At 41.4% G+C, this 72089-nt stretch overlaps 1 long non-coding RNA gene across 1 annotated transcript; it reads right to left on the bottom strand.

Moving 5' to 3' along the window:
- Nucleotides 1-19046: 19046 nt before the first annotated feature.
- LOC306805142 lies at nt 19047-49749 on the bottom strand. The gene is made up of 3 exons (XR_013775122.1): nt 49598-49749; nt 31169-31335; nt 19047-20411 (listed from the first exon to the last, which is right to left on the bottom strand). It is a non-coding gene; the product is annotated as an uncharacterized lncRNA (long non-coding RNA).
- Nucleotides 49750-72089: the final 22340 nt, after the last annotated feature.

The following is a 72089-nucleotide window of genomic DNA, read 5'->3' as shown; positions in this document are numbered from 1 at the left end:
CAATCTGCTTTGGAATTAAAAGGCCTCAGTCAGTTTTGATGTTGAGGCAACTGGAATGAATCTTGTCTTTTGCAACTGGCCATTGAAGCCTATGATAGAGTGAAGAGGCCTGTACCTTTCAGAATGTGTCACATCCCAGGTATTAGGCAAGAAATTTTGGCAGTACTCCTTAGCCAGGGAAGACTAAAGCAGCAGCTTGGCAGCCTGAGATTCCCTGGCCAGGAGAATGTTGGAGCTGTGTGTCATACAGGTCACTATGGCTTCAGAGGGAGTACATCAAATTCAATACAATATTTCCTGTGGTAATTGAATCAACTGAAATAGGAGACATAAATTTGAGACCCTGGGAAACCAGGCACTGCCAAGATGTTAATTAGCTCATCCCAAAGTAAATCTTATTCCTAGCTCTGATTCTCAGTTGGTCTGAGACCTTTGCCATAAAAGGTCAAGTCCTTCGGGATTGGACCTTTGCCCTCAGGTATGCCCTATGTATTGTGAACTCAATTCCTTGACCTCCGTTCTTTGGTCACTGCCTGTCCTTGGAATAACATAGTTTTTGGATACTGCTTCTTGGACCAAGTGGATTAAAGGATATCTCTGGCACACCATCATACCTGTCTCACATTATAATACAGCCACCCTATCACCCGGTTAAACTGATAAGGCTGTCGCAAGGGGAGAACCCCCTGGAACGTGACAATTTCCCTCACAGAGAACATTTGTCACTGTCAGAACCAGAAAGGATAGCTCTTCTGCAGGGATATCACAGAATACATCAAAGACAAAGATTTCTGTTATTGCCAACAATACCCAAAAATGGGTTGGCAAATAAGCAGAACAGGAAATAAGGGGAACAGAACGCTTCAAACTGACCTGCCAAATATTGGAATTGCTGGCCTGAAAGTTATCCCTGGATATGCCAGGGCACCTTCCACTGCTGCTCCCCCATGACTCAATTACCAGACACACCTACTGACACATTATTTTCTACTGAGCAGAACAAAAAAGTGGCTTCTTTAGCATTTCTCCTTCTGCATGAATCAAGATATGGAGAAATCCCTTAAGAGAACCGAAAGAGTACCTCTGTGGCATTCCCCTATTCCAGCATTTATTGACATTCATGAAGATTTTGCAGTAACTCTTGTTTAAACTGGAATTCTTTAACCTGCATTCCCCTGCACAATGATCTGACAGTTCTGAAACAGAGCACATTAGTGGTGTTGTTCCCCATGGCCTCAAGGCCAGAGGATATTTTTCTTCTTTGTACACCAGTTTGCAAAAGAGCTGAAAACGCCCGTGTTCAGCCCAGATCTCTCCCAACCCCACTGCACAGCAGACACTGCTGTGGCACATTTTCAACCTTTTCTCTGTTGCAAGTACTTTAAACACATAAATTACACTATATTTTGAATAAATATTATTTTTTCTCTATATGTTTCTGGGTTTCAATAATCAAGATAAGTTTGTGTTGCAAAAGACCTTAAAGGTCATCTTGTTCCAATCCCCTGCCATGGGCAGGGACACCTTCCACTAGACCAGGCTGCTTCAAGCCCCGACCAACTTGGTCATCTCAACTCGAAAATAGCCAGTTTTACCAAGACCTACTTAAGCAACTGGGATAAATGTCTGGAAAATATGATTTATCTATGTAAAGATGCTTGAGTTAAGGGCTAACTGTTTTAGAGTTTGCAGCAACCACAGTGACAGTGATCACTGTCACAAAATCTAGAAATACTCAGATACAGAAACAATCAGTGTTCAAACATTCCTTTGCTCACATATCTACAGCAAAAACCTGTGAATCAAAATAGTAAATTACAGTCCTTAAGGCTGAGATGGTCCTGATGTTATTTGACTTGATGAAATCTTCCCCTAATGTGAGTTGAGTGCCTCGCAGCTTTTCTTCTTCCAGACAAAAGGATGGGGGGCTGGAGAGAGGGAGGGAGAGGCAAACAACAAAAAAAAAAAAACCACAAAAAAACCCGCCAAAACAAACAAATCAACCAACCAAAAACTCCACACAAAAAATCTCCCCAAAAAACAAACAAAAACATTAAAAAAAAACCTAGAAACAAACAGACCAAATCCACATAGCATTCAAATCAAGACAGATTAAATCAAGAATGAATTCTAACAAATTTGTGTCCAATGAGCCTGCTCTCTGTTCCTTCTAGACTCAATCCCTGTCTTCTGTCTGCACACAGAACTGCATTGGTGTAACTCCCTATTTTAGCAGCAACTGCTGAAGGAGGAACATGGCAACCTTTCTACCTGAGGTTGAAATAAGAGAGGTGGAGTTGTTTTGTTTAGTTGTTGGTTTTTTTTAAAAACAGAATAGCTTTCTGGCAGCACAGAAACTTCATTGACTTTTAGCTGTTATTTCTAAGGAGAAAAACAATCTACGTTTTTTAAATTAACAAGTGTTTGAACATCTTACATTTTATTAACAGGGAACAAAACCTCCACTGGGATATGAAATGCAAAACCCAGTCCCCTGGAAAAGTCAGAAGAGGTGAAAAGCCTCATGCATGTGACATTGCATGGCATTGTCACCTCCGCTGAGTAGGATGCACTGTGCCATCCCAGCAATCAACTGGGAAATACAGGACACAGCCAGTTTCTGTGTTCAATACACCTGGAAAATCCTTAACTGGGAAAAATTAAACAGCATTAGCTTTTATGGGAAGAGACAAGGAGGAAGCCGGACCACTTTAAAAATAATGAGAATTTAAACCATGAATTATTTTTAATATTTATAATAGATAAGCAGGCACCAAAAATGGTTTTTCAGAGAAATTTAAATTTGAAAAGCCTCAAAATTAGTTTAAATAGGCAAGCCTTTCTCATTAGGAGATATAACACTATTGCTTTTTATTGCTCTAAACAGAATTTTCAGCAGAAAGTCTTGTTTTCACCTTTCAGAAGGTGGCTCTGGAAATACAAGCTATTAATATTCTGTAGTTATAGAAACTGAGAAAAGCAAACACATCCTGAAAGGAAGAACACTGGCCAACATGGTGAGTTTCACAATATCCCAGGATCCTCATCCACTTCTATGCCTCATACACAGAAGAGGCACAGATTACTCTTCTAAATAGTGAGAGACTGGAAGAATGGTACAATGAAGAGCAAAAATATTTACTCGACCTGAAATATCCAAAATTTCCTGAGAGCAGCAAGCCCTGGAAATAGCCTAAAATTAATATTGTGTTCTATTTATTCCAGCTATTATTTAGAAGATTTTGCAACAATATTTTCTGAGGTGGAGCTACATGAAAGTGGTCTTAATGACATTATTTGAGCAGTTCTTTCCATATATTCACTGTTATATTCAAACAGTGCAGTTAAATACATAAATAAAAACTTTTCACCTCTTACTTCCCCCAGCAGATCAAGCACAAATATGGGAGATTTTAGTGAAAAATTACAATTACAAACTGAAACAAAGAACACAATTCTTGCAGTAAGAGAAAGCATGTGGACTACACTCAGGCCAGAATTTTGTCAGAAGTTCAACAGGATTGCTTGTTGGAGACTAGCCAGGTCCCATTACATAACAGTCAGAAAAAATTATTTTAATTAAGTTCTAGGGTCTCTGTAAGTGGCAAGGGACACAAAAACCTACCGAGAAAAGGCCAGTCACCCTCTTAACAGGCATCCATTCCTCTCAGATTTCAGCTCGCAGCAATAGCCAGTGGAAAGCACTTCGCTGATGTATTTCAAAATATCATTTTTTAAAAATATATTATATATATATTAAAACTGACAACATTTTTTAAACTTGATCTGTATTTTAGCAAAAGCAAGATTGAGAAATGCAGCTGTACATCAAGAGGAATAGTCATGTAACAGTGGTGAGCAAATGAACCACCTTTCATGTATTTCCTGATGTAGCCACACTGACTCCAACAGGAGCCTCCCTTCAAACCAGCAAACTGCAGCACAAGAGTTCTTTCTGAGCCCCATCCCAACCCACAAAATAAGCAGCTCTCTCAAAAAAGCACATTAAATGATGCTACATCTAGGCCTTGATGGATATTCATCATCATTCCAGGTTTGACACAAGAGTCCAGTGTGGGTGATAAGCGTGATACATTCACTTTACCCTCTGAAATACATCAAACTTCAGGTGAAGGCAGTTGAAGTACACTTTTCTTTACCTGCCAGAAAGTCTGTCCTTAGGGGTCAAATATCACTCAGCTCTGGCTTTAGTCGGTCTTACAATTTCACCTCAAAATTTTAACTTAAATATTTTTTATTTTTTTTAATCATCTTAATTAATTTTATTTCCAGTTCATTGTTTTAAGAGCAAGACTGAGACAAATTTGAATTGGTAAAAAATCCCCTTTCTTCAGCTGGTATGTATTAGCAGTCAATAGTAAACAGTGATCTAATTTTCCAGAAGAGAGTAATTCTGGCCATGCTAAAGGCAGAGCAGGGCAGACCATCCTTCAACAAACTCGATTTTGTGAGAAGAAATACTTACCTGAAACAACAACCTTTTGTGGAAACTATTGGCTTTTCTGATTTTTTTTCTCTGAGTTCCCAAAATGCAGTAGCAAGGATGAATCCTGACTTCTAATTTTCCACAAGAAACCTGACAGGTTTTCAAGTGGGTTGCTTAATAACATTAATAGAAAATGCCAATAACCAGAGAACTGAAAAAGCCCTGAAAAATGGTTTTATACCATCGGCTCCTCACTGTTTTGGAACCAAAAATAAGTAAACTGCAGTCTTGATCCACAGATAAAGCCCAAGACTCACCCATGTTCTCCTGCGTTTCTAGATACTCTTTCAGTGGAAATAGAGCCTAAAGCCCATTCCAAGTAAAAAACCAAGGATGCAGCTCCTGTACCAGCCCCATAGGAGCTTCAGATATCAACAACAATTCCCATTTTGTCCTCATTTGTTGGGCCCAAACCCTGCTGTATAGGGCACACTATAGCTCCTTGGGGATTTAACCCAGGGTAATGCCTGTGTAGATGGACTTTACCAAAGCATTATGTATTCTTTAAACAAATCTGTGGGTTTGGTGCAGTAGGGTCATAGATGAGGTTAAGTAGATGCCACCAAGACTGTAATTCTCTTATAAATTTGCTTGCATCATCCCAGATTACTTTTCAAATGTCACTGGGCTATGGACCTCCATGGCTCCTCCCATATAATTGCTGATATAGGAAATTGTATCCACAATTGATGCATTATGCAAATGATGCAATTGGATTGAGCTGAGCACAGGAAAGGTGTTGGTTTGAGGGCACTCTCTATTAGCTGGTGATCCTTTACATCAATTCTTTCCCAGAGAGGTGATACATCTGAAAAGAGCCATTGATTAGTTCCTAATGCTGATGGGGAAGATTGCAATGGATGTTTCAGCTGGTATAAATCAGTTGTTACTGAGTTTACTTTCTTTGTTAGGATTCCAGCTTTCATGCTATTTAACACTCCTAATTCTTGTCCCTGGAATACCAGTCACATGTCGTCATTTTTGGAATTCAGAATGAAAGGAACTCTCACCACATTGAGCCTGTAAATCAAAGCCTAGAAAAGAATACAGGATTTGAACTGAGGCCTTGGGAAAAGCTTCCAAGCTTAGGTGCTAGAAGTAAGAATGTAGATATAAAGGTTAAAGCAGAGACATGTTAAGTAGAGAAAAGTTTAGCTATAAAGTTTAAGGTATAGAAAGAATAAAGTAGGTATAAAGGTAACAGAATAGTCTTAAGAATAGATCTGTGTTAGAATAGGATTGGTTGAGAAAGGCCACACTGTAATTAGAAGAAATTTCTTAGTATTGGATTAGAAACATAAATATCCTTGTTGGCAGTGTTTTATTGGTTAATAAGTCCTTAAAATTTCTTGGAACCGTAAGTGTTGTGAATTCTGATCATGCTTTCAACACCTGTAACAAGAACTCATGTTTTCTGTAAAAGATAAGAAAAATAAGCCACACTTTCTAAGCAACCAGAAGTCTGATCTCTCTGCCTCACTCGGAATGCGAAAGAATCCCTGCTGAACATGATAACATGGGAGCAAATAACCTACACTCTATGATCACTTTAGAGAGGTGAGGGTGCACCCATACAACCATGCCCACCACCCTGCAAGGATGGGGCCAGGAATGGTGAGCACAGCTTGGATTGTAGAGATACTGACTTGCATTGAGCACCCCACTCATTTGAGGGACCAGGAAGAACTAAACAGCACTTGCTGCTAGTCTGTGTATGGCATAGGGTCCAATCCTGGGAGGTGTGGAAAGCACTGAGGGTTAAATTCTGTTGTGCCAAAATACCTTAGTCCAGTTATGGTTGTGGACACACTATACCTCTGCAAGTTGCCTCCTCCTTTTACTATATATTGTTTCTATGTAATGCTCTGCGCAGCTGCTGGTCTTGTAACATGTGCTCTGATTTTTGAAGGGCATATACTCGAAATTGAGTAAGCAAATTTCCCCTTAAGTGGTTGGAGGTTGTATTTCACATATTATAGTGAAATTTTCCTCTGCCAAATTCAAGCTCTTAGATTTGTCCCATAAGAACTTGTTTTATCAGCAATTGTTATTGAAATGCATTCAGGCTCAAGCATGGGTACAACTGTTGCCATAGTGACCATTTACAGATAGGAAAAGTGAGGGTCTCCCTCCTATGAGTCAGGCTTGGTGATATGTGTGCCCAGCCTGGCTCATTCTGGCACTGATTCCTTCTGGAAGAATAACTTGATCTTCAGAGGAGATATGCTGGTATCATTCCCAAGATTAATTTCTGAAAAAGTAAAATAAATCGAGTCTCAACATGGGTTGCTCAGACAGGTTACCCCACTACTTCCCATGGAAGGAAAAATCCACCATACACTAATTCCATGTCCTGTAGCACTGTTCTCAGTAGCTTCCTGAGCAGGTAGGCCACAAGGTTTAGTCAGTCATAGGCAAAGGTCCAGTCTGGGGTAATTTTACCATGGCAGGCTGTCCTGGTTGTAGTCTTGTCAGATGTTCCTCTCTGGTGGAAGGTGGAGCACCTGATTCAGGTTTTGCAAAGAATCCTCAACTCATAGGGCTCCCAGTAGGTCCATAACAATTATTCTGATGCTGAAGTATTTTGGAGAGTTGAGCATCCTGTCCAGGTGTGTGGTTTAAGGCTCTTTTTCAATAAGTCATTGGACCTTTCCATTATTCCATTGGACTGAGAGTAGTATGGGGTGTGGAATACCCATTGAAATCCTTTCTGTTTGGCCTGTTCTTGTATCTCCTCATAGGAGAAACATGAGCCATTATCACTTTGGATGGTATCAGAAGTAGGCAGATTTGAGAACCATGATGTCAGTCCCCCTGTGCTCTGCCTATCAGCCCTTCGGCATTTGATTGCCATGCATAGCCCAAGACTCCTCCTACACCTGTGAGGATGAATCATGTCCTGCAGAAGGTCTGAGTGGTCCCATGGAATCAATTTGCCATGTGAACCATAGAGTTTTTCCTTCACTGATATGTAGGGTGTTTTAGCAGGATGATCGAATTGTAATTTTAATCCACACTGAGGGTATTCTGTAAAAATGGTTTCACAGGTTTTCTTGTATAGGGGCCAACCTTTGCTCTGTGCAGCAAAGCAGTGTCCTTCCTTACCAGTGTGCCCTAATTTCTGATGGTCCCATTCTCCCAATCAATACTATTCCTAATTTGAGGAACCTCTTATCTCTATTTCCCTGATTTTAGTTAATTCATTCACCTTTCAATTCCAGTTTGTGTCTGCTTTGTGGTCCCTGGCATGGACTTTGAGCTATCCTATCCAGTATGGCATTTTTCCTGTTATATTTAATAATTTCCACTCTTGATATCTCCAAATGGAAGAATTTTTTGCTTCCCAATTTAGTAATTCCTATAGGCAGACCCACTGGATAGCACCAGCCCCAACAGCACAGGAGCCCATGTAGATTATTTTTGCTCCATTCTGAGCTGCCCAAACAGCTGCTCTTAACTTTCCTTCCTATTCACTACTCTCACCCTCTTCTATTACTTGTTTGTTGGTGTTGACGTTTAAGACAACAGCCTTGTACTGCTATTTACCATTTACCCTCTTTGCTGAGGCATCAGTGACCCAAATATCTTCTGTTGGTATCTCCCCAGTAAGGGGAGGTACATCTAAAATTGGTGAAGATTTAAAAGGTTGTGTAATGCTAATGGATCTGCATTGATTGTAATTTGTAATTTAGAAACTTCAGTTGGTCCTTCTGTTAATCTCTTCCTCTTGCAGCTGCCATTAAGGAGGCACTCCAATTCCTGACTGGATTTTTGCGCAACTTTTACTGGGAGAACATAGCACTGTAAAATAGACTCCACCAAATTAAATGGCTCTCTGGTTTGTACAGACAGTACAATTTGTTCCTGATGTATCTTCCTCAGGTTGTTGAACTGCTCAGAGTAAAGAGCAATGATAGAAACACCAAGCACATTTTCCCCAGTACCCTAAAGTTCCCATTAACTGTTGTAATTCTTTCTTAGATTGGGGCATCTATTTTTTCCATTTCCATTGCTTTTGAAGTGTCTGAAGGAACTGCTACACTGTCTCTATCCAAGTACCCAAATTTTACTTCTTTAGTTAGTCTTTGGCATTTTTCAGGTAGAATTTAAATTTCTGCTTCACATAATGCTTCCCATATGACTGGTGTTCCTTCTCCCAGTTCTTCACAGGTATATCCTCCATATGTCATCCATATGTTGGCACAGTTTCACATCTGGGAGGAGTGAGATGGTAACAACTCAGCAAGTACAGCATGAGCAGCAGTGGATGAAGGTTTATATTCCTGAGGGAGTCTATTAAAGGGATACTATAAACCTTCCTAGGGAAAAGCAAATTTCTCTTTGTCCTCCCCTTGTAAGAGAATCATAAAGAACATATCTTTTGTATCTAGTACTGCTATCCATGGCTATTAAATTTGCAATATTAGGTGCTGCAGCTGTTAATGGTTCTTTGTAGCCATTAAAACACCAGTACACAACTATAAAACAAGCAGGCTTCTTTACTGAACACACAAGTGAATTAAAATGCAGGTGAATGCTTTTAATGGTGCTTCTTTTCAAGGGATCTGCCAACTCTCCCATCAGTGCCTTAAAGTGCTGTTGCTGGCAGGAGATACTGTTTTACATTAGATATTTTAGAATAAGGCAGTGTTACTGATGTCTCAATAGATTGATAAACTTTCCAGAGCCTGAATAGTCTCACATTCATTTGGGTTCTATTTGTACCCTCAGCAAACCAGTCCACCTCACTGTGAAACTGCATAAGATTCCACACAGGAGTTTCCAGGTGCACCCATAAAATTAGGAATATCCTAAAAGTTTTGTTTAAGTGGCCCCCACAAGCACTTCAGCCTTAGTCAACTCTTTTACCCCAAAAAGCCAGATAGGAATATTTGCTGTGGAATGCTCAGGAGCTGTGGTGTTTTAAACACAAACCTCCCATATTTCATCCTGCACAAAAGCTAGAGATCTGAGAGTCCAGTAGTTCTAAAAAACAGTGGATCTCCCCTGTCCTCCCTGGTCCCTCCTGCCCAATATACCACCCATGCAGTTAAAGAATAATAATGATCTCTGGTTAAAAAATCACCAGGACCCCAATACACTTCCATTTCTTCCCCACTCCATAAAAATCAATCTTACTCAGTCAGACAGACTTGCCACAAGTATTTTGTCACACATATTCCATCTTGGATTCTTCCCAATGCTTGGAATATTCCTGCAGTTCAGCCAATGCAGCAGGACACAAGTAGTTGTATGCACTGCCATACTCACCCTCATTAGTAACTTCAGTCTTAATTAATAGACAAAAAGGGAGAGTCAGGGAAAAGGTCAGAGGTTGAAATAAAATTCTCACCACTATAATCCCAGACATCCTAATCCCAAGTCTCAGAATCCTCATAATGGATTCATTTGTGATTTTGACTAGCTGGTTTATAAAAAGATCCAATTTTTCTTGAAGATATTTTTCACATTTTTCTGCTTCAGACAATAGAGATTTTAAAATTCCATTTTCTTCTCTAAGGGAATCTATCTGTATTTCCAATTTCTCTTTATTTTTTAAAAGTCAACTGTATTTTTAGCACATTTTTTGGGGTCAAATCACTGTATGCACCAGCACAAGAAGCATACTTCTAGGACCCTCCCTCCCAGACCAACATATATGAAATAATAATATTAAGAGCAACAAAAGTTATATTATAGGTTTTATTGTAGTTATTATTGTTAATATTGCTGCTGTTATTATTATTGTTATTATTGATTCACTCACCTTTCCTTTGAAGGATATGTGTGAATTTCTATACAGCATTCCAAATCATCAGCATTGAAAGCTGTTATTTATATCCCTGTTTCATGAAACCCTTCTTAGCTAGGTTTCAAGTAAGTACATATATTTTTCTTTATTTTTAAGTTTATAAAATATAACTAAGGGGACATGTAAGAAACACAGTATATTGGAAGTAAAAGAGGTCATGAGAAAGCCAGTCATTGGGGACTTACCTTTGTGCAGTTCTGATAAATCAATGAGGGGGAGGGGTTTACAGCTTTAGAAATTTGAAAATTTTTTTCCTATCATAACAGCATAGAAAGATCTTTGCACAAGTAGACTCCATTCTAAAAATTCTCTATTAAAATAATACAACATGAATTCTAAACATTTCAGTGCCAGAATGCCTTACTGCATGGGAAAATAGTATTGTCTTCCTGATTTTGTTGTCATTAGAAATCCTATTATTATGCCCATGTCATTAATTACTTTTCAGCTCTGTCTCTGGTTAATTGTTTGCTCCACAGCAATCTTCTTCTCATTCATGCATTGTTTATGAGGCTTTTAACCAGCTTCTTGTTTTATTGAGATCTGATTTACTTGATGATTCTCTCATCCATTGTTGAAATGGAGCAATATTCCTCCTGACGGTTTCCAGGCTCTAGTCATTAATTATGGCTGCAGTATTGCCTCTTGTATCTTCTGTCAAGCTATTACTTTACAAATATTTGTTTTCTACAAATCATGCCTCACAGGTTTATAACATTTTCTCTGAAATATATAGATAGCTGAATTCTTGTGCACATGAAACTGAAGGTAAATGAAGACCAGAATTAAAAGCATTGCTGTTTATGACACATATGTTGGCCTCAATTTGGCTCATGACTTAAAGAAGTCATGCAGATGGACAGATGTGAATCAGTGCTGGATGGAATTGATGTTTTGAGGGCAATCCCATGAGCAATAAAAGCCAGTTTAAGTTCAACCATAGCAGTACATCAAAAAATGCAAATCTGGGGGAAAAAAACCCAAGCAGTAAAATTCTCCTCTTTCATCATTTGTCTTTCAGTAGCTTTATGACTCACATAAAGACAAAGGACTTAATTTTTTCTTCCCACGTTAGGTAAAAAAGAGCAGCTGATGCCATAACATTGCCTTTCATTGTAAAAAAATAGTCTGATTTTTTTCCACATCATTATACTGGCATCCAAGTTAATAATTTCCTACCTGCTAGGTATCAGCAATTTAAGCTGTTTCCAATGAATTTGCATTTTAAGGGAGATCTTGAAATCAAATCTTCAGTTAGATTCACAGTAGAATTAAAGCATCACATTGATTTAAGATACTCTTTTCTGCTGAGGTAAAACAAATGCATTTCCCAAAACAAAGAATTTGCAAGTAAATTTTGACTCATTCTGGAATGACAAAAATGTTTATAGGTGGTTGCTGGTTTCTGTAGCTGTGCATCTTGTCAAGCTCATTTTTTATCTCATTCAGGCTAACAGGATGTAATATATATACTTATCCAGATGTATTCATGTTCTGCCCTAGGGGCCATATCTTCTAAAAGACTGGCCAAATTTGGAACTCAAAACTTCTTACTTACCCTGGGGGCTGTGGACACCTATGTCCAAGGTGACCAGACAGGTCTGTGGGACTTACAAGTACTTCCCTCTAATATAAACAGATGGCAAATTATTGGTTTAGTGGATGTTCACTGTAAGCACACACACAGGTTGTGCTACAACAAACCTCTTCATTGTTCTAGGATCTGTAAAACACTTGTGCAACCAGAGAAGTGTCCGTCATGGTCCTAGGACCAGGGGAAAGTGTATCAGTGGATGAAAGAGCTGAAGGATTAAATATTTTGCTGTCCAATTAACTGTGTACATAGCAGGCAGCTTACAAGAGCTTCTCCTGTTTCATCAGGTTTAGTGGAGTGATGCTCCCCATTCTGAATATAAAAAAATCAGTGCCAAAATGTTAATCTTTCTTTACCAAAAACACTGAAAGAGTCCCTGTTTTATATGATGCACAAAAAAACTGGGAAGATCTCTTGTTGCAAACCTTGAGAGATACAAGATTTCCCAAGACTCAGAGGGAAGGGACTTGCCAAAGGTGAAAGAGCTTCTCTTTTTTAAACTGAACAGACATGGGAGTGGTTCCTGATGGAGATGCCTAGAGGCAAGGGAGCCCTTACCCTGTCTAGATAGTAATACCATCAGCAATCTCCAGCCACAGGGTCCCTGCAAAGCCTGATGACAGACACTCGCTTTCTCCAGGTTTTCCCAGGCCTGCCTGGAGCATTATTTCAGTTCCTTTAGCTGTAACATCATTTTTTAATGAGCAAGTGGCTTTTTATGCTTTGCTTGCATTGTATAATCATGTGATGCAAACATAAATTTGATATGGACAGTGATAGTGAGCAGTTATCCTGTGCAGAAGGACCATTAACAATGCCTGCCTAATGATGTGGTGCAAAGAAACAGGAGCATGGAATAGTGCTGAGACCAGGAATACAGAGGCAGGGATGCAGAGCAGACATAAATGAAGAAGATGATAAAAGTGGCCTTAAAAGTGGGTGTTGGGGGTTGAGTTTTTTTCTGTTACTGTGTCAATTGAAAGAATTTTTCCCATTATCATGCCAATGGAGCTGGCTGGGCTACACCCAGGATATCTGATGGGTTCAGACATAAGGGGTGGGTGGGAACGGCTCCCGGAGGGGCCTCTGAGGTTTCCGGGAGGGCACTCGGGTTTCCGGCGAGCTCGGAGGAGGACGCCCGGGATCTTCAGCCACGCGGCGGAGCACAGGAGAGCCAGACCCTCTGCGATCACCTGCTCTGCATCTCCCCGTTCCAGCCTCCTGCCTCTGCGGACACAGCTGATCCCCCGGACACACACGGTGAGCGAGGAGCTGCCGCTGCAGCCCATTCCCACCCGGGACCGGCGTGGCCGCTGCCGCCCCACCCCCCTCCCTCCAGCCTCCGTTCCTGTCTGCCCTTCGGCAGATCCGGGCTGTGGACTAAGCACAGAGACAGCGTGCTTGCATCTAAAGTGACTGACACCGAGTTATCTATTCCGTTCTGTTAGCAATTTTAACTGTTATTGTTTTCTGCTTGTACAGTTAGATATATTAGTAAAAGAGCTGTTGTTCCCACCCCCTTATCTCTGCCTCAGAGTCCTTGATTCAAACAATTATAATACTTGGTGGGGGGGAGTGGAACCAAAGTCTCTATTCCAAAGGGAAACTTCTGCCCTTACTGGCAGACACCTGTCCTTTCAAACCAGGACAGTGGGACACAGGAGAATACAGGAGATACAGGAGAACTGCATGCCAATGACCAGGTGCCAAGAGCTGAAGGAGATCAAAGAAGAAAAATTTGGATTAGGGGAAATGAGGAAGACTTGGTTAAAGACTGCGTAAGCAGTTCGGGGCAGCAAAGAGTTGAGCTCTGGGCAGGAGCCAGCTGCCTTCCCTGGGCTGAGGTGACCTGCACAGGCACAGGCTGCTGAGGCTTTGCTTTGGAGACTGATATACAAGGTCACTTCTTCCCCCAAACCTCTCCCCCAGCCTACCACTTTCCTGCTTTTCCTGTTTTTGAATGTGGAAAATTTCATGCTGTGATTAAATTACTGCCATAACACCAGGACACTGTGTATTACTAACACAGATACCACTGGAATATGCAGGTGCCTGCACACAAGGAAAGTGGCTCTTGTTTAAAGGCTGAGCTCTCAATGTCTTGGCCTGGGACACTGGGACGCACCCAACTCACTCTGCTCATGATTGCTAACACACTTGCCTATTATTACCCTCTGGACAGTTATTTTACATGGGACACCCAACATGAAATATTTCTTAGTTGGCCAAACACTGCTCCAGGAAGCCTCAAGGGTTCCTTTTCCCAGACATTCTCAGTCATCTCTATACATAACACCTAGCAACAACTATTGGCATCCTGGTATGCAAAGAATCTAAACATCCAATTTTCTTCCATTTCCAACATTTTTCCAAAGTGTACTGAAGCTGAAAAACATAATCAAGCTATCTTCTACAGGTAATAGCTTTTCTGGACCACTGAGTCTACCCAATCCTGCTGACTTCTTTGTGTAAGGATTCACCTCAGGTCAGAGAAGTTGATGATTTCAGGGACTTGGTAGCAAAAAATCTGCCTCCAAAAAGGAGAGTAAAAGTTATATTTTACAAGCCTTTTCTATTATTTAATCTTTATTCTGAGAAGCCAATGATGATATGAAGGAATTTTTTAATATTAAAAAAAAATCTGTCAAAAATAATTTTGAGATGAGATTTCTTAACTCTCCTTTACTTTCAAATACTAGTTTCCTCCAAATACTAAATGCCCTCATTAAAAAATAAAACTCTTATGAAATAGAAAACATTTTTAATCTTTTAACAAAAAACAAAAAGACATATTGATGTCCATGTCTGTCCATAACCTATGAGTAAATGAGACTTTTTCTAGTGGAAAAGACTTGCATATGAACTTCTCCCTTGCAAGCATGAAATTATTCAAACAATTTGAGAAGAACCTGTGCTGCCATAACCTTCTTAATTTTCTCCAGCCTTGATTATTGATGCACAGCCCCCAGCATCCTTGCTCTACATTTCAGAAACACTGTGGTACTCAGCTCCCTGGCCTACAGCAAAAAGAACTCCCCAAAACTCAAGCAGTTGTCTTTTGCTACTGAAGCCTCTTCCTCCTGCCCATCCCACACTTGTTGCAATTCATCTCCTTCTGCAGAAATGCCAGTAGTGTCCCCTCTAGAAAAGACTGTAGAGGCATCTGATCTTCTGTTCTTTCTTTTTTAGTAATTATTCTGCCCATGATCCCTTCTTGCCTGTATTTCCTAACTCTGTGTATCAGATACCCCAGCATCTTCTGAGCCAGCAACAACATGTGCTATCAGTCTCCTGCACACTAAAACCTAGAGCTAAAACCAAAGATCTCACCTTCCTAACTTTGGTGTTGTCATTAATCTGGACCATAACTCTCTAAAAAGGAAGTTATACAAAGCAGAAATCTATCATGAGAAGTGAAAGGACAAATGTCGACACTTAGATGAATATTAGAAAGTGATTAACTTCATTGTGTGCAAATAAAAAAAAGATCCTGTACCCCCATAAAACAGAATCCATACTCTGAGGAGCCCTTCCAGGTGTGAATGAGTACTTACCTTGAAGAATAACACTCAAGCTGATTTTATTTAAAATATAACCAATGCAACATCAGATTAGTAAAAGAAGTGTATTACTTCTACAAAATATATTAATGAAGTCATGTGTCCCTTTTTGGGTATGTGCTTTAGGAAAAATAATAATAATAATTTTTAAAAGTGCGTGAAATGGAAAACTTTGGAAATCATCACACTGAAACTTCTGGGAAGCTCAAGCCGTTTGCCTTATTCAAGAACAGTCACAGAGATGATTTGATGATGGTTTACAACAGCTTAAAATACATTAGGGCAGATTCCATGGGGAATAACAACAGATTAGGTTGCTTTCCAGTCAAAAATAGCAGGAAAAGTTGAAACTGCTGGAGGCTGAAACTACCTGCAATCAGAATGAACTTTTTCTTACTGAGGATTAAAAGTAAGCACTAGAAAAATCACCTTAAGTAAGTGTTTTGATTATTTGATTTTAAGATTATTTAAAACACAATCCAATGTCTATATGATGAGACAGAGTTTTAACACAGAAGTTACATGTTTACTTTGACAGTAGCCACATGAAAATACCTGACCTGCTGTTTTGGTTTAGGGCAAAATTTGTGAGGAAACCTCTGAATGGGATCACTCTAGAAAGGAGATTCAAGTGGCTCCTCCCTCAACTGATTTGGCAAAATATTTCATTGCAGAAAGGTGGAAAAAATCCTGTTTATTCAACAGGCAAAGCATTCTCAAGCACAAAAAAATGAATAATATTAAACAATAAAACCTTTCACTGTTCTGAAGAGACAGCAAATTCAGAAAAGTCCTTTCTGTGAGGTGTAGTTCTGCTTTCTCAGTCTCCTATCAGTCCCTCCAGCACTGGAATGCAGAATACAGCATCCCAGGCCCCAGTGGGTCATAGGCATGAGCTCCCAGTGTTCTTCTGGGTTTTCAGTCCAGAGCAGGTTTGAACAGTTCTAAGGAAAAGAAAAACCACAGTCCAGGTGAGAAGGGGAATTGAGGAATAAGGAATAGTTCATCAAAATTAGCTAACCAAGACAATGAGGAATGCCTGAAATTGACTGTGGTTGCAAAATCAAGAGGAGAGGCAGACTGGTTTGCAATAAATGGAGTCAGAACTTGCAAACAGGGTAAGGGGTGCAAGGCTGCCAGTGATAAATGATAAATCCAAAAACTTGAACCTGAAATAACTAATCTCAAGGCCTGGAATGTTCCCAAAAGGTTAAGATGCATGCTCCAGATACAAAGTTGAAAAGTTTAAGTGCGATGAAGAGTTTGGAAGCCTTCATCAGAGACCACCCCCGCATTGGGGAGATGCAAGTGCAAAAAGACTTTTGGTCCATTTTAATACAAAGCGAGGTTAGGTGGGACTAAGCATGGTTAGGTCATTAATGTGTATTAGGCATATTGTGTAATCCTGTGCTTTTAAGGAATAAATAGAGCAGTAATTTAAAGTTTTGTGGTGCAGACTTTGGGAGGAGCTATACCCCATGCACCTCAGCAATGAATAAATGCATATCTACTTTATGACTCCCATTTCTCACAAGTTATAAAGTCTTTCCACGTATCACAGGTAACTTTACTGCCTCTAAAAAAAAGCTAGCTAAAAAAAACTAATTAAAAAGCAAAGGTGAGCTCTCTCTCCCTGTCTGTCCAGGCTGCAGACAACACAGTCCAGGAGAAGGAGGCAGGGGAGCAAGTGCAGTTTCTGACAAAAACCTCATCACTTCTTTTGTCCCCCTTCACTCTCAGAATTAGTCTTAAAGGTGCAGAACTCAATATCCAACAGAAAGAGAACAGATGACTGGGGATACAAGCACCACAAAGTCATCCCAGGACACCTATTTGAAATCTTCATAGAAAGGACACATCTTTAGCACACCTGCTGGCAAAGCAGCAGTAGCACACAAACCTCAGCTTTCTAACCAGGCAGACATGCACAGACATACATGTACGCATTTGCCATCCAGCATTTTTTTGTCTACAGGCTCCTGAAGTCTAGGCTACATTCCCAAACTTTGTCTGTGGTAAAGGTGCCCAAAGAGAATCCTGTAACTCCCCTTAGACAGGTGTTTAGTTCTGACAGTTTTCCTGGAGGGGGCAGGCAAATCCAAATCAGATGGGCAGTATCACAGACAGTTTGGGATGGAAGGGATCTTAAACCCATCCAGTTCCTCCGCTCTGCCATGGGCAGGGACATCTTCTACTATCCCAGGCTGCTCCAAGCCTGACCTTGGACACTTCCAGGGATCCAGGGGCAGCCACAGCTTCTCTAGGCACCCTGTGCCAGGGCCTCCCCACCCTCACAGAGAACAATTCCTTCCCAATAACCCATCCATCCCTGCCCTCTGGCAGTGGGAAGCCATTCCCTATGTCCTGCCCCTCCATCCCTTGTCCCCAGCCCCTCTCCAGCTCTCCTGGAGCCCCTTGAGGCAATGGAAGGGGTTCTGAGGTCTCCCTGGAGCCTTCTCCAGCTCTCCCAGCCTGGCTCCAGAGTAGAGGGACTCCAGCTCTTGGAGCAGCTCCATGACCTCCTCTGGACTCACTCCAACAGCTCCATATCCTCCTGTGCTAGGGCCCCAGAGCTCAGTGCAGCTCTGAAGGTGGGATCTCACCTGAGTAGAGGGGCAAAATGCCCTCTCAACCTGCTGCCTACAATGTGGGATCAGCCCACATTGTAGTGGGCTGACGGCAGTCGTCTTTGTGGGCTGCAAGCATATCCATTCATCCTTCCCTATCCCGGAGCAGTGCTACATTTTCTTGTGCTTTCTATAAACTTTTTAAATTCTTGGTATTCTCAATGTCTTCTATTGTCCATTGACCCGTATCACTTTGGATTGTAATTTTTAAGGGCAGCTTGAGTAAATGGTTTGATTTTCATCTTGCTGCTGTAAGGGGATAAGAGAACATCAGTAAATATCTCTGGGCAGACTTTCCGAAGCTGAGGAAATGCTCTGACATGGCATTCATTCTTCAGACAATAAAGAGGATATTACATCTAGTCTGCTAAGCTACATGTGTATCTGTGTCCAGGGGAGTCCTATATTTCCAACAGTCTAACCCAGTCCATCACATTGATCCCAGGGCCCAGGGACTGCTCCCCAGTCTGTTCCAATGTTGGCAGGATGTGAAGCATCACTCACAGGCAGAATCTCTGCTTGTACAATTACCCTGAAGAAACATTTTCCAGGCACATTCCCAATTCAGATGAATGAATGACCCTGGAGAAATGCTATGCCTCCTGGCTACTTGCAAACTTTCTCACTAGGCTTGTTATCCAGAACTTTACTAAGCACAGCTCAGCATATTTGCATCCGCCCACAATTTTTTGACCAAAAGTGGTATTTCAAATAGTGGCTGTCTGTAATGTGCCATCTGCACAGTCTTCAGGGTCATACAGCAATTTATCTACTCCCTTATTACACAGATGTAATTCGCGTAAGGAATTTATGTGAAGTCTATATAAGCAGACTCGAACTCTTGTTCGAGTGCTCTTTGGAGCACTTTTGCTACTAACATTTCACCTAAGAGAAATTCAATTTTCTGCAAGGAAACCAAATCCAAGGTTACCCTAACAGTTAAACATATTTAAGCTAATTATTGGAGCTCAACATCCACATAGGGTAAATGCACCCATTGAAACAAAACTGTGCCAATTCACTGCAGCTGAACATCTGCCCATTTATCCAAATAAATTCTAGACATATATTAGTGAGAGGAGTAAATGAAGGATTAAATGTGACTGCAAAACCTGACAATGTGTTGCTATCCACAATTGCTCATTAAAACTATTGGAGAGCAAACCTCTGACTTTGAGTCTCAAGAACCCTTGAAGAGAAAATAAGCTTCCCAAGTTAATCAGATAAGGATAATTTTTGTTCTTAGGCTATAATAGGAGATATAATATCATTATTATTGTCATAGAAAGATAAAGGAATAAATGTATATTGAGAATTATAGGAGCAATGGAAATACTCAAGTGTGAAAGATCTCAAGGACAGGCTTTTGCTCAGGGGTTTTACTTGGACACAGATCAGTCCCAAACTACTTTGCTTGGCAATAGAATCAAAGACCTGGATGTTCTTCTAAGTTAAAGCATTTTTGTATGTGTGAAGGTGTGGGATTGTGTATAAAGCTGATGTTTCAGCTTTATTTCAGTTTCAAATATGATTCATCAACTTAGTATTTTTCCACTTTGCCTTTATCTAGTGATGACACCTTTAGAAGACCAGATTAGATTCCGGCTACACATTCAGTACCACAAAATCCATAACAACCTTTAGGATTTCCTACAATTAATTTACCAATGAACATACTGATTCTGAATGCAGTTCTCATCCAGTGTGAATTTACCATGGCAAAAAACTCCTTATCTCAGTTGAAAAAATGCATTGAATAAGATGGCTGAACACATAGAAACTTCTTCCAAACAATATCCCTGTAAATCTTTTTTTAAAGATGTAATTTTTTTCTTGTTTCTGCAAAAGAAAAAATAGGAGATATGTCACTGACACCTCCAAAACAAGAAACAGAGTGTCCAGAAAAGTGAAATAACCTTGTGAGGAACAAAATTTCAAGGAAAAATAATTCTTAACAGTAGGGCTGAACATATTTCCATAGGGTGACCATTAAAAGACCTCTGGAGCTCAAATACATAATCAGAAGTGCCTGAAGAAAGAAAAAAAAAGTTAGTATTCTAGACAAAACTGTAGAGAAATATGAATAACTATTGTTTTATGCTATAGAATCATCAGCAAGGATGCATTATGGTTTGAGCTCTGCTTCCACTGGGGAAACAGTCTGAGGAAGGATGCTTTGCCTAAGATTTTAATCCAGTTATATTATAGAGAGGGAAAGTGGGCTTCAGAGAATGCCTCCTCCTAGAAGCACTTGAATGAGGAGGAGGTAAATACAATGTCAGAACTTGCACTTATAATGGGCAGAGAGTTCCTGAAAATGACAGGAATGAGGAGAGTCTGATGTTAAGGAAATAAAAATCTTAGCTTCATTTGTTTGTGCATATCAGTGGGGTGTTCCAACCTGACACAGCTGAGGAGCTGGATGCCAGCTGCCAGTTTTAGTTTGAAATTATATCAGCTGCTTAAGTGTCTGGTTGCAAACATTTAAACAAAAGCCCCAAGTCAGGCAGAAGGGGCTGGGGTCACCATCCTGCCTGAGGATGCCCCCCCAATGGCTTGGCTGTGGTTAGCAGACAAACACGGGCTCTTGCCAAGCCAAGGGGGACACCTGAAAAGATGAAGCACAAGCCCTGCCCTGAGGCTTGCTTGGGGGCCAGTCTGCACACACGCAGAGTTAGCCATGATGCTCTGACACCCAGAGCAGCCCTGCACAGAAGGAAAGAAACTGATGTGACCTGGACACAATGAGGTCCAACATTTCATGTGATATTCAAAAGCAAAAAGCAGGACTTCATTCCCAGTACATCATTAAAGAGGCCGAGTCAGCCCTCCAGTGATGTGTCTGAACTCTTCCTGTTCATGGCAGGAGAATCCCCAAAGACCCTCAGCAGCCACAGACCCAAGCACAAGGCAGAAAAGGCAGAGAGATGATTTGAGGTGCTCTGTAAAGGGCAGCCTTGGCAAAGAGAGATAAAGGCTCCTCTAATATCTGGCACTACCAGGAGTACTCTGCTCCAGGGCACCCAGAAAAGCTTCAGTGGTTCTTGGGAAGGAGAAGTACATCAATGCTGCTCCTGGCCAGCAAAAGCAACATTCCTGCTACAGTTGTGTAGCCAGGAAACCCCAAGCCACGGAAATGCCGTAAAGGTTGTTTACATATATCTGCTAAGCATCACTGTGCCTGATAGATGAACTTACCTCTCTGCCCTTTTACCTGTCCTGAAGATAAGCTGCTAAATAATTTAGTCCTGTAGAAACAACACATAGCTCAGTAGGAAGAAAATCCTTAAGATCATTCTTAGTGACGTAAAACTTCTGTAAAGGATCCTTAGAAGCTACAAGCAAATTTGTTGTCTAAATCAAAATATTATACACATGTAGATGGAAGCAATTGCTGGATTTACTGGGTTTTGAAACATCAGTTTTATAAGACAGCACAGAGCTACTCTGTGCGCTTACCTTCTCCTGCTCCATGACCTCTCTTCTAATCTACTAGCAAGCAGCTAAAAGGAGTTTACTTTCCTAATGTCCTACTTGTTCTCCCTGCATTTCTAATCCAATAATTTTAGTAGCCCAACAAGTTGAAACTACTGAATCTACAATTATGAATTTGATCCACTTCTTAGGAAAATTTGTTGCTGTAACAGGACCAGAAAAGAGGAAATGTTATTCCTGGTTAAGATCACAGCAACACTGTTATTGTTTGGAGTTGTCAAACCCTATTTTCATGCATTACACAAGGTTTCTACACCATAAGCTCAAAAGTTTTGTATATGATCAGATATTTCCCTTTTTTCCCCCAGCACAAAATTATCAGAAATTTTCAGATCTTTATAGCAAGTGTAAGGTTGTCTAGGAACTGAGAATTCAGTGCAACGTAATGTGGGTTATAATTGGCTTAATGGAGGTGGGAAAACAAGCTTATTGTTAAGGGATTTTAATGTTGGCAAATACTTAGCACGCAAATACAAATCCATGCACATTGTCAATTTGTTTGCCTCACCAATTGCTCCATGTTATTAAATCTTTCCCATTAAACAGACCCTGGCAGGCCTCTGAAAGTACTTCCATCCAAGGAAACTGTTGTTAGATGGGTATTCTTGAGAAGGTTCCAGCAACACCTCAGCAACATTGGCAGATCCAGAATATTTATGGACACGTAACAACCCAGTGTTGGATGCAGCTCTAGGTGCAATTAACATCTTTGGAATAGAAATTAAAATTATAAAAGGTACCACTGCATTCCTCAAGTGAAACCAGAACACACATATGTACTTCTGAAAAATCCCTTTTTCCTTCAGACACTCCTTTCCATGGGAGAACTTCAGTGATCAGGAGGCAGAGTGACTTTTTAGTAAAGCAGCATCATATTTCAGAGTCATGGTCCTGCATATCACAGAGACAATATCAAATGATGCTTCTGGAATGTCATGCCAGGACTGCAAGGACACTGTCCTGACTCCAATGGCAAGGAATGGCTTTTCCTGCAGCAGCAGGTGCATTCAGCACTGTGCACAGGGCCGTGTGCATGGGCTGGAAGGAAAAGGGTATGTTTGTGTTTGGGGAAACATTGCAAAGGCAACTTGTCCTTTAGCTCTGTGTCAAAAACAAATGCTGAAGGCATGAATCTCTATGATTGCTAGCTATGAAAGACACTGGATATAACTCTATAGACCATGCATATGCCATATGCAGACACAGCTCCAGGATTATTCCTGGTGGGAAGGAAATGTCCTGTGCCATACATGCACAGAGGGGCAGGAAGGTCAGAGAGATGGCAGAATTGGACCTGCTTTGCCTGAGGAGCAGCAGGAGGACAGGACACTGCAACAGTTCCATCAGGTAACAGGCTGCAGGAATAAGCAGTTCTTTGTACCTAGGATGGATGACACATGAGCAGGGAAGTGCCACAGGTACAGCTGCAAAAGAATGAAGATAGATGCGAGGCAAAGAAATAAAATACCTACAAAATTTCTAACATTAAGAGCATCAAAAGAATTCCTTTTGCCCAAAGGCAGTGGGTGAGAAAGAATAACTGTTTTGATCACTGGTTTTTATGACCAGTGTGATCTTTTTTGATCATCACACTGTGCAGCAAGCTTCAGCAAGAGTCCCGCTGCATGACTGATAAAATTACATCATTGCATTGTGAGATTCTCCATCCAGGAGGAGGAGACAAGTATTTTCTACTTGGATAAAATCTGAGATTTGGGACATCAGAGCAATCTTTTTCCACTGGATTCCCACAGAAAAACCAGATCTTTCCATATCATCACTGAACCCGCAGAGAAAAACTCCTTCTACAGGAGCACTGCTTCAGTGAACCACATCTGTCATTCCAGGAGGATGCAGCCACCATCTAATTGGACTGCTACCAACACCCTGACTGATATGGTATCAGGTTGTATTCTGAGTCTGTCAGTGTTTTGGGTTTGTTTTGTTCTGGGGTTTTGTTTATTTGTTTGTTTGGGTTTTTTGTATTACTATATTTTTATTTTATTTTCTTCCTAGTAAATAATTGTTATGCCTATTTCCATATATTTGCCTGAGAGCTCCTTAATTTCAAATTTATAATAATTTGGAGGGAGGGAGTTTACATTTTCCATTTTAAGAGAGGTTCCTGTCTTCCTTAGCAAACACCTGTCTTTCAAACCAAGACAAGGAGGAAATAATGCATGAACCACTTACAAAGTCACGTGCCTACAATGACTGATGCTGGACTGCCACAGGGAATTCATTTAGCTAAGTCTGAAAAAGAGTAAAAATTTACCATGTAAGTTCTATCCATGTGATTTTCACCTATATAAAATATTTTACCTATATAAAAAATAAAATTTGTCAAATTATCCTGTATTTCCAGCAGTAAATCCATCCTTCACAGTTAATGGTTCAAAGTAAAAAAGTGCATGTGTTCAATCATGCTTCTGAGAGACTGACTTCCTACTGGATTACTGCTGCAGAACTGTTCTTCATCTGTGCTTCCATTCCACTGGCAGCATTCTCCTAGTGCATAATGCTATTAAAAATAATAGTTTAGAGTATCAATAATACATTAAAGATGGCCTCCTCGACTTGGCTGTGGTGACAGCATAATAAAATCCATTATTCTTTTAACATTTGCAGACACACTTCTTACAATTAATGACATGGCACAACTCCATCACCAAGAAATGAGGAAAATGAGGAAAAACAGAAGTTGAGAGCAAAGAGTAAAACAAAGAGAAAGCAAAAAGAAAAGCTTTAAACTGAGCCCAGGAAAAGTACAAAGGATTCTAAAGTGTTAGGTTGCTTAACTCCATACCCAAGCAGGAAGCAGGCTGCTTAACAGGAGATCCAGGTTTGTCATGGTAGGTACTCTAACACAAGTTTGGCCTCAATCTTCCCTTTAAAATTTATTTGGCAGCTTAACACTATCTAAGGATCTGCATCATGGAGAGCATAGGACTTCCTTCCCTAAACTGCCTAAGTTTCACCATCCAAAAATGAACCATTAAGACTGAGTTATATACTTTGGCTTCCAAAATTGTCAATGGACAAGGACAGGAGCCTCCAGAAAGCCACCTATTTCTGAGCCCTATGAGTGGAATTACTGACTGGAATATTACACACTCTGCTACAAAGAGATTACTCAGTATCACCAGATAATCATTAATGTGTCATTTTATGACTAATAAACATCCATTTCCCATCGACGCACACTGATTTAAAACTTCCACATTTCAAAGCTTACAGTTCCTTCGCTTTACGAATGAAACTACAGTTCCACACATAAAATGCACATTTTGCTAGATATGTTCATTAAGTAGTGATCGTGCAGATTTGCAGTGGTTTGTATTAATTTCCTGAAATAGTTCCCTGTGGGTAGCTTCCTCTATGTCTGACAAAAAAACCAATCAGTGATTGGGTTTGAGAACTGACAACCAGTTAAATAGCTGAAAGAGATGGACACACCTCTGTGAAATTCACATTTTAAAATTAATAAATACTGGGAATCTCTTTTCTGTTTCCGCCTCTCAGAAGGTAACTAGTCCTAGTCTGAGCCAGGCCCCCTGGAATGGAATTCAGCCAGAGCAGTACACACCATTTCTGGCTGGGCCCCTTCTAAGATGCTAGCTGTTCCCTAGCATGGCTACTGAAGAATGATCCATGGTAAACAGCTCCAGCCAGCATCCAGCAGGGATCAATGACCATCTACAGGCCCAGACAGATATTAACTCTTTCATTGCCCAGATGAGACTGGCAGACACTATGTTATCTCTCCTGAGTGAAAGAAAATGACTGTGATAGACACACTCAGAATAAACATGAAGACACCAAGGTCAGTGAAGTAGAAGTCAGGTTCCAGATGGAAGGGATTGATGGAGATGTCTCACTCTTGAGCTGAAATCTTCCTTGTAAGGCTATGGAGAAAATATTATTGATATATCAGACTCCCCTTTTCCATGTAACTCATGTAATGCATTATGGGGTGGATGAAATGTTCTAGCTGTAGATACAAGCAGAGGCACTTGTGCTAAAGTAAGCAGATGCTGAAGTAGATATGATCCCATGAGAAATTTGAACAGAGAGAAGACCCCTGCTGCCCCCCAGGGAAGAGAAGAATAAAGACCTCTGTTCAAAGACGAAGAGAACTTTTGTTTGAATTGTTATAACTCTTTAAGTGTGCCCCACAAGTTAAACATGGTCCTCCCTAACAGTTGTGGGAAGACTGTTAGGCGAGGAGGAAAATTTTACAGTGATCAGATTTCTATTCTCCTGGGCAGCTGATCCACTGTGACATCAAGGTCATGAGAAAAATTGTTTCCTGTGGAGAAAAAAATCTCCATAGACTGAAGAGAAGTCTCCTCTCCCGACATAAATTGAAGATGACTATTTTACAGATGGTAAACTGACTGATTTATTTCTGTATGTCATCAGTGAAAAAGGAGTTGTGGGGGGAGGAGAAGGTTCTGAAATTTTTTTTCTGATTCTTATTTTTTCTTATAGTTTCTAGTAATAAAGCTTTTCTTTGTACCCTTTAAAGTCTGAGTCTATTTTTCCTTCCTCCTAATCCTATCTCACAGCAGGAAATGAGTAAATAATTCTGGCAATTTAGCCAGTGCTAGATCCACCACATAAATTGGTACATGAGCCTAGAAATCTCAAATCGGTGTACCAAAACCACTACAAGAATAAATGCTTATTCCCACTAAACTACATGACACCTTTTTACTTTCTCCTCTGGTAATATTTAATGTAATTTCTATTAAGTCAATTGACAATACTGGCTTCTCTTCACCCTGCTTTCTTTATGCTCCTCTGTACTCCAGCTTCCCTTTCCATGGGCAGGTCTAAGGAGGAGACTGAAACAGTCATTGGGTGCCTCTAATTTTTGACATTACAACAGCAAGGAATTCCATCTTAGAAAGCAACTGAATTGCCTCTCTTCAGAAATTTCCTCTATTTTCAAATTAAGAAAAGCCTACCTTAAGGTCGCCTAAAATTGCAAATTCTTTTTTGAATTTTTCATCCAAGAAGCTTCATGCAAACCTGTATTAGGTGGAGCTAGTAGCAATCAATGATACAGCTGGATTAAGATACTTAAAAGACCTTTTTAAAATTACTAAGCATGTTAATGATTCTTGTCAGCATATCTGAAATGTTTTGTGTCTGGTGCAGATTTCACTGAGACGAGATTCATACATATGCAAGAATGAGGAAATCTCAAATACTCTTACAGTGAAAACATTAATGGAATAAAGAACTATGGCAAAACAGTCCTTTGCTGATATTAAAAGGAAATATAAACCCAGTCCATTTATAATCGTCAGGTAAAACAGAGATTTCACTGTTCCAAAGAGGCAATCTCCTAGATTTTTTTCAAGCTGGAGCAGTGTTACAAATTCCTTACATGATTATTTTAATTATTAGGGTTTCATGTCAGTATACCATTCATAGATCTCAATGTTCTAAAAGCAACAGAGAATGCATTGCATACATGCATATTGCACCATAGTAAGGATCTGTTAGTACTCTAGTGCTTCTCTTTAGTAACTTCACATTTACTCCAACTAATTTAACTTGGATTTCCGGGGTTGTGTTTAAGCACCAGGAATCATCTTAGACAGACTGTGTGATGAGGATTAGCACTGCAGCACCTCAGAGCATTTCCTTGGGAAGAAGACATAAGCAAGTGAGAAATCCTGTTTTAAACATTAAAAAATAATCATGGTACCAGTTTTCAATTTGCTCTCTTTCTTAGGTTTAAAGAATGGGATATGAAATTGGTCGTTAGTTCTTCCATTTGTAAGAGCAGATATGTGAACTGTGTGGTCTTATGCAAGCACCTGATGTTCAGCTGTATGTGACTTACAATGATTAAAAAGAGCCATTAGCTTCAAAAACAGTTTGTTCTTCCCAAGAGTGCAGCTGAAAACTCCTACAGTATAAGAGATAACTGCATGATGATGACTCGGTAGCTCCAATATATCTTTACTATAGTAAAGTATCAAACAATACGTTAAAATTCAAAAGTGTATCCCGACACATCTTAATTTCAAGACAGATCTCAAAAAATTTTGTCAGCATAAGGGCACAGAGAAAATACAGCTCAGCCACTTTCTCCAGACAAATAACACAATTGCCTTTTTTTCTTCTTGCTGTCTGTAACAGAAGGGAGTTGTGCTATAAAGCAGAAAAAAACCTGTCTGCCTCTGGGCTCCTGCAAACACTGAAACTGCTGAGCCAATCCATGCACAGCCATCGTGATGGAGCCCCCGAGGGACACTCCATACCTGTGTGCTCAGGAAATCCCAGTGCACAGGCTGCTGTCACCTCCAGAAAACATAAATCAAGGCCATATCCTCATGCTCTAAGTTCACATGCTAATTTTAATAGATAAGCACTTAAGGAACAATAAGAAACTTGTCAAGGGAGAAATTCTGGAAGAACAGTCAATAAAACCAATAGCAAAACTAGTTTGCAAACATGACTGGTTTGAATTACTAGGGAAGGGAAGGGAAGGGAAGGGAAGGGAAGGGAAGGGAAGGGAAGGGAAGGGAAGGGAAGGGAAGGGAAGGGAAGGGAAGGGAAGGGAAGGGAATGGGGAAGGAAGGGAAGGGAAGGGAAGGGAAGGGAAGGGAGGGAAGGAAGGGAGGGAAGGGAAGGGGAAGGGAAGGGAGAGAAGGGAAGGGAAGGGAAGGAGGGGAAGGGAAGGGAAGGGAAGGAAGGGAAGGGAAGGGAAGGGAAGGGAAGGGAAGGGAAGGGAAGGGAAGGGAAGGGAAGGGAAGGGAAGGGAAGGGAAGGGAAGGGAAGGGAAGGGAAGGGAAGGGGGAAAATCATTATAGAACGTACTCATACAAAACAATTAATTAGGCTGCAGTTGGATCAGTTTAAAAATATGGACATTGCTTTTGGCTGTGGGAATTGTTTGTGGAAATGTTAGTAAAACATGCTAGAACTTACAGAATGCTGTGCAGCCACAAGGTCCTTTCCCTTCAATAATATCCTTATCTGTGACATTCACTGGGATCTTCTAAAGAGCCAGAATAAATTCAAACAGATACATTTCCTGAAACAAATCTTATTACATCTGTACTGCTGAACAGAAGTCACAAAAGAGCTGCCAAGCAGAAGGCTACATGGCTGTCCGGATTCTAACTTAATTATTTTATTAAATACCACACTTTTTGGAGGTCTGAAAATTGTATTCGAATTCTCATAGGAAGAAGATTTCTTTGAAAGATTCCTGCTGCTCTGGAGAAGTAGAATTAGGGAAGAACTCCTCTCTTTCGGATTTATTTTTTCTGTTCTCAGCATAGTATGAGATGGTGAATAATAACAGGATGGAGTGAGAAATAAATGTGCTATTTCAAACTTTCAAAGTCAGGTTTGATTTTAATTTCCCCTATGGATTCACACAGCAATTTTATTAAGTCAAATTTCATTTAACTTACTAACAGGGTTAGTATATCAGGATGAAATCCCTTGCAATATCAAGTTACAAAGGAGTCTTTCCATTACTTCCATGTTCTATTTATGAGTGGGTATTCAAAGCATCTGTGATGTCCTACAACAAAACAGAGCCAAAATTGAATCTGACACAACCCAGCAGTTTGTGAAAGGCAGAATCTAATACCCAAGATTCTAAGGTGATGGGCAGAATCAGTGTTGTAGCTTTAATGCCACATTTAAAAGTATTTGGTCCTCTAAATTTTACTACTTTGCAAAGAAACCAATTAAATTTATCTTCTGTTTTAAAATAATTATTTAATCGCTAATTAACAACTTACAAACATCTACTGACTTGCTTGAGAAATTGACTGACTGACTTGAGAAATTTGTCATATTCTCCATAATAATCTACTCACAATATTTTGTCTTTGCTCGAGATCCACATCTACTCCCATCTTATTGCTATTTCCTTGGGCTGTCAATTTATTCAGTAACATGTCCCTCCATAATATTTTTCCTTTTGTCGTTTTCCTATCCAGCAATGTGCTGCAAGGAAGAAGTAAGAAGCTGTAGGAAAAGTCATGCCTCTGTTAAAACAATGCAGCTTTAGACAGCTGAAGAACAAGCACAATAAAATAAACAGCTATGATATGAATTTGCTGGGAGCCCTTACATTTTCTGAGCACTGCATATATGCAGCCATCACAAATGAAGATTAATCCTATGATTTTTAGGATCATCTGAGCCTCCAGTCTCTTCCTGCAGTTTTTCCCTCCAGTTGACTGGAAGACTGCCTTGGGTGAAAACCTCTGTTTATCTCCACAGAAAACAGAAAGTTTGAGAACAGAAAGGTAAGGACAAAGTCAGAAGAATGAAAGAAGGTGATGATTGCATGCTTCTCAGGCCACATCACCACAGATCCTGTGCCAAGTGGGCTCCATCTCAAGTGTCCCCATCTCAAGGCATTTGCACACACATAGAGTTTTCTGCAAGGAGAGAAACCCTGCTTGCATTTAGGGCCTCAAGAAATCACCACACATTTTTCAGTGAGCAGAAAGAAAAATATCTGCAACTCATCACTGGCAGTGACTTTCAGTTTGGCGTGGTCTGATCCTATATCCTTGGAGAGGAGCTGCAGCAGCTTGGCACTGTCTGCTTGCACTACCCTGTGCATTGATAGGGATTTGTTTTAAGCAGGTGGAATTCTAAGTGAATGTTGAGACGAGAAGGAAGAAAATCCTCAAGTTTGGGGGTTTTTTTGAAGCTTGGGAAGCTCCAAGAATCTTGATAATTGTGGGAGGAATAAAACCTTGTCCTTCAGGACTATTTTTATGAAATCTAAGGGGAAGATACAGTAAAAGAATCTGGTGATAAAAAAAATGTTGGTTTGGTTCTGGAGGATACACAGAACTCATCCCATCTTACCTTGGGCAAAGAAATTTGAAGGAGAAGGTTGAGGAAATGATTCCCAGCTCATCATAGTATGACCATGCTTAAGGATGCCTGTTTGTTTCAGGAATGTCATAGTCTTAGCATGTCATGATTCTTCTAAAACTGTAGCTCTTTGTCCACATTTGTTGCCAACTGAATGTTTCCCCAGTCCCTGGTTTGTTAGGCCATTTCTTTAATGCAGGTTTCTCATTTACAAGACCTGGGGACATTAAATGTACCAATCAAACAGAAAAATTGCGTGGAAAGTATCAGTGAGTTTTAAATGGGAATCTTTCTCTTTGCTTGAATAGTATTTTCTGATAAACCTTTTCTACAAAAACACACAGAACTGTACATCATCACAATAATTATGCCAGAAAAAGTGCACATGGTAAACACAGGAACATACTGGATGCTCTCTGAAACGATACAGCAAAGGAGATGTTTTCCCACACACACAAAAAAAATATTTCAGTCAAAATGATATCAAAAGAAAATTGTGGTGCTTTCACGTCAGAGACGACTACAGTGCTGAAAGACAGCAACTTCTGATGAGGAAAACCATGAAGGAAATCTGACATAAAATATGAAATATGAAATCAGGATGTTTATTTGTCACGATTTTTCTTCCCAAACAATCACAAGTTTTCAAAAAGCTGTTTTTGAAGCTCTGTACAGATAGCTGCTTAGTAATTAAAAACATACCTGTTCCTTACTTCCTGATGGACAGAGCATCTCTGGCACCCCACTGGGCCCTTCCACCTTGGGCTCTTTCCAAACCCAGTTTGATTTCTCTTGGTGGCAGGCACTTTCAACCCACATTCAAGTGGTTCTGTTATTCTGGACTTTCCACTCAAAACTTGTCTTTACATCTGAAAGATACAATGAACCCAAACTCATTCTTCCATTGGCAATCTGCTTCTGACAGGAGCTTGCTGTGAATAAATCCCTTTCCTCTGAATATTGAGTATATTATATAAGTATATATGTATATAAGTATTGGTCTAATACTGATACTCAACTGTGCCAGACAAAAGACTCTCTAACAATTTAAAGTTAGAAAGTGTATGTTTATTCAGCACTGGGCAGCAGCGTGAAGTAATCCTCTAATACACACTGCCAAATCACAGGTGATCACAAAGTCTATTTATTAGCAAAGGATTCAAACAAATACATATTCATAATAACAGCCCCTCCCATTCCTCGCTTCCTATGATAATTAGCTTGAATAGCTATTAAGCATGCGTGATTGACTTCTTAAATTAAGTCTGGGGTCATTTTCATGGGGAGGGGTCTTAAAAGGATGAAGTAAGGCGAGTCTTCCTCACCCTAAACTCTTGACCTTTTCTATTAATGACAATACAAATGATTTCTGGGGATAGTCCAATTTTTCAAAGAATGGGTTTCTGGTTGCATTGTCTATTTTCCTTTGGATCTGCTCACTAGTTTCATCTTTTCCCATTGTAAGTACAGCTGAGCAAACATGAAATGACAAACAATCAATTATTTAAGTTTCAGATAACTACTCCCTTCCAACTTCTAACTTTTAACTATTTTCAGCAAGGTAACCAAAATCCTAATTTTCTAAGATTAGTGTTTCAATATGTCTCCATTTCCTCAGAGTGAAATTAACTGATAAGTAATTTCAGAATTAGGTCACCATGAAATCTAAATTATCATAAATGTAGGTCTAAATTCCACTTGGGTTTTCTCTTTAGCTGCCCAAACTGGCAATTTCAGACATACAAGGGTCAGAGTTACTTCTGATCCACAGGGAGAAGGTTAGCGGGGGTTCCCTGTCTCCACATTTAATGATTGCTTAAATCCAAAGTGAATTTGTTTTCAGCGGGAAAAAAAAAAAGATTTAGTTTTTCAAAAGGCAAGAACTTGCCTGGAGAGAATTTGTAGCCATCTGTATCTTCCTCCCTCCGTTTACATTACCACATGATCCTCACATTTTCCTTCCTGGGCAGTCTTAAGGTTCTGCATGTGCATGTGCAGAATGCAGAACCTTAAGCATTATAAAATTCTGAAAATTATTTCAGAATTTGTACATTTCTAAATATTTCAGCAAAATCCATAGCAAAAGCCCCCTTTCCTCACTTGGATCCTACACTTGTCCAGATGAACTGCAATCATGTAGCTGCTCTTCAAGGTTTGAAATGTTTGAATTTTCACCCCTTTACCACAGAGGTATACCCACGCTTATAGTTCAAAAGTAATTGTTTCACAATTGGCCTATATTTGTCTATTTTGATCCTTCCCTCCAAATTTTCATTTCTCCACTACTTGCAAAGATTCTGTGCCCTTGTAAACTGGCATCTACATTAAAGTAATAAAGTTTAAGTTCCATAAAATATTTTAGAGAGGATTAGGAATTAGGTAATAATTTTTTCCCTAAAAAAATTAAAAATCATCACTTCCTCAAAATGCAATTTCACTTAAAAAAAAAAAAAAATCTCTATAAGTGAAGCCAAGAACATGACTGTGCTGCAGAGCCTTTTGTTATTACTTTATAACAGGATGTTTGGATTTCCAAGCACCTTTTTAGTTTGCTAACAGCTGTTTGGGCATAGGGCTTTATTGATTTATAAAGTCACAGCCATTTTTCCTGTCTCTGATGTTTACAACAGCAAGGTGGAAAACACTGCTGGCTTTAAAAAACACCACAAGTTTAGAGCAGCTGAGGTAAGACATTCTCTGGGAAGGGACAAGGGAAAAGAAGGAAACCTGTTTCAGGGGAAAAACAACTGCACAGGTTAGGGAATACATGAGGATGCTTCTGTCAATATTTATCTCTCAGATCAATAAAACTTGATGGTCATTTCAGTTAAATCAATATCTGCCTAATTTAAATGTTGTTTTCCTTGGCTCCATCTACTTCTCTCTGTTTCCAAGATCTCTTCTAAGTGCTTAAGATTTCAAACGTGATCATTCAACCTGGTCTTTGCATTTCCAGAATTTTCATCATAGGCTCAAAACCCACCCCCCACCACCACCAACAACAACAACAAAACAAACCTAAATGTCATTCCTTTCACAGAGCACTGTAGAAAAATTGATTTTTTCCATAAATCTCAATCTTTATCCAAGCCAGGGGAAAAGTAAGGGGTCTTGAGGAAGAGGCTGTACAGCCAAAAGTAGGGGCAGGAGAATTAGCAAAGCTGTTGGCTTCCTTGCTAGCATCTCACAGGTGCTGAACAAAGGTGTTTTATCTCTTAATTTTCTTCCTAATATTGGGCCTCTTGTGTGGAGACTGTCCTTATCAGATAAGGCAGAGTATTTTCAGAGGTATCTGCCCTCAGACTGAATCCTAAAGATCCTGATCTCCATCACAGCTATTAACGGTTCAGCATCAAGCACAAGGAAATTTCAGCTGAATCCTTAAAGGACTCTGTAGCAGCACTTGGCAAGCACATGGAGATTATTCTTTCTGCTGGAGCAAGTGCTTCCCTTGTTCTCAGGAAGCTGGGCAGGTGTTCCCCTTTTTCTCACTAGCTATTCAGGTGCAGGGTGGAGCTTCCTCCAGCTATCAGAGGTGAGATTAAAAGAAGGCTGTAGGGAGCATGGTGACCTGGAGGGACCAAACAGGAGCGTGGTATAGTAGTTTGCACTGTGGGGTTGCAGGCATGCTCCTGCTAGTGTTATTTTTATTTAGCTTGATTTTGGTGGTGATTTCCCCCCCACCCACACACTTCCTGCAATGGTCTCTAAGCAATCAAAAGCTATAGCTAGTAAAAGTGTACCAAGCCAAATAGAATCCTCCAAGAAGGATGCATCTGTGCAGGCCACTTCCTGCAAGGAGTGTTTGAGCCTCCCAGTAGTAAACTTGTGTGTGGTGAGAACAGGTGAATGATCTCCTCTGTCTGGTGGCTGAGCTTAAGGAAGAAGTAGTAAGACTAAGGAGTATTAGAGAAAGAGAAAGGGAATTAGACTGGTGGATTTTCATCCTTCCACTCCTGAGAGAAGCCCACCAGATGTCAGAGGACTCCCATGCCTCCTACCATCAGGCAGAAGGAGGAGACCAAGTTGATGAAGGGCGATGGAAATGGGTCCCTCCTCAGACTCGGAGAGGTAATAAAAATCCCTCCCAACCTCCATCACCTACTCAGGTGCCACTTCAGAACAGGTATGAAGCCATGGACCGAGAGGGTCAGCCTGATGACGTTGAAAAAAATACTCTGCCTGGAGAGCCTCCCAATTACACTTCATATGTCAGGCAGATCACTGCCTCTAGCATTAAAAAGAAAAGAAGGGTAGTTGTAGTACCCTCCTTCTGAGGAGAACAGAGGGCCCTATATGTCAACCAGACCCATCGGACAGGGAGGTTTGCTGCCTCCCTGAGGCCTGGGAACAGGACTGTTACCAGGAGACTCCCTGGGCTGATTCAGCCCTCTGATTATTACCCACTGCTGATACTCCAGGCTGGCAGTGATGAGATTGAAAAGAAGAGGACCAGGGCAATTAAAAGGGACTTCAGGGCTCTGGGTCAAGGAGTACAGGTGGTGTTCTGCCCAGTCCTTTCAGTGACACAGACAAATAACAAAAGGAACAAGACAGCCCACATTATCAACAAGTGGCTTGAAGGCTGATGTCATCAGCAGAATTTTGGGTTCTTTGATGATAGGGCAACTTTCACAGCACCTGGCCTACTGGACCTAGATGGGCTCCATTTCTTGGTTAAGGGCCAAAAAATTCTAGCCCATGAATTGCCGGGACTCATTGAGATGATTTTAAACTGGGTTTGAAGGGGGAAGAGGATGCAACTAAGCTCTACAAAAACAAGCCAAGGGTACTAAGCCAGAGTCAGGGTGAAACCAGCAGTTCATATGAAGTGCATATACATGAATGCAGGCAGCATGGGTAACAAGCAAGAGGAGCTGGAAGTCATGGTACAGCAAGAGAGCTATGACATGGTCACCATCACATGGTGGGATGACTCACAAAACTGGAGCACTGCACTGGATTACTACAAGCTCTTCAGAAGAGACCGGAGAGGGAGAAGATGTGGAGGGATAGCTCTTTATATGAGGGAGGCTCTTGATGCCATAGAAATTGAAACTAATGACAATAAAATTGAGTGCCTATGGGTAAGATCAGGAGGAAGGCATCCTGGTGGGAATCTGTTATCAACCACCTAACCAGGAAGAGGAGATGGATAACTTATTCTACAAGCAGCTGGAGGATGTTTCAAGATCACCAGCCCTTGTTCTTGTAGGTGACTTTAACCTATCAGGCATCTGCTGGGAACTCAACACAGCAGACATAGGCAGTCTAGGAGGTTCTTAGAGTGTGTGGAGGACAACATCTTGTGACTGCTGGTAAGTGAGCCTACCAAGGAAGGGACTACACTTGTCCTGCTGTTTCCAAATAGAGATGGGCTGGTGAGAGATGGGGTGTTTGGAGGCCATTTGGGACATAATGATAATGAAATTATAAAGGTCTCAATATTTGGAGAAATAAGGAGGAGCATCAATAAAACTTTCACACTGGAGGGCAGACTTTGGCCTATTCAAGAGACTTACTCAGAGAGTTCCTTGGGAAGCAGCCCTTAAGAACGGAGGAGTCCTGGAAGGATGGGCATGCTTCAAAACAGAGATCTTGAGGGAACAAGAACAGACTGTCCCCATGTGCCAAAGGACGAGTCAACAAGAAAAACAACCAGTCTGGATGGGCAAAAAGCTCTTGAAGGAACTAAGGAAAAAAAAGAGAGTGCGTCACCTTTGGAAGGAGGGTAAGATATGTCAGGAAATATTTAAGGGGGTTGGTAGGGAATGTAGAAAAAAAATAGAGAGGCAAAAGCCCAGTTAGAACTCAAACCGGCAACTTCTGTGAAGGAAAATAAATACATAATGGCAAAATTAAGGGTACGACAACCTCCGTCCTCTATTAGAAGTGGGAGAGAATTCAATAACTAAAGATGGGGGGAAAAGCAGAGGTATTGAACACCTTCTTTGCCTCAGCTTTCAACAGAAACACAAGTTGTCTTCAAGATAAGAGTCCTCTTGGGCTGGTAGATGGTGTCAGGGAGCACAATAGTCCCCCTGTTATCCAGGAGAAAGCAGTCAGAGACCTGCTGAGCCACTTAGATGCTCATGAATCTAGGTTCCATCCTAGGGCTATGAGGAAGCTGCAAAGCCACTCTCCATTGTTTACCAACAGTCCTGGCTCACTGGTGAGGTTCCAGATGACTGGAAACTGGTCAGTGTGACACCCACCCATAAGAAGGGCTGGAAGGAGGATTGTGGTAATTATAGGCCAGTCAGCCTGACCTCAGTACCTGGCAAGGTAATGGAACAGTTTATACTGAGTGCCATTACACAGCATTCACAGGATGGCCAGGGTATCACACCCAGCCAGCATGGGTTTAGGAGGGGCAGGTCATGCTTGACCAACCTGATCTCCTTCTATGACCAAGTGACCCACCTGGCTGATGCAGAAAAGGCTGTGGACATTGTCCATCTGGACTCCAGCAAGGCCTTTGCCACTGTCTCCCACAGCATTCTCCTGGAGAAACTGGCAGCCCACAGCTTGGACAGGAGCATTCTTTGCTGGGTTAAGAACTGGCTGGATGGCCAGGGAGTGGTGGTGAATGGTGCTGCATCCAGCTGGTGTCCAGTCACTAGTGGTGTCCCCCAGGGGTCAGTGCTGGGGCCAGTCCTCTTTAATATCTTCACTGATGACCTGGATGAGGGGATTGAGTCCTCCATCACTAAATTTGCAGATGACACTGAGCTGGGAGCATGTGTTGATCTGTTGGAAGGTAGGAGGGCTCTGCAAAGAGACCTGGACAGGCTGGATAGATGAAATTAGTCTAACAACATGAAGTTTAACAAGTCCAAGTGCCGGGTCTTGCACTTTGTCCACAAAAATTTCCTGCAATGCTACAGGCTGGGGACAGATGGCTGAACAGTGTACCTATTGACATCTGACTGAGCCAACAGTGTGCCCAGGTGGCCAAGAAGGCCAATGGCACCTGGCCTGTATCAAGAATAGTGTAACCAGGAGGATCAGGGAGGTCATTCTTCTCCTGTACTTGGCACTGGTGAGGCCATACTTTGAGTACTCTGTCCAGTTCTGGGTCCCTCAATTTAGGAAAGATGTTGAGATTCTCAAACGCATCCAGAGTGTGGAAGGGGCTGACAGCTGGTCTGTGAGCCAGTGGAGTGAGCTCACAGAAGAAGAAATTGATAAGATTCTTATTTAACCATGAAGGAAAGAAGAAGACAAAGTTGTTCACATTGGAACTGAGAGAACAGAGATAAACACCAGACACCTGCAGTTAGGAAAACAGAACTATTATCTGTTTGCAAAATTCTTGTAAAAAGCGTGCCCAAGAACAGTGACGCTGACTGCTTTGTACCAATGAACATGATGAGCTGTGTTATTGTAACCAATAAACAAAGTAGGCACTGTGTTGAAGAACGCATAAAAAGAGAATGTGCAGCCATAACAAACAAAGCCAGTTTACCTGTTGCAAGTGTTACTTTGTATGTCTTGTCTGTCCCAACAGTGACACCAGAGGAGGGCAACGAGGCTGGTGAGGGGCTTGAAACACAAGCTGTATGAGGAATGAGTGAGGGAGATAGGCTTGTTTAGCCTGGAGAAAAGGAGACTCAGGGGTGACCTTATCCCTCTCTACAGCTACCTGAAAGGTGATTGTAGCCAGGTGGGGGTTGGCCTCTTCTCCCAAGCAACCACTGATAGAATGAGATGACAAAGTCTTAAGCTGAACCAGGGGAAGTTTAGGTTAGACATAAGAAATTCTTCGCCGAAAGAGTGATTGGGCACTGGAATCATCTGCCCAGGGAGGCGGTGGAGTCACCGAACCTGGACATGTTTGAAAAAAGACTGGATGTAGCACTCAGTGCCACAGTTCAGTTGATGAGGAGGTGTTAGGTCATAGGTTGGACTAGATGACTTAAAGGTCTTTTCCAACCTTGTTCATTCTGAAATTCTGTAAATTTGTGCATCAACTGCCAACACTTGATAAATCAATTCCTCATTTCTCTTCCCCTCCACAGCTGGACCTGGGGGTTTTGCTAACCCCTCACACCAGAAATCTCATTTCATCCTTTAACCTTCATCTCTTCTTTTCCTTTGCACAAAATTGCAGGAAACTATTTTCAGGTTTACTGAACTCAAGAATATTTTGGCTGCCAAGCTGCATCAGGAGGAAAGAAAGAAAGTGCATTCATTTGGTCTTATCATAGAACCGATAATAACATTATTGTACGTGTAAAGAACTCCGGGCTTGCTTATCTGCAACAACAGAATGACACATGCAAATATATATATGAAAGGCCTAAATATCTCAAGCTCTGATAGTTCAGTCAAGAATATTATATACCCAAAATGCAAACAGAATTATTTACTCACATCAATTGTACTAATGCCTCTTGGTAATTTTCTGGTTTTCTGTAACAAGCCTTACCAGGTTCACTCCTTGGTTTTTAGGGAAATAACCTAAGAAGGAAAGACTTGCTTTCTAAATAATTTTCAGCCTTGATAATGAAAAGCCCTATACCACCTAGACTTATTTACTATTTGTTGCGTTCTGGATCTTCTACACAATTAAATTTTAAATCTAATTCAAACCCTAAAATACTTTATCATCATATCCACTGCCAAAATAAAAGTTAGAACTAACTTGTCTGGTATCCAAAACATGGCCCAAAAGAATGGTTCCCTGTGGGGTATCTCAGAAATGCACAAAGGTTTGGTTTGGTTAGCTTTCAAGTTCCCGATTTCATTCACATTTCCTTCCCTGCCCCCTGCTCATTTTTATTTCCCATTTTCATTTGGCAATACTTCTCCCTCATAGTAAGTTATGTGCGTGCTACCAGCCCTAACCTTTTAGAGCATCCTGGTAACAGGTTATAGTTTAGAGCTTTACCCCATAGCAGATCAGGTCACATGCCAGAATAAATAACAACCTGCATACTGTTGAGAACTCAACTGCATCTGTATTTCCCATGTGGACATCTCACATCTCCATTTGCATTCTCATTACCTTTTCTTGTTGTGAACCCTTGCACCAGTCATCCTGGGGATGGATTTGGATAAAATATACTCAGATAATTAGGAGATCCCAGCAGCAGTGGGGCTATCTTAAAATAATCATTACGGGAAAGTACATTTGCAATTTTAAGTGGCATGGAAATAAAGCATATAACCCAAAATTTAATATATTGCTGATCAGCATTACCCATTCAGCCCTGCCCAAAACTCCACCACTTGTGCTTTTCAAGGACACCACCAGACCCTAACGGGGAGCAATGTTCTGCACTGGGGCCATGGCCCCACACACTCCTTACTCTTTCCAGCAGGTCATCCCCAGTCCCACAGCATCCTCCCTTTTGGGGACACATCAGGAAAGGAGGGGGGTGGGAGTATCCCAGAACAGACAAGACAAACACCGTGGGAAAAAAGCGCAGAGTATGGCCCCAGTATGGAGAACACACTCCCTGCCCCATGCTGAAAACGCACAAATAGATGACTCATTCCATCAAACTGAAGCTACCTCAGAAGGGCGCCCTTGTCTCAGCATATGTGTGGTCTGTGCCCTCTGGATTTCTGAGACATCCACACAAGGCTGAAATTCGTGACACAGCTGCCCCAGGACACCCACACTCCCTGGAATAACACCAGACTTTACTCATCATCACTCCGTCAAGATGTGATTCATCCATGTGGGAGGACTCCTTACTCCTGCCAGAAGAGATGACAAGTTCCTGAACAAGTTTCTGAACAACTCAGTTGTTCAAGGAGCCTTGGTCCTCCCTGGGAGCAGAGAAGGCACTGCAGCCTTCACCAGGGCCTGGGGATGATAAGCAGCATGCTTGGCAATTCTCTCCAAGCAAGAGAGCCCAGCTGATGGTGATCACAGTTGGACACAAGAGTGCATTAAATGAGAGGAGCCCCCCTCTGGGCAAAGCAAATGGCCTGGCTCCTCTAGCACCTCCAGACAGGGACAAACACTCTCTCCAGCCAGGCAGCATGAATCGCTGCCTAGGCGTGCCTGACCCTTTTTTCCATCTCTAAAGGAAGCCAATAGAACAACCTTTGCACTAGAGTCTTCACTTTTAGTTAGCTACTGTGAGGTGAGCCAAATCTGAGACAGACTGTCCAAATGGCAAGAAATTCATTTTTCATGCACCAAGAAGGTGATGCCAGGGTTGCAAAGCATGAAGTTTCAAGCTCTGAAGCACAGAGCTTGACTGCTTCCAGCAGAGTATTTTATCTTATTTTGCTCTGGTTCCCAGTGTTGTTCTTCTGTCTTTCATCCACATCCTTACTAGTAGAACCATTTAATTGGATGATTGGCAGAGTATGGCTCCGTAGGACATGATGAGATGCTACCAAAAAAAGGATGCTCCCTCCTTCCCAGTCTCTCCTCCTGCCTGCTTGCTGCTGCTGCTGCCTTCTGATTGCTCTAGGTCACAGTAAAGCCCTGCCTGGATGCACTAACATGATGGAAAACAACAATCAGGCAAAAGAGAAAAAAAAAACAAACCCACAACTAACTTTCTGGTATGTCATTGAACTGGCTCATGGTAGGGTGAAGGCGGCCATGGGCCAGTGCAATAGAGGGGACAATAGCTAGGGGCAAGAGGGAGGCACAGGGCAGGACACCGCTCTCCTTTCTCCCTAGGAACAAACCTTCAGGTGAGCTCTGCTGCCTTTGTTATCACCAGCCCGAACTGCCCAACCAGCCAGCCCCTAATTAGTAGCCCGGCTAATCACCTTGTAGTTAATAGGTCTGGCAGGGAAGAAGGCCAAGAGCAGCAATGTGCCAGGCCAGGAGTCTGTCACTGAGGAAGTTGAGGCTCACAACCCTACTCCTGCCATGCAAACAAGCTCTTAAAAAATTTCCAGTAACCTCTCACCATCAATCTGCTCATAGATCCTCCTGCACAGGAATGTGTCATTAAATCCTTAGACAGAAGTGATTCAAGCCTTGGCTCAAGGTGATGTATGAAATTTTAAGAGGTCAGAAAGTCACTTCAGTTCCTTTGGGTAATAGAGCAGCAGCTTAGTGAAAAACATATCCTTTCTCTTCAGAGGTCTGTTGTGAACAACTCTGTATTCATGTTTCTTTCAGTGTGGGATTGGGCTTTCTTCAGGAAACATGAATAGATATAGGACTGATCTAACACAACCCAATTTTTTTCTGTAGATTTCTCATGTAATTATTTTCCTTTCCTTAACTTTCTATTCTTTCCTCCCCTGCAATGTTTGTGAACACTTTTGTTGTTCTTCACTCAATTATCCCTTTTACTTTTTGTATTTTTTTTTATTATTATTTCTCCCTGCTGAACATGAGGAGGTTTTTCTGGCATTTTACTACCTTGTCATTATTTTATCTCCAACAATCTACTGCAGTTTTTGGCTGGAAAGAGAAAGAACAGAACTATAGCTATGCCCTGGAACACCAACTACAGAAATGCAGATCTATTCCCAACCAACACACTGCCATTTCCTCCCACAGCATTTTACCTTCAGTCACCACTCGATGACTAAAGAGCATCACTGGAAGAGCATTAACATGCAAGTTTCAGCCCTGGAGACTGAGATATGCTATTTTAGTTTGCATTATTTTGAGTAACACTTGCCAAGGGCACTGAAGAGCATGTCAACTTAATTATGAAAGATGTGTCATTGATATAACTTGGAACAAATAGTTTAGTGAAGAGAGCATAGCATTTAGAAGAGCACTATTTTTCATTGCACAAAAACATGTCATTATTTAGTACAATGACAACATGAATTTTGGAAAGCCTCTGAGAACATCCTGTCCTGGTGTTTCTATCAATTACAGTTTCAGTCATTCCTCCTTCCCTCTTGTGCAAGGGTACCCAGTTTTGCACCACATAACATCCTGAGCACCAGCACACATTCTACAGAACAGTCTTTCAGGATGGACTGACCTGTGTGTTTATCATTGCCACTTCTGAAGGTTCAAATATAGGAAGAAACTTTACCACAGCATATTTTTTTTATTATATTCCTGAAGTTCTCTCTGTTGTCCTGTGTCTTATTTTTAGGACAGCAGCCCATTTGCTGGGTGGCCTGAGGCTAAACTCACTTCCAAAGCCTGCTCCTGGCTCCAATAAACCACCTAATCCTTCAGTTATATTCTCCTCTCTCTCCTTACACCTACTTCCTCCCCTAGCACTTCCATCCCTTTGCAGATGCCTTCATCAAACCCCCACTTAGAGGCCTATCGACAATAACAAGAAGCACAAAGATGTGACCTTCAAAAGAAATCTCCTAGAAAGATGTTAAATACTGTGAATGTCCCTCAGTGAAAATAACAGATGAAAACAATGACGATTCTCTGGTTTCAGCACTCTAATTGTACAGAGCAGCCAGTCTACAGTGTGCTTCATTGCTGAAAATCCCCTACCCTGCTTACTGAACTGCTGGGCGCTGCTAGCTCCATCTAGAAATATTGCCTTAATCCCATTCCACTGAAGTACCCTGCCCCAAACACAGCATAGCTGCTGCTTCAAATTCTTCAAGCAATTAGGCTGTAAACACTTCAGTCAAGGGAGGAATCCCCTTTGAATTTATACAGTCAATGATAATTCCTATTTTCAAAAGAGGAAAACATTGGAAGTGTAAGGGTTCTTTTTTCACACATACAGGGAAGGGACTGAAAAGAAGCCCCAGTTGTCTCTTGCAAACACTACAAATCCGAGATTACTGGTCTGTCTTTCACATATTAAATACACTACCCATTTCCATGTGTACTAATTTGAAAGCAAGCCAGTGAGACATTCCAAGTCAGGACTACAATTTAATAGGAAAATTAAAATAGAGGCAGAAAACACTGGCTTAAACTGATGGAATCAGGAAACAACCTGGCACCCTGTTAACCAGGGTGGTGGTAGCAGTCCCATTAAATGGTGACTGCAATCCTGTTGAAGTGATAGATGTGGTTCTGTTGAAGTGGTGATCCTGTAGAAGGACTTAGTCTTCCTGTGAAGGTCCAGTGGTGGTTATTGAGCTTGTCCTCTTGGAATCCAGTAGATAAGGCCACCCGTGGTGTTCCAAACCTCAGATTACATCCAGATACAAATGTCTGGTTCCTCCCCCGGCTGCAGCATTTCACAATGGGATGATTGAATTTTATGAGTAATGCAGCGAGACTAGATTGCCCATTAGCAGAAGATATCCATTCCTACCCCCCCCCCCCAAAGGGAGTTATCAGAGATGTGTCATGAAAGACATAAAGAAAACTGCCCTACCTGTTTTTAACACCTTATGAAGATTGTGATAGAATACATACTTTTGGTTACATTTTACATTGTAACCTAAGACACCAAGCTTTTTTCCTATGGAGCCACATTGCAGTAAGTGCAGCTCCATCCAACAGAGTGCTCGCAAAGGCACTCTGCCAAGCAGAGGAGAAATGAGCACCATCCTCTCATCAAAACTCAAATGCTGCAGCACAGGCTTTGAGAGAAAGCCCAGAATAACTGAGTGAAACTGCTTTTTTTTTGGCCCTAGCATATATTCTATCCATTGATTCTTTATAATCTCTTAACATCTCCAAATGACATCAGTCACAGTTAATTTACTGTTAATCCTTAGATTTTTTTTATTTAGGGTTGTAAAACTAATCAAGGTTCACACTAACTCAATACATAAACATCAACTGAACAGCCAAGCAGTCTTAATCCCACCTTTCATTGATTTACACCCATAATTTCTGGGGAAAAACTGTTGTTTACTGTGCAACACTAAAACCACATTGCATGTTATTGAGGGATTTCTTGGGCAAGGGTGACAATGAGGGAGGAAAGAACAGGTTTCAGTGTGGCTGTTTTGGTGCCTATGAAGCAAATGCATGGTTACTTCCCTCTAGCTTGGTTAGGGATTTTGTGTAACAGAATACATTCGGAATTTATTTACTGTAGTTTGTCTCAGATTCAGGGCAATCACAATCAATACACAAGCCTTCACCATCAGACTGGGCAGGCAAATGCAGTAGCCATTCTGTGTGCAGTAAGAGTTAACACAGCCTGTACCAAATCCATCTTATCCAAACAGGCATTGTTGGATCAGAGAGGACATGGGCAGTACCTGGAAGGCTTAATGAAACAGAAGAGGAATGTAAGTCATGGTGTGGGAGGAAGATGGACACTTCTCTTAGGAGTGGACATGCAAGTCTGAGAGCCAAGTGGGAAAGCAGATCTGAGTGGAGTGGAACTGGCACAGAGAGATGGTATTCCCAAACCTATGGTGCTGTTTAAGCCATTCTCATGCATAAGTTTTTTCCATTTCAGGCTCCTCCAATGTTGCTGCTGAGGCTTGGGTTTTGCCCCAGACTATCACAACAAGCCAGGATAAAACGTTCCAAATGGAACAGCTTTTCCTGGCTGCTTCAGGCAGACTTCAGCCACAAGGTGCTTAGATGCAAGCAATGCCTAAAGCTTAGGCTATCAGATCTTTTCGGAGATCATTTTTGCTTGCAGTACCTTCTTAGCCAGTGAAGAGAAGAAGAGATCTGAGAAAGCTGTAAGAGGTTCTGCAGGCAACTTTATTTCTATGAAGGGGTCCAGCATCCAGCATCAGTCTGAGTACATAGAGTACCGAAGGGATTTTTATAGGGCTGGGGTGCCTTAGAAAACAGACAAATAATATTAGAGATTGAAAACTATCCAATTACTTAGAGGTTTTAGGTGAAGAAGGGACCAATTAGAGGAAAAAGGGACCAATTAGAGCAGTAAAAGATAACGCAGGGGTATACAGGGGGGTGAGATGCTTCTAGCATGAGTCTTTCTAAGGAAGCAATTTCTCATCTAAGGGATGATTTTCCAGGAAGGCCCTGAAAGGGATTCTGCTTCATCCACACTCCAAGTCCATGCTGTCCACCTTTCCAGCTGTCCACCAGGGCCTGGCCCAGCTGGAAAAGTCTGACTGTTTGCAGCACAACAGTGCCCAGCCAGGTGGGCAGAAGCAATGCCCCAGGGCTCCATACTGACAGTAGTGCTGGGGGTCACCAGCAGCTCAACTGCCATGCCTGAGCCTCTGAGAGCACAACTGCAAGATTAGCTACAAACAGAAGCTGCTCCACTGCTTACTTTATTATTCCTTCCCCACCCCCTTTTTGCGGGTGTTTCTCATTATTTTCATTCCATTAACACACTGGCAGCACCAGATCCAACTCCAGCCCACCTCAGCTCACATGCCCATTTCCCCTGGCCATCACAGCCCCTGCTCCTGTGGGAAGAGCAGCAGTTGGGGTTCTGCTCCCACAGTTCAGAGCCTTTCAAATAGCACTAAAGAAGAGAGTGAGCCTGAAAGCTCTGACACTTATTCAGGACTCTGGCTATGTCCTGAATCTTATAAAATGTTTATGAGGATTCTGGAAGGTGATTACTTTCAGAGTTGGGTTTTTGCCATGCTGGGTCACTGAAACTCCCCAGAGACTTATTCCAACCCTTTACCCTTTCCCACATAGGGAAGCTGGAGCTCCCACACTTCTGCCCCACACAGTCTTGGATTTGACAAAGCAAGCACTGCAAAGTGACCTGCCAGATGTAACTAAGGCACCCTTGTGCTCATAGCACACTCCTGGCCAGTTGGTGCTGTAGTGACAGTTGCATCAGCTCCCACACACCAGTAGAGCACACGGCCACCTCTGGATCCTGCAAATCCCTTCCTGTTCTCCCATTGTGTGTTCCTTGGCATCTCTAGGTTACCTTTAGGGAAGACTGATGTGACACTCCTGTCATATATAGATGAAGATACAACGTCCCTTCACTCACCCCAATACCAACTTGGGATAGTCATCCAGAAAAGGCTGTAGTGTGGAGAAAGAACTGGCTGTCCTGGAGGTATTTCCATACCTCACAATCACCTTCTGATTTAACTCAGGAGCAGTAAATCCCTTTACCTACTTGACAGTGCAAGAAGGAAATAGAATCATAGAATAACAAAATATCCTGAGCTGGAAAGGACTCATCAGGATCACTGCGCCCAGCTCCTGGACCTTCACAGACACACCAATAATCCCACCCTGTGCCTAAGATTGCTGTCCAAACACTTCTGGAGCCTGTTTAATGCTCAACCAAATACAATATAATCAATACAGATACTGGACCTTTTAATAAACTTATTGCAGTGCTTTCAACATTAGGAAAGGAAATGGTTTATTTGTTCACCTCATTGGACAGTAGTCGTTACTAAAACACACAACAACCCCATGGGATAATAACCATAACACGTATGTTACCTACACAGAAGCCCAATACTACATTTCTTCCAAATCACTGAGTTCCCAGCAAAGACAGGAGAGTTTATTTCACATTACATTCAACAAATCAAATGGGAGTTTTCTCTGTGCTTCCTTAATTTTGTCTCTCTGTGAATGTCTGCCATCACTTTGTTCAACAGCAGGAAAAAAAACAACAAAAGCAGATGGGACACAGAACAGGACTTCTAAAGAATAAGTGGGCTTTGAGTAGCCTGATGACAATATACATGTCTGATGACATTCTGAGGGGCATTTCTCAAAAAGAAGAAACCTCAGAGTTGCAATATGTTGGTTTTGGATTCTTACTTTTTTTGATAGATTTATGGAAGCTGTTCTAAGGGTGTCACAGTCCGCCCAATTCAAGAGCGAGTTGCGACTGGTTCTTTTATGGATCTTAGAGCGCAAAAGACACAGCAGGGGACAAAACCAATTTACTTCTACAGAAATGCACTTTATTTAGTGCCAACCAAAATGCGATAGTGGGACAGAGAGAGAGAGAGAGAGAGAGAGAGAGAGAGAGAGAAAGGGGGGTTGGGATTATAGCTACCAAGACGGGCAGACGAATCCTCGTGGAGCCAGCCAATAGATGTCTGTTGCCGTCTGGGGAGATCTCGGGGGTCTCCTTTGCGAAAGTCACTTTTATAGTCCTTTCCCATAGCGAGTGGCTTCTGGCCAAAAGGTGGGAAGATTTACGGACTATTGTATGTGGAGCTCGTTACGCGGGGGAACAGGTGAAAACAGGACGCTTCAAGGCACATCAGACCATCTTTGTCGTCATGAACACACGTGGGTCAGCCCTTACTGACCAGTCCATTGTTCTTTCATCTGTGGGAGCTTGTTGAGTAAACTCCCCATGACTAGTTGTCATGAGAAACCAGTCCTGGTAGGCATCACCTGCGGAATAGTCACTTGGCGTTCCTCCCATCCCTGGCCAGCGCAGGCCTCAGGCGAGGGTCGTTGGGCAGAAACAGACGAGAGGCTCGGACGCACTCTCACAAAGGGCTTGCTTGCTACAAAACAACCACATTCCAAATTACATTAAAGCTATAATCTGCACATTTTCACACAAGGCCCAGATCTGCTAAAGAGACATGCTCATAAAAGTTTTGTCCATGCTAAAATTCTGATTATGTGCTGAAATCTTTATCTTACAAGAAATTCTATGTAGCTCACTCAGCATCAGACAGATTCTGCTAATCATTCTTCCCAACGAACCTGTTGGTGAAGCACAATCTAGATTGTACAGGTTTCATGGATCATTTGCAGTAATGATTTTGCTTCTCTTGTTATTTTTAATTTTTGTAAATTGCATTTTCTTTACTCGGGTGTTTTTTATGTTATGACAGTTGTGGGAAGTCACTTCCCTGGAATATGTCATGGAAAAGAAGAATCTTATTATCCAGTGCCATCATACAGCTAAGAACATGCTGAATTTGTAAGTCACAGAAGGAAACTGAGCAGTGTAAACACATCTGCACTTCATATTCCTTGGAACAGGGCAGGCCAGTGATACTAAAGAAACATATGAAACAGGAGCCAAAAATCCTGGCTAGTCAGAGCTCTTCACCCAGCAACAATCACAGCTCCAGTTCCCTTGGAATCCTGTGCTACAACCTACATATGCTTTCATGATATCTCTGAAATTCCATCCTACCACTTCTAAGCAGTTGTGTCACCAGAAAAGGAACAAGGGAAAAAAAGAAAATATGAAAACCTCTTTTCAGCTCTGTATTGCGAATACACTGCATCAACCTTCCCATCAGTCCTAGCAGATGCAGAACATTAAAGGAAGAAATTGTATCCTGTCACAGTCACCAGATATTCTGAGCTGGAAGGGATCACCAAGCCCAACTCTTAAATGAATGGCTTGTACAGGGATCAAACTCACGGCCTTGGTGTTATCAGCACCATGCTCTGACCAACTGAGCTCATCCCAGACTTACTCCCATGGCCAAGAGAATTCCAACTACTTCTCGAAGTACAGAAATAGCAGTAAAGCTACCTATATGTATCATGAAAGCTTTTTTCTACTTTTCTTCAGTTTTCCTAAGAAACAAGACTCCTGCTCATGTTCAGTGTCACGCTTCCCATTCATTCCTGGGCAGTGTTCACTCCAACACTTTTGTTTGTAGCTTACTAAAGGTTTACTGTTTACTGGGAATTTAAGGAAGGAATAATTATTCTTGTAAAGAACAGCTAGATTTCAGTGAAAAGCAAATTTCTGTTTAAACAGTGCAGATGCAAGGATCACCCTGCATTCAGAAAAAAAACCCAGCTGCATTTCACTCTGGTAAAGAAAACAAAAGGAGGAGAGCCATATGGTGGCAAGTGCACAAACTGGGGTGTTTTATTGCAGAGAGGCAGTCAGGAAACACCAGACACCAAAAGGTGGTTGAAAGGCAGAACTAATCTCAATGATTGCTATGAAAGTTTAGCAAATTTGGCAATCTGCATCATTGTTGGGGGTCAGGTTCTTTCCTTTTGTTCCTTTACACTTACAGATTTTTTCCCCATAAGTTGCTAGAAAACATAAAAGACAGAGTGGGGGCAGCTGCTATCTCTCCCTCTCAGCTTCAGAGGAGCTGCTGCTTGGGGAGAGGAATTCACTGCAGCCGCCGCAGTCCAGCCCAAAGCTGCTTCTTCTGTCGTGGGGTGAGCCTCTGCTTGTGAGAGCAGACATTGAACTGGGACATTATGATCACCTGTCTCCCTAAAAGAGAGACCTATCACCATATACTCAGGTGCCCGGGATCCCGAGCTCGCCTCTCCCCGCCCTGTGCTGGGAGCCAGGTCACTGCTGCCCCACCCCCGCTGCTTCATCGGCACTGCACTGTGTTTTCAGTGCACTGTAGTCCTGCACCCACTACCTGCTGATACATCTTGCCGGCCCAGCTTGGTGCTTCCAAGAGTCCTGCTGGGGCACCAGGATTGACTGCCCCAGGGGGATTTGTGAAGCAAAACCTCTCTTCCACCCCTTGCCGTCTGGGCCGAGCCGCCATTACTGCATGCCCCCCGAGCCACCTGCGCGGCCCACTGGGAGCCGCCAGCGCCCCCTGCTGGCTGTGACTGGAGCTGGACCAGAGGGAAAGTGCCCGCGGCCCGGAGAAGGCCCTCACTCGGTGCCTGGTTCTGATTTGTTGCTGCCACTGTAGTAGTTGTTATTTGCTTTATTATACATACTAGTAAAGAACTGTTATTCCTATTCTCATATCTTTTGCCTGAGAGCCCCTTAATTTCAAAATTATAATTATTCGGAAGGAAGGAGTTTGCATTTTCCATTCCAAGGGAGGCTCCTGACTTCCTTAGCAGACTTGTCTTTCAAACCAAGACAATCTTGTAAAAAAGCAGAAATATTTTTGTGAAGCACACCGGGGTACTGCCAGCCAGTGTGTTGAAGGATCTATATGGCCAAACAAACAACTGCTTGGATCTTTATGGTGCAGGAAATGAAAATTAAATTCCAATTTAGATAAAATCTGTAGAAAATAGTGAAATCAGATTTGTACAGACACACAGATGACATTTTATATGCATTTAGCCCTGCTTAGACACACATCTCTCTTTGTACACACATACTTCACTCTGTATTTTAACTTTTCTTGCATTTCTCATAGTGTAGATCTTGTCATTCATTGTGAAAACAGACATCTGGGAAAATGATGGATCAGGAGTTTGTTCCCTGGAAATGAAGCCACAAAATACCACACTTTCATATGAGACAGAAGCCTTTATTTTTCGCAAGTTTTGAACTACAATACCCAAGTTTGCAAACACAATACCACAGAGACATTCAGCTGTTGGTATGTCCCCAATATCAGGGACAGTAACACCTTCTGCAGAGCTATATGCTTTCCCAAAAAATCCTTTCAAGATTAACTTTTTCCATTCATCATTCCTTGCTTCATTGTTGTCTTTTCCAGCTCCCATCCTGCCAGTTCCTGCCGCTTTCTCATGGACTATGGCTTCCTCCAGCCTCAGAGGTCCCATGATAACTCATCTTTCTTAACTCTGCCCAACTCTTAGTGTAATTCCCATTGAGAACTGAACATAATCTATTCAGTTATGATTTAATTCTGTTTTTACTTACATTTCTTGCCATTACAGAAGTACCACAGGTTCATCTGTGAGAGCAGAACAAAGCTAACCACTATGCACATGGAAGTATTTGTTTTGCAGGATTCTCCAGGATTTCTGAATCCCAGCTATGCTTGGCAGTCTTAAACAAAATACCATGCTGAATTATTGTCTCACAAGAGTAGCTGGTGAGCCACAAGCACATCCCAGGCACAAAGCAGAAGGGTCCTCTTTGGGGTTCCCACACCAGCCACTAGCATGGATCTGCTGAAAAACTCCAAATCCCTGTTCCAGCCACAGCATGCACAATTCTCCCAATAATGTACAAATTCTTCCATCCTTGCTATCTTCCAGAGATATCTGGGTGTGCCCCACATCAGGGAGGTGGTTACAGAAACAATTTGAAGTTTTGAGAGATTTTCATTTGACCTTAAACTGAGATGAAAGATTGAAGGTCTTCCTAATCATTTCAGTGCTGCTAAGGAGCACTGGAGGATTTGAGGTTTGAAGGTTGCTTTTGTATGGGTCTCATAATCTGTGAATTCATAGAGCTTTCTGAGAAAGGAAGTACAACTCAAATCATCTACACAGGAAGATTCCTTTGCATTCCACTCCCTGTGTTACAGCCTTTAGACATTACAGGATTTAGCAATGTGGATGTCTTGCCTTCTGAAGCAACGGAAACCAGTTACAATAATGCATATACGAATTCCCAACATAGCGTTGTTAATCCTGCTCAATTTTACTGCACCATGGCAGAATTGCAGTAAATTAGTGTAAGAACACACTAACAGTGCCATAAAATAAAATTTAAAAAAAAAAAAATTACTGGGTTAAAAGTAACTAATCCATTTTATGAACCATTTCATTACTGATTAATGGAGACCATGTCTAATGTGAAACCATTTGATTAAGCATTAACCCTCTTTCTGGGGATACCTCAATGCCATCTTGCAGGTAGAAGTATTTTTAATAATCTGACAAATTGTCTATGCAGCAATACTGATGAGATGTCAAAGATTGATTTATTTTTCATTCACTGTGCAAGTGCTGAATTGAATGACAATTACTTAATGTAATAATAGCTATTAGTTTCTGTTAGTATTTTGACTTTCTCACTGTATTGCAGGTATCCATTTTCATTTTACAGTTCCCTGTAATAGTGATCAGTAAATTAAATGTTCCCACTTTCCTCCTCTTTTAATTGTCCTCTAAAGGATGTCAAGGGAGCTATAGAACATGCTATTCAAATCCCACTACTTATGGAAAACTAAAATTTAAAAAAAAATAAGTGAAGATTTAGAAAAATTAAAAATCTAGAATCACAGAATCACAGAAGAAACTACATTGGAAAAGATCTTTGAGATCCTCAAGCCCAACCTACAACCTAATGTATCTTTATCAGCTAAACCATAGCACTGAGGGCTTCATAAGTGTTTTTTAAACACATTCAGGAACAGCAGTCCAAAGATTAGGCTATGACCACTGTAAGAAGCATATATTTGAAAGTTTGATTTAGTTGAAGGAATTAGAGCATAAGAATACTGCAGCAGTCCATCACAGGAGAGATGAGGGATTAGTCCCTGTGCTGTGCCACTTCCTGCATCCTCACCAGGAAGAGGAAGAGAAGTCAACACCTTGAGTTGCTCTCATGCCCCATGTGGGTTCATTCCCCCTGCCAAAAAGCACCCATGTAGCGGTGCTGGGAAATCCAGTGTAGGCAGAAGCTAATACCAAAGAAAGGCATTTATTTCCTGCCAGCTCTAATATACAAGAGGCTTATATGAATACTGTTCCTGTCTGGATTATCTGCAGCCCAGAGTAGACTTGGCTGTCTTCCATCTAATACAAAGTTTATGAATAATTTGTTGTAAGACAAACTAATTTCACAGCCTGCAGTTCTCCATCAATGCTTTGCAAATCTGAAATAGCATTTGAGGGAAACTGTTATCAGAACATAGGCAGTACATACCTACTTATCAGCAAATGTTTCATGTAAGGACATTTTCTCTTATATCACATATCTCAAATACCTGATTTTTAAAATATATTTATATGAGCAGGAGTTAATGTATTTTTTATGAAAACAATTTTTGATGCTGACAAAAGTCAGATTAATTCAAAAGTGGTTTCATAATCACCATCACCAATTTGAATAACTTAATTGAATAAAGCCCTCATCCTTCATAAATTCCTAGTATTTAATTAAGATGTGAGAGGTGGGAAAAGTCCAATGTCCATTGGAAGTGGTGCTATGCAAACAATGCAAGTGAATAGTTTGGTCTTTCAAAGAAAAATTAAGACAGAATATATTTCAAAACAACAAAAAACCTCTGGAATTTGGAGATGAGTCATTTAAGGAGCAAAGCCACAGCCCTGCCAGATCCAAACTGCAGTGTATGTGCTAATGTAAATTATTATGGAAGAATTAAAAATTAATCACTTCTACCTGGTAAGAGGAAGGAGAGTAGACTCCCACTGGGAAATTTCTCACCCAGGAAAAGGAATTCGGTCATGCAAACTATTAGCAAACCAGGAAGGAAAGCACAGCAGCTATCCCGGTCAGTTTGTTGACACAGAAGTTTGCCAAGGAAACTAAAAAAAAAAAAAAAAAAAATTTCCATTGCAGAGAATATCCAAAGAATATCTTTGCAATGTGTCACTTGTGGCAATTGAAGATATAAAAAGACCAAATTTCCATGTGCAGTACAATTAGAAAAAAGAACAGTAAAGGCAAAAGTAAGGGGTCACTTATTAATATATTTGTCTAAAAAGGGATTTCCAGATATAAAATGTTAGGTTGAGCATTTTGAAATGTTCACTTACTAAAGTAATTTTCATTCTTAACACAACATCTGGTGATACAAGAAAAAGACGGGAATGTAGATATTGATCTGGAGACTTTTATCAAAAGCCTCCAAGGAAAAGGCATTTCTATTCACTTCTATTGCAGAACTTCACCACCAAGTTTTATATCTGCACAAATTAGGGAATTTGCATTAAAAAGGTACCTGAAAATGTCTTTGAAACAGAAAAAACCAAATTGTTGGCTTTGAACTCACCTTAATTTCATAACTGAATATGCAATAACTATCTGCCCATAAATAATGAAAGGTAACAGCAGTGTTAATACTACTGGAAATAAACTGTTGGGAACATTCACACAGAGAGCAATGAAAACCCATTTAAAGGTTTGCACAAAAATTGAAAGAAAATAGTAAGTTACTGCTAAGCCTCCATTCTGCCTAGACTTGTAAGGAGCAGCTCTTTCCTTAGACAAGAGTAGCATTTAAAACAACTGAAGAAAATACACTAAGATTGCCAAATCTGATGTTTTACCTAATAACAAATGAAAAATCCAACAATCCTTAAGTATAAACTTAGTCATTTTATGAGGTCTTTCAGTATCAAGATACATTAAGGAATCAAAGTAAGGTGGAGTATTTTTTAGCCAAATACTTGAGAACTTTCTGGCAGTAATTCTCCGTCACTAGTGATGTGATACCATTCAGTGAGATCCCAGTGATGCTCTTTACAACACATTGCTGAGGAACCAATGCCCCAGCACTGAATAGCACCATGTTGTTTCCTGTGGACAAGAGTATATTCAAGTAAAGGGGAGATTGCATCATAAGGAATGAAGGCCTGCAATCTTGGCATGATGATACAGAAAGCAACTTATCAAGTGTGATATTAAATATAAAGGTTATTCTGAGTGTAGACAATGATTAGGTTTAGAATTCCTAAAGGTCTTGTACTTTCAAGAGCCTTCCAACCACCCAAGTTAATCAAATTATTAATTTCATTGACATAAATCATGCTAATCAAAACCAGCTTTTCTTAAAAGCAAAAATGTTATAAATTACAGAAAAAGACTTTCACTTACTATGACCAACTAAAATTAGCAGCCTACAAAATGATATCTATAAATTAAGGCAACTTTACCTTAATGACAAAACAGTAAGATAAAGGATCTGCCGAACAGTGATCCATCTGTGGAAACTCTTGTTCACACTTAAATTCCTATCTGCAGATGCAGAATCATTTTTAGGAGGAGGCAAAGTTGAACACAGATAAATGCTTTCCGTGATGGGCCACGTATTATTGATTTCTATGAAATAGAGAGAGACATCCTAGAGAACTAATTTCCTTCACATTCATATTTGCAACCATTAGAATTTGAAGTCAGATCTCGTTTATCAGCTTATCTTACAGCAGTGTTGCTAATTTACTTGCTGTACTATCTAGGTAACAGTGTCACTGTAGATCTTTCAAACACATTAGATGGAGGCACCCTTTTTTTTTCCTGGGCAGGGTTTTTCGAATTTCCCTTCACCCTGAGAGTTGGAGTGCTGAATGAGGTACAGAGGCTCTGCAGTCTCATCCCACTCAAGGGCTGGGAGGCCAAAGGTTAGGGACAGCTCTGTCAGGCCTAGACAGCACCCAAGGAGCCAAGTTCTGGCAAAGAGTTCATGAGAAATGGCAGTGAGGTGGGACTTCTTCCTCCTCCTTTCCCTCTTTTGGCCTAGAAGCTGTGTTTGCATTCACATGTTGTGGACATTTTCTCAGAATAGATGTATCTGATTGCAGCAGGGCCACAATCATGCTGCTTCTGCATCATTGGTGCCTGTGGTGTTTAATGCTGAGACAATGTCATCTGAAAAGGCACATTTCACTGAAATGGAAACTCATACTTGATATGTTAAACAGAACCTTTTATTTGGTGGTACCTTCTCGCTGTTAGTTTGTTTTATTTGTTAGTTTAACATGTCAATTCTACTGCCCAATAAAGAGGCCTCATTGAGAGGCAGAGCAGGCCTGGCTTCCAAAGCTGAGCTGCCAGCAGGTAAGTAGGATATTTTGTAAATATGTGATGACACCTAGAAAAATAGGGATGTTTTATCAGCCAGTGCCTATCTAATTCAAGGACAGAGATCAATATCAAGCTACTGTTGCCTCATCCACTTTCAGACTAAGCTGTTTTACCAACATATTCCCCCTTTCTCTCTTCCAGAAAGATTTAATATTTTTTCAGTCCTTACACAATGAAGACTACATTTTGCACCAAGAGGTAATTTTATTAGTTTATTAATAATGAGATTATTGCTTTTTCAAACTTGGTTTAGTAGTTGGTTTAGTAGGATGAAGACTCCCTTCCCTGTATGGCAATCCTGGCAGCCAAGTATCCTTATCCTCTGAAGGGAAAAGGGATGCTTGCTGCAAACAGGGCACGAGTGAGGTGCTTCAGGGCAAACAGCTGTGCTGTGCTTTAGTAATTGAACAGGGGAATTCATTCCAGGAAAGCAACCACAGTCAATTCCTTTCTGCAGCAGCAGGTCCAGAGTGGCACACTTGAACCCCTAAACTAGTGAAAGACTTCAACAGGCTGCAAATGAGAACTTACATGTTTCCATCTCATCCCAGGCTCAGCTCTTGGCATTCTGCACTACTACAGAGAGTCTTTGGAGGAAATTTATTTCATGCCTCACCCAGCAAATTGGACAGCTTCTCCATTCTCATTTAACTCCTGTTTTCTGTGCATTATCCTCATGGAAAGGTTGAAGGGGGGAGAAGGGAACAGGTGTTCTCCATCCAATATATGCAGAAGGAGAAAGTAACCTCTTCTGTGGAGGCAGCTGGACCAACACAAAATCTCCCTGAGAGCACAATCAAAAAGGGCAAAAGAATTAATTCCCTTGGATTTTGTTTGATGCACTTTGGCTGGGATTTACACATAATGATAAGCAGAAGCATGGAGAAAACACTTAAAAAGCAGGAGTAAAAGTGAAGAAAGGGAAGAAAGAAAACTCACTGCTAGTGCAAAGAGGCTGAAAATTCTGAACAATTCAGTCAATTTCTAAATTATTATGGCTTTTCTCCTCAGAGAGCATTACATTGCATTAAAGATATACAGGACTAGATTATTGATTTAAAAGAAATACCAGCACCTGAAACATTAAGTCTTTACTCCCAAATAGTATATTTTCTTTATATATGTATATATATATATATATATATATATATATATATATGTAAAGAAAACACATGCACATTATAGACATACACGGAGAGATTAAACAGCAGGTTTGAGAACACAGGACTGAAAAGGCAGGACTTGTACACCTTCAGGAAACCTTAATGGGGTTTAATTTGATGTTTGCTCTGCTTGTCATGCTTCCAGAACACTCCATATGCCCACTCACTAGAAGACCAATTCTGTTTTTACCTTTCACTTCCCTATAAACTGCTACATCACTAGACAACGGCTACACATCAACAATTAAAACACCTCAAAAATTAGCCCTTTGTCCCTGAGTTTTCCCATGCCCTTTAGTGTGCTTCCAAAGCTTTGCATCAATGGCATCTCCTCTATCCTGTTTCCTACAGCCAGATTCTACTTCCTCAATTTTGCTGTCTCTTCCTTATGAAGAGGGAAAGCATACACTTCCAAACTTTAGCATTATGGTCAAGCTATTCCTTGTTTACCCTCATTCATAAATAGCTTGTACAGATCCAAGCACATCAATTTTGTCTTAATTGGTTACATGAGTCATGCTCAGTCAATTCTCTCTCCTACTGAATTTCAAGGTATTGATTGATCTATTTTATTATAAGCAAAATCTGGTAAAAGTTGCTACAAGTATTATTAATACTTGCAATTAATACAATAGAATTAATTATATTGTTCCCATCATTATATTTCAAACAGCTTTCCCATTCCTGTTTCTTCTTGAGAAAAGTAGGTGAGTTGTTCCATTAACTGAAAACTCCATCTCTAGCTCATGCTTAGCCTGAAAGTCTACATTATTTATTGGACATTTAGCTCAAGTAATTGAGTACAAAAAGTGCTTTACAGAACCTTATTGCCACATGTGAAAGATAATAATGAAATCCCCATTACTTTCAAATGGAATTAACCACTATTCAAATAATTTATGTCAAAGGATACTAATTTTAAGGTACAGTAAAATGTAATATACACAAATTTAGTCAGCAGCCTGCACACCAAAAAATGCTGTAAACTGAAATCCAATCACTGCAGAAATTGGAAATTAATTTCACAAAAATCTTACTCAGGAAGCAGTATTTCAGAATTTTGCCTTATTGCCGAGGGATCTCTATCACCTGCTTCTACCTTCAGTTGTTGCAGTTGCAGTTTACTCTGAAACCAGGTATATTTCTGTAACACCAGCTACGGCTACTACTCTTTCCTCACCTTCCTGTCTGCCTTCAATATAGACTCCCCTCAAAGTCCAGAGGCCTAGGAAAAGCCTTCTGAATAAAACACATCTGTTGACACTGTAGATAGGAATTGTTAATGTTGGTCTTGGATATGAACAAAGTCTTTGAAGAAAACAGAACTATTGGAGCAACCAAGCCTTGGGATCTCCATGTCTAAGATCAGCTAATGGCAGTAAATAGTGTCAGCTGCATGGAAAAGAAGTAGAAAAGTACTTAGGGATTACAGGGACCTTTTTTCAGCTCCCAAAATAGAAGCCTTAAGTATCTGATTCACAAACAATCTACCTTGGGCCCATATGGTGAAGGATGGGAAAAGGAAAAGGAGAAAGCAACAGAGCCAGCTGAGAGTAGGCACAGATGGCAGCTCTACTGGACTTCCTCAGATCACAGGAAAAGTAATGAATTCTTCAGTTATGGAAGATATTCCTATATATGCAAGATTGAGGCACTCAGGGATGGAAGTGAGCAGCAAACATGACTCTGAAAATGTAGAGATCAGCCCTGGGAGAAAACCCGCCTGGAGAAAACCTTCCTACCACAAAGAAATCTCAAGGACAGCAGAAGACAGCTCTTATTGCAGAGCCATTCACTAGCCAGGTGGCCAGTACATGTACTTAAAGGAAGCAGTAGCACTTGAGAGGTTTGGAATGAAAGATCAATGAGGCAGTTCTCAAGATCCAAAAGGACCAGCTTTTGGAAGCAGGGCTGCATGTGTCCTGCTGGGGTAGTCATAGAATAGACATAGGGCAGGCTGGCAACAGCCTCAGCCACCTCTTGATCATGATGAAGAAGCAGCTCTGGGAGTCTGTAGTTCTGCCAGCTGAGTCTGGAGAAGGCAAGGAGAAAAGCTAGTACCCAGTCTGCCTGCTTGTCCCTGGAGAAATCCTCTTCCATGTCCTGCAGAGGCTGGAGCCCAACATGAGTTGGTTGAGGGCTGTAACTGAAGGTATCTTCAGAATTTGCTGAAGGATTAAAGGAAGACTGCAGGGAAGAGGACCTGGGGAAGGAAGAAAGTATAGAAAAAGAGAGAGAAAAGAAAGTGGTCCAGAATAGTTAATATTGTTTTGAAAATTGTAAAATAAAAAGGTGAAGGTCCCAAACAATCTGCATCTCTTCCATTTTTTTTTTTTGCAATGTACCAAGAGAGAGCACACTGGCCTGGTTTGGCTGATTGATAACTCATATTTTCTTGCCTTATCACAATTCTGAAATTTTGAATCTCTACCCTGTAAGAGAGAAATATTGGATAGAAAACATGCTCCCATTTAGGCACATAATATTTATCCAGTGAACTGATCATGGGGTTCAAGTCTAATCTTCCAGTCACACTTTTTTTCCTCCATGATCTAATTTTTCCAGTTATGTTGGGTTAATGTGGCCAGAAATGTGTATTCTATCTCTCTGTTGAAGCCAGGTGGGGTAGTGATTCCTTATCTCCATGGCACATCTTATCTGCTAATGGGCTGTCTTTAAGACTAGGTGGGACAATCATCTTTATCTTTTCCACAACCCATCCTCCCTCCAGGAAGATATCATCTGCTAATGGGCCATTAAGTCCCACTGTATGCCTGATAAAATTACATCATCCCACTGGGAGATGCTCCAGCCAGGGGAAGGAGCCAAGTCTTTCCTACATAGAGAAAAAACAGAGATTTTTGGACAGAAAGATACCAAATTTCCACTGGATTCCAGAGGAAAACTGGACCTTTTCCACATCATCACTGGACCTTCAGGGGAAAACTGCATCCTTCTACAGGAGCACTGCTTCAGCTGAACCACATCTGCCACTGCAGGGGGATGCAGCCACCATTTAATGGGACTGCTACCAACACCCTGACTGACAGGGTGTCAGGTTGTATTCTGGCTCTGTCAGAGTTGGGATTGTTCTTTGTAATGCTGCTTTTCTATTTTAATTTTCCTAGTGAAGAACTGTTATTCCTAATTCCCATATCTTTGCCTGAGAGCCCCTTAATTTCAAATTTATAATAATTTGGAGGAAAGGGGTTTAAATTTACCATTTCAAAGAGAAGCTTCTGCCTTTATAGGCAGACACTTGTCCTTCAAACCAGGACACCAGTGCAACTTATTATTATCACTGATTCATGGCAGCTAGATGGTAGAGTGTGGCTAATTCCCTTTGTGTTGGGTTGATGTGTCCAGAAATGTGTATTCTATCACCATTTGTTCAAAGCCGGGTGGGGCAGTGATTCCTTATCTTCATGGCACCATTATCTGCTAATGGGCCATCTTTAAATCTACATGGAGCAATCATCTTAATCTTTTCCACAACCCACCCTCCCTCCAGGAAGATATTATCTGCTAATGGGCCATTAAGTCCCACTCTATGATAAAATTACATCATCCCGTTGGGAGATGCTCCAGCCAGGGGAAGGAACCAATCCTTTCCTACCTAGATAAAAACAGAGCTGTTGAAGAGCAAGTTATGCATTTTTCCACTGGATTCCAGAGGAGAAGGTGGACCTTTCCACATCATCCCTGGACTTCTGGAGGAAGGCTGCACCCTTCTACAGGACCACTGCTTCAGCTGAGTCACATCTGCCACTGCAGGGGGACTGTAGCCACCATTTAATGGGACTGCTACCAGCACCCTGACTGATGGGTGTCAGGTTGTATTCTGACTCTGTCAGCCTTGGGATTGTTGTTATTTTTGTACTACCGTATTTCTGTTTTCCCAGTAAACAACTGTTATTTCTAATTCCCATATCTTTGCCTAAGAGCCCCTTAGGTTTCAAATTTATAATAATTTGGAGGGAGGGGGTTGACACTCTCCATTTCAAAGAGAAGCTACTGCCTTTATTGGTAGAAACCTGTCCTTAAAACCAGGACATCCTTTTCCATCTTGTTAAGAAAATGGAATTTTCTTTCCTTGAGGCTTGACTTTTCCTTCTCTCACACGCACATATAAACACAGGGTTGTCTGTGATGAAAGTGTCCAGTCTCTGTTCTGCAAATGAACTATAAATCCACAGTCCAAATCCACACAGAGCAACTTGCTAAATCTCACAGCTCCTAATTGGGCCACACTCCCAGCTTTTAAAGCCAACAGGAACTTTCCCAAATTAAGCCAGATCTTTGCCCAATTCAGGGAAGTATTCACATTATTGGAACTTACTTATCTGTGCTATGACAGCAAGTCTGGAAACTATGGGGCAGGGGCTGAGGGTCCATGTGAAATAGTCACACTGTATGGGTGTTGTGCTGATTTCCTTGCTGGTAATTCATTGCTACCATGTGTTTCTTGGATTCATTTTCAGGCACCAGCTGTCAATGGGAGTTTTACATTTAGCCATATGAAACAAATGCATCTGGACAACAGATTTCTTACAGCTTCCTCTGGCATCCATCATAACACTTTTAGGGGATGAAAAATATATCAAATTAGTCTCTCAGTTTGCAATTCTTTCAAAGGAAGGAATTTCCATCTTTTCTCTCATCTTCTTTCATACAATCAGAGAGATTCTCTACCCTTATAACCCTGTTTACCAGCATTTCACCTTAGGCTGACAGTTTTCAAATCAAATTCTCAAGGTAAGGATTGACACCAGAACCAAATGACATGCAGTTATCTCAGAGCTGTTCATAACTTTCCAAAATATCCAATTACCTTTCCCGTGTAACAGTCTACAAAGGTTTATTTTTATGTTCACTAGAGCTGTCAGGAAGCAACTGCTCAGGAGCTGCTGATGTTTATGTGTCTTCACCAGCTCAAACATATGGATGGGGTTCCCAAGTGCTTGCTTGAGCAGGGAATGTCACCAAAGAAATGTGCAGCCCTCAAGGCCACAGACATCTCAGAAGTGTCCTGTTCTCAAGTATTAAAGAGACCTGTTATTAGCTGTATTATCTTTGCCTTCTGGTTAAGCTGTGTAGGGAGTTAATGTTGGTAATTGAAAAATGAAATTACTGATAAAAGAAAAATACAAATATAAACACAATTGTATTGTCTAACTCAACTCTTTTCATTATCTCATCTCTCTGTCTGCTTGACATTCTGCCCCGTAGTACACTTTACTCAGGCAAGGCTCCACTTTGTTCTGCACTTACTGCAGTTGTGAGCTGAGGAGTTCATGGAAGGCTCACAATGAGATAAAACAAGATGGGCAGAAGAGCAGGTTCCTCACAAGCTCACTACTGCAAGAACTAGATACTTTTCTGAATTATCTACATGTTTTACAAATGCAAACAACTGTTGATGTCCACTAGGCACTGAGCAGACTATATATCCAAATCACATATTTTTCTGAATCTCAGAGGCTTAAACACCTTTTTAAAATTTTATCCTACACGTTTAATTTTAATCATACCAAAATATCTCTATTTAAGCATATTTTATGCTTTAATTCCATTGACTTAGTTTCCCCTGACCTCTGCAGTGAGGATTTAATGAAGCTCAGGTATAGTCTCTTTTGGTGATTGTTCAAGGGTAGCACCATGGAATACAATCACCCTTAGATCAAAAGGGTTGCAGTAATGTACTTCAGCACTGTGTGTAAATTTAACTCCAGTGACTTTAACAAATACAATTCCAAGCTAACTGAAACATTAATTATTCCCTGTGCTTGCCTTCATCACTGATTAAGGGAAAACCACTGAATTTTATATATAGAGCACACTTTCTTCATCTCTACATTTAACTGCTAGCCATGCTTATCTGAATTACTTCCTCCTAAGGCAAGAATAAAACATTGATTGCACCTGCTCAGTTACATGAAAGTATGATAGGTACTGGAACATCCCAAATCTGTGCCCTTTGAGTCAGAACTTAGTGCTGCTGCCAGCAGGAGATTCTCCCAAGAGCCAGTTCCAAAGGGCCCTATGTGCCAAATGCTATCACCTCAGCATTTTCTAGAGCCCCAGGGCTTGCTCCAAAGACTCTCTGACTTGTAAGGACTTGCACAGATGGACAACACCATTACATCATCTGTTAGTGCACGAGATAAGACTAATTCAGCACTTCCAATGTAAGGAGTTTTAAATAAAATACAACACAAGGCAGCAACAACATCTATCTTCTTTCAGAAACATCACTGCAACATATGCCTTTCATTTTTATTCCTTAATTTTGAGAACTTATTTTCTTTTTCATAAGAAAAACCCAGTCAGAATATTTTGATTATGTAGCACTGTCCACTGGGAACACAGGGAGATAAATCAGCCTGGCTACCTGCATTTTTGTCTCACATCTCATCATCAAAGTTGTGTTTCCAACTTGAAAAAAAAAAAAAATGGAGCTTATTAAATGCATAAAATGGTTCAGTGTGGGCATATATGTAATCACTTTGAACTCCTGATTCCAAAGCCTAATTCCAATGTGTCCTTAGGAAGAAAAGGGGGTTTTAGTCAAGTATTAGAGGAAAAGCCTTGTGAAGGTTGAAGTGACAGAAGAAACAAGCCTCTGATCTCTTGCCTGCTTGCAGGCAGTTGCAGTAGAGAGTCACTGTGTGCCACTTCCAACTGCCATAGTTTGTTCTATTCTTGTTCTAGCTCTGACTCTCAAATCACAGAGGGAAAAAACATTTCACCTGGAAAGATGGCATTTTACTTCAAGCTTCTTAAAGGTCAGATGCCCTCACCACTTTCTGATGAAGAAAATTCAGAAAGAATTTTAACCCTTGGCTAAGTCTGAATTTGGGGCAAAACAAACCCAAATTTGTAGCTGCTTTTTCATGGAAAACACTTTCCCTTGCATATTCCCTGAAGTAATTTACAAAGTCTCACACAGTTTTGGCCCTTCTGTTAAAATTGAAGTGGTTCCAAAAGATTCCCAATTCTTACCAATGTAGAGTTCTGGGTTAATGAAGTCCCGGAACCATCCAGAAATAAATAACCTAGATCAGGATCATGTTTTCCTATTATTCTTGGGGTAAATTTCAGACAGCTGTTGTGTAAGTACAGAAAGGAAATGACAAGAATACCTAGTATAAAAAAAAAAAAAAAAAAATAGAAAGGAAAATAAGAAGAAAGATGGGGGTTCAAGACTGGATTGTGAAGAAGAGAACTGCCAGGGAAAAGGAGAGAGACCAGTCCAGTTCTGTCAGGTGTCAGCATCCTTGAGGAGCCCCTTTGGCCCTGTTTTCAGCTGAGCTCAGCATTCAGCTGAGCAACAAGTTGAATGAAATATAAGCTGCTCTCTCCAAAAAAATGCTAAAGGCAATGATGCAGGCTCAAGTTTTGGCTTTATGGATAATTAAAGGATTCAAATAAAATATAAGTAATAAAAGAGATCGATTTTAAAATATATCTGGTATTGCGCAAGAGCTTTGGTACTCAGTGATCTTTTTACTGCCTTCTATCAGAGAACACATGCAGGGCATTTTCAATTACTTTAATTACGTGTCAGGGTTATTGATGCACTGAACCTTGCCAGACATTCCACAATATTATCTTTAATCGCTAGTGTTTTCTTATCTGTGCTCCAAGAAAAACCATTTTCAGTTATTTTACTAGATAAAAAGATAATGAAATATGGCTTTTAGATTGAATTTTAAAAGATAAAAAGCTAAATTTCCTCACTCGTCATAATAAAATAATTATCACACTGGCATTTTTTCCCTTTGTAAAGTTTTATAAAATCTTTCTGGTATAACAGTAGGACTAAAGTTCCTGGAGTTTCTTTAATATCATACAAGGAGACCTTGAATCACAGAAATTCATGCAGCAAAGAAAACAATAGTAACAATAACTCTGCTGTCCATCCAGACTATCTGCAGATGACATGGACCCAAAAAATGGAGCTGGTTAAATTAATTTCCTTCCTCTTTCTCCCTGCAAACCATCAAGACAAAAAAAAAGTCCTGAAATGAGGTAATCAGTGCAGATCAGCACAGGCCCACCAAACCCACATTTTGATCACTAAAACGCTATACTTGATTGGCAGAGGGTAAAGCACTGTTCTCAGGAAGAATCCTGGGCACTGCCCTAATGGCATTCCCAGTCTGTGCCTAACAGACTCTGCATGTTTTGTAAAGTTGGATGGCAACTTTATCTTAGGGAGTGCAGAGCTAACCAGGAGCACTGAACCAAAACAGCCTTCACATTTCCCTTCAGATCCCTGCAAAGGAAGAACTTCATGGTGCAGAGCAAGGAAGCAGAGGGAACTGCTGAAAGAATTGCTCAGTTTGACTGAGGGATCAACAGAAGCCAAACCTGTGTGCGCTGAGATAGCTGCAGAGAGCAGGGGATGCTCACATGACGTTTCTGTCCAGCAACCTCAACTAAGGGCTGGCCGTGCTCATGCACAGTACACGGACTCAGTCCTCTCTTCCACCAAAGTGTATTGTGTGGGCCAGGCAAGACAGAAAACAGGATGGATTTGGGTAGCAGTGAATATTTCAGTATCTTGATATCTCATTTTGGTAAATGGCATGAGACTTACATATCATACTAAAGGTTCAGAGTTAAGCCTGTTCTTAAGGAGGACAGTCAATATAGAACCACTATACACTTACTTTATGCAACAAACTCTTGTCCAGTAAGATGCTTTACAGTTCTTATTGTACAATGCCAAAGGTAAAATCTATTTTCGATTTAATGTGGAGCTCTATAGAGAATGTCTATCAAAAAATCAAATTACTTCTATAGCGTTCTGCATCCAGCCACCTTCCAGAATCTCACCAGGAGGCAACACCAGCTTGAAAGATGTAGAACCTACTCTGAGCATAGAGAACTTATCCAGTTTCTGTTCTTCTCTTCGGCTGGGAAGCCTGCTCTCTCTAAAACTTAGATAAAAAATTTACATTTTACTAGGGAAACACCAAGCAGCCAAGTTATACAGCCCTGTGCATGACACACTGCTGCACAAAAATCCCCCAGCAGTGATGTCTACCCCTGTAACAGAAAGGATCCAAAATTCTACCTCATTACCTGCTCCTAAATTACTCTGCAGTACTCGTGCTATAACAGCCACTTCCCTCAGGCATCCCAGAATGGCTACCTTTCCCTCTCCTCTCCTCAGCCCTCTCTCTGTTGCAGCAGGTGGAACACAAACCCAACACTGCTGCGTGTTCAGTGTTGCTGCAATGAGCTGCTAGCTCCAGTTCTCCATCCCAAGGCTTTCACACAGCATTTCACACACTGTCCTCATGCAACGTTGCAGTTTTCCTTCCCTTTCTTAATGAGGCTGCAATCCCTTCTGCATGGATCTGAGCTGCACTACTGCTTAGCTCTCTGCAGAATCATGTTTGTGCCTGGTCTGAGTGAAACTTCTGAGGAGCAGGAATGCATGTGCTGCACAGCAGGATAATCACCAGCAGCTGCTGACAACATGGAGCTTACTGTGGCTCTAGTCTCTGTATTTTTAGAAGTTGCATAGGGACTGGAATATTAGAGCATCAGACCAGGCTCTCTGAGTCACCACAGACGAATAAAGCTCATAAAGATCTCAGACTGGTTTAGAGGGCAGTTTGATGAATATGAGCACAAAGCAACAAAAAACTTCTTGTGACATAAACTTGACAGGACCACAGTTGGCTCTTGCAAAATCCTTCTGAAATTCTCAGAAGAGCTGAGAACCATAAAACAATTCAGCAGCAAGGCCACAGGATTTAAAAAAAAAAGCGCCAAATAAGCCAAAGAATATCAACAATGTCTGATATGGTTTGATTGTTATTATGTATCAAATGGTTTTGTGTGATTATGAAGCATCACATTTTGTGAAGAAACTTGCCATGAAACTACCTTACAGAACTTTAAAGTTGTTTTGTAAAAGAAAAGCCTTCAAGCTTAGGTGGTATTTGTTTGGGTGAGGTTGTTTAAGGAAAGAACAGAAACATGGTAACCTGGACGATAACAGTGAAAGCCAGTTCACTGGTGCAAGTCATTGCTTAGAGATACAAAATGACAGCACCAAGATGGCTTCATTGAATTGGTTTAATTTTTATCATCGTTACAGTTATTTTCACCCCTTTGTGCAAGTATTTACTATTTAGTAAAGATGCAAAGCACAGGTTCTGAGTGCTTGCTGCCATTGTCAGTGGCCGTGTGCCCCAGCTGGGTAACTGCTAGAGCCCCTGGGACTGGTTTCTGCAGCACTGTTCATGCTCTTGTCCCTTAGTCTGTTTGTCCCCTCTGCCTGAGGGGATGGCATGGTCTCTGCTGTGTTTTATAGTGGCAATAATCTAGGAGTCTGCAATGGAAAAGATTAAACTCCCATAATTAACATTTTTCTGACAGCAGCAGCAGCAACAACATTTCTGAGGTCAGACCTCAGATATTTAAAAGCCTATTCCTCCAATGTTGGTGTATGCAGTTTTTGATAACAGATTAAAGGGATTTTTTTCCTATGTTCACATAGTCCTCAGATGGCAGGCTTTGTCTCACCATTTGAACAAGCACTGGCAATAATTACAAGTGTCTTTGGAATTACAAATAGTCTTATCTTGCTTTATAGACAGACATGACTGAACAGTAGCAAAATATTTCTGGGTAATTTTTTCTTCTTCATATATTTTAATATACTTAAAAGATACTTCTAAAAAGATCAATCTTCATAATAATTATTTTAAGCTCAGCTGCCATGTACCTATTTCTTAGTGTTTAAGACAGAAGGAAGTTTTAACCCTACTGCTCTTTATGAATTTGCATATTGGTTAGCAAAATGCTCTTCTACTAGATACTATCAGTAGATATTCAGCCTGTTCTATTATTTCATTTTGTCTGATCATCAGTTTCACTTTGACACCTTTAGTTAACCTGGGTCGTTTGATGCAGGTGCAATGGAGTCCTTTATTTTGTATTGGATATTCTTCAGTGGCCCTATGTCTGTCTTATTTCTTCTGGTTTTATTAGGCATCTACTGCAACTGAATATTTTACCCTAAGGAGTTTCAATTATTTATGAACATGGAATATTTGCCAGCTTTCACAGTATATGGTTTCCATTCACCATCTAAATGACTTTGTACATGAACAGAATAATCTGTGCTTAATTTTCCCTGTGCTTTTGTAGATCTGTTTAGAGTTCCCAGTTCACCTAATTTCCTTCCTCAATCCTCAACATTGAGTTTTATGCCTTTTATGAAAGAAACTAAACTAAGGTGGCTTGAATTATAACCTACTCATAAGCCCTTCTTAACTAAATTGAGCCCTCTAATAAAAAATAAAATTTTAGATTAAAAAATTGAAAAGGTCCACTATCTAGACACTTCTAATATGTCAGTATTCTCTCATCTGATAAGCCAAAAGTTTGTACATTCCTTGGCTATGTTGTGGATATGATCTACTCACAAAAACTAAGGAGCTCTTCCAAAGTCAGATTTCAAACTTCCTGACATGGAATTGTTCCCATCAATACTGAACATAATTTTAGCACAACCGTTTGCAAGAGAGGGGACAAATAAATTTAAGAAAAGAGTTCATAATAATTTGTGATCCACTGATCTTTCTCTTGAAATGCTGGCAAAAATTCACTGACATGAATGATGATTCCCAAATGATTACTCCAAACTCTGTTTCAAAATAAGTAAAATTATTCCAAGAACCACTATCAATTTTAAACTGCAGAAAACTCAAGAATACTTAGATTAGCCAATTTTCTTTCACAGAAAGTGCATATAAGTTTATCAATCCAGGCCTGGAACATTACTATTATATTAACATTGACTCCCTAAATGGTTTCAAAAGATAGGAACGTGACTTTGCAAGAGCTGATATCCCCCATGAACAGGGGGACAGATCAAAACATCCAATAACTGGTAACAACGCACATCTCTTTCCCTTGAATGGTGTCCTAGTTTGAAAGGACAGGTGTCTGCCAGTAAAGGACAGAAGTTTCCCTTTGAAATAGAGACTTTGGTTCCATTCCCCCCAAGTGTTATAATTGTTTGAATCAAGGACTCTGAGGCGGAGATAAGGGGGTAAGAGTAACAGTTCTTTTACTAGTATATCTAACTGTACAAGCAGAAAACAACAGCAGTTGTTAAAATTGTTAACAGAAACAGAATAGATAATTCGGTGCCAGTCCCTTTAGATACAAGCACACTCTCTCTGTGCTTAGTCCCAGTCCAAAGCTGCGGAGGGCAGGCAGGGGGAGGGGGGGGGCGGTGCGCAGGAGGGAGTGGGCGGCAGCGGCCACACCGGTCTCGGGTGGGAACGGGCTGGAGCGGGCGGCTCCTCGCTCACCATTTGTGTCTGGGTGATCAGCTGTGTCCGCAGAGGCAGGTGGCAGGAACGGGGCAGATGCAGGGCAGGTGATCGCAGAGGGTCTGGCTCTCCGGTGCTCAGCCGTGTGGCTGAAGATCGGGTGTCCTCCTCCGAGCTCCCCAGAAACACGAGTTCCCTCCTGGAAGCCTCAGAGGCACCTCCGGGAGCCGCATCAATTGACACCTTTTCTCTGGAGTCGTCAGAGATCCTGGGTGTAACCCGGCCAGCTCCATTGGCATGATAATGGGAAAAATTCTTTCAACTGACACAGTAATAGAAAAACACTCAACCCCCAACATTATCCACCCCAATTTTTTTCCATGCCAACATGCTACATAATATTGAAACCTTTAAATTATATACATACATGTAGTTACAGGCACAGTATCATAGATAGTTCACCCTAGAACAAGGTTCCCTTGGGGTATGCATCGGGTCTCTCCATCCTATTGCATCATCCACCAAGTGCAACCTGGTCATTGAGCGAAAACCACCCCACAAACAGGATTGTCTTTGCTGGAAGCAGAGTTCACCCAGACAGTTTTCCCTAACATGCCTCTCAGGTGTACCACTGGGACCTTATCTCCATCTGGTGCTCCCAAGGGCTCTGATTGGGCAGGGCCTGCTCGGTTAGTGGAACCTCGGGTATTCACTAACCATGTGGCCTTTGGTAGATTGATCTCCCAGTTCTTGAAAGTCCCCCCACCAAGTGCCTTTAAGGTGGTTTTAAGCAGACCATTGCCCTATTCGACTTTCCCAGCCACTGGTGCATGGTAGGGAATATGGTACAACCACTCAATGCCATGTTCTTTAACCCAGGTGTTTATAAGGCTATTTTTGAAATGAGTCCCATTGTCTGACTCAATTCTCTCAGGGGTGCCATGCCTCCAGAGGACTTGCTTTTCCAGAGGACTTGCTTTTCCAGGCCCAGGATGGTGTTCCGAGCAGTGGCGTGGGGCAAAGGGTAGGTCTCCAACCATCCAGTGGTGACTTCCACCATGGTCAACATATAGCGCTTGCCCTGGCGTGTCTGAGGCAGTGTGATATAGTCAATCTGCCAGGCCTCTCCATACTTATATTTGGACAACCGCCCCCCATACCAGAAAGGCTTCACCCGCTTGGCCTGTTTGATGGCAGCGCACATGTTACAGTCATGAATAACCTGAGAGATGCTGTCCATGGTTAGATCCACCCCTCGGTCTCGTGCCCACTTATAGGTGGCATCTCTGCCCTGATGGCCTGAGGCATCGTGGGCTCATCGAGCTAGGAACACTTCTCCCTTGTGTTCCCAATCTAAGTCTATCTTTGAGACCTCTATCTGTGCATCCTGATCTACATGCTCGTTGTGCCTGTGTTCTTCATTAGCCCGACTCTTGGGAACATGGGCATCCACATGACGGACTTTCACGGGTAGCTTCTCTACCCGAGTGGCAATGTCTTTCCACTCATCAGCAGCCCAGATTGGTTTTCCTCTACATTGCCAGTCAGCCTTTTTCCACCTTTCCAGCCAACCCCACAAAGCATTGGCTACCATCCACGAATCAGTGTAAAGGTAGAGCTTTGGCCATTTCTCTCTCTCAGCAATGTCCAAGGCCAGCTGAACAGCTTTGAGTTCAGCAAGTTGACTCCATCCACCTTCTCCTTTGGGAGCTTGTGCACCCTGTCATGTGGGGCTCCATACGGCAGCTTTCCACTTCCGGTTCATTCCCACAACGCGGCAGGAACCGTCGGTGAAAAGGGCGTAGCGTGTTTCATCTGCTGGCAGCTGGTTGTAAGGTGGAGCTTCTTCAGCCCGGGTCACTTGCTTCTGCTCCTATTCATCAGCAAGACCAAAATCTTCACCTTCTGGCCAGTTTGTAATTATCTCCAAAATCCCAGGGCGATTCGGGTTGCCAATATGGGCACGCTGCATGATGAGGCAAATCCACTTGGTCCATGTGGTGTTGGTGGCGTCGTGAGTAGAGGGAACCTTTCCTTTGAACATCCACAGCAACACTGGCAATCAGGGTGCCAGGAGAAGCTGTGTTTCTGTGCCAATCACCTCTGAGGCATCTTGAACTCCCTCATAGGCAGCCAAGATTTCCTTCTCTGTGGGAGTATAATTGGCTTCAGATCCTTTGTAGCTTCTGCTCCAGAATCTCAGGGGTTGGCCTTGGGTCTCACCAGGCACCTTCTGCCAAAGGCTCCAGGACAGACCATGGTTCCCAGCTGCAGAGTAGAGCACATTCTTTACCTCTGGTCCTGTCCTGACTGGGCCAAGGGCTACCGCATGAGCGATTTCCTGTTTGATCTGGGCAAAGGCTTGCTGTTGTTCGGGGCCCCAGTAGAAATCGTTCTTCTTGCGAGTGACCAGGTAGAGAGGGCTCACAATCTGACTGTACTCAGGGATGTGCAATCTCCAAAAGCCTATGGCACCTAGGAAAGCTTGTGTTTCCTTCTTGCTTGTTGGTGGAGACATTGCAGTGATCTTATTGATGACCTCAGTGGGGATCTGGTGCCGTCCATCCTGCCACTTCACTCCCATGAACTGGATCTCTCGGGCAGGTCCTTTGACTTTGCTCTTTTTAATGACGAAACCGGCTCCCAGCAAAATCTGGATGATCTTCTCTCCTTTCTCAAATACCTCCATTGCTGTGTTCCCCCACACAATGATGTCATCAATGTACTGCAAATGTTCTGGAGCCTCACCCTTCTCCAGTGCAGCCTGGATCAGTCCGTGGCAGATGGTGGGGCTGTGTTTCCACCCCTGGGGCAGTCGGTTCCAGGTGTACTGCACGCCTCTCCAGGTGAAAGCAAACTGAGGCCTGCACTCTGCTGCTAAAGGAATGGAGAAGAATGCATTTGCAATGTCAGTGGTGGCATACCACCTTGCTGCCTTGAACTC

The sequence above is a fragment of the Erithacus rubecula genome (genome assembly GCF_903797595.1).
Source record: "Erithacus rubecula genome assembly, chromosome: 9".
Taxonomy (NCBI): Eukaryota; Metazoa; Chordata; class Aves; order Passeriformes; family Muscicapidae; genus Erithacus; species Erithacus rubecula.
This window is presented reverse-complemented; position numbering and strand designations above follow the sequence as displayed.